The sequence below is a fragment of the Coloeus monedula genome, assembly GCF_965178545.1.
Source record: "Coloeus monedula genome assembly, chromosome: 19".
NCBI lineage: Eukaryota > Metazoa > Chordata > Aves > Passeriformes > Corvidae > Coloeus > Coloeus monedula.
Window position 1 is genome coordinate 10857013 of NC_138799.1, and position 70477 is coordinate 10927489.

At 55.1% G+C, this 70477-nt stretch overlaps 1 protein-coding gene across 1 annotated transcript; it reads left to right on the forward strand.

Annotated features, from left to right (window-relative positions):
* Positions 1-29080: 29080 nt before the first annotated feature.
* Positions 29081-31793, forward strand: SOX9 (SRY-box transcription factor 9; the record flags this gene model as incomplete). Its single annotated transcript, XM_082294181.1, has 3 exons — positions 29081-29514; positions 30358-30611; positions 31033-31793. The coding sequence occupies exons 1-3, from the start codon at positions 29084-29086 to the stop codon at positions 31791-31793; spliced, it is 1446 nt and encodes a 481-aa protein (XP_082150307.1). The 5' UTR covers positions 29081-29083.
* Positions 31794-70477: the final 38684 nt, after the last annotated feature.

Here is a 70477-nt window from a genome sequence, read left to right on the forward strand (position 1 = left end):
CCAGGACCCACCGGCTTTGCTGCGAGCCCTGTACCCCTGAATCCCAGCAAGCACAACCCAGTGAGGGGCAGCGAGGGTGCCGCCAGTCCCACGGGGCGCCTGGAGCGGGGGGAATCCCAAAGTGTTCCCCAGAGAGGGCCAGGCCAGCCCAGTGCTCCCAGTAAAGCCCCCCGGGGCAGCCCGGCGCATCACGGCTGGGTTAATGGGTCTTTCCCAGCTCAGTGCAGCAAAGCTGAGTTATTCCACATTCTCATGGATTTGGTGCTCACTCGGCTTCTTTCCTGGGGGGAAAAAAGCGGGATTTATGTGCTTTTTTCCTTTCTTTGCATGTTCTGGGGCTGGAGGCTGCATTCTAATGAGTCTGCGCTCCCAGGCTGCGAATGGAAACGTGATCCCCTCTAAACTTTATCATCTGGTTCTTATCTCCCGGCTGCTCCAGCCCCTTAACTCTTGGTGCACAGGGAGACCCGGAAAAGCCCTCCTGCCCCAGGGAGAGCCACAGGGATGGCAAGGAGGGAGAGGCAGCAGCCCCAATCCATGTGTTAGGCAGGAACAGGGATGCAGCTCTTTCCTCCCACCCCGTTCCTGCTGCCACATCGTTCCTGGAGGACGCTGGACGGGGCTCTGGTGACCTGGTTGAGTTGAAGATGTCCCTGCTCGTTGCAGGAGAGTTGGAATTTATGAATTTAAAGATCCTTTCCAAGCCAAACTGTTCCATTCTCTCCAGGAGAGGCTTCCCTGGGCTGCCCTGGCAGAGGCTGGAGGGATCCAAGGACCTTCCCAATCCCAGGGGGATCAGGTGACCTTCCCAGTTCCAGGAAAGATCCAGGGACCTTCCCAAATCCTGAAGAGCTCAGGTGACCTTCTCAAACCCCCGAAGGGATCCAGTGACCTTCCCAAATCCCAGAAGAACCTTCCAGCCCTGCTGATCCTGCATGGGGAGGGCACCCAGTCCTTCCACCTGACACCAGAACTGGACTGGATTTGAACCTCTGGGAAGACAAGAAACATTTAATTTATTTGTCACCTGGAGGGATCTATCAGGATCTTTTACATCCCTAAATTCCTGAAGTTTCATCAGGGATTACGGAGGTGAGGCAAACAAAAGCATCCCCGAATCTCCACACCCCACCTTTGAGACCAGGAAAGCACCTGCTGGATTTTTATATTTTTTTTTAATCAATAATTTCACTTTCTCTTTCTTCTTTTCTTTCTTTTCTTTTTTTTTTTTTTTTCCCTGTTAAACTGTCTGTGCTGCTTTTTAACCATTATCCCGAGCGCATGGTTCAGCCTTCCCCAAAACCAAACCAAAACAAAAAATCCCGAGGTGTGAGAAGATTAAAGATTTCGAGATCTGGACATTTTCAAATCAGAACCACATGTGGGGAATAAGTGGGGCTGGCAGGCAGCCACCACTCGGAAAAGCCGAGGAGCTCTTGCTTTAAAAGGATCCCCTGAAAGCCTGGAGAGAACAGGAGCATCAGCACTTCCCTCCTGTCCTCAGCACCAGGAGGACTCCAGGGGTTCAGCGCATCTCCATGTGCTGGCTCCCACCTACAGGAATTTTTGAACCATCCCTAAAATCTCTGTGTGTTCCCACTGCCCAGCCATCCCCAAAATTCCAGCAGGCTCAGGCTCCTCGGAGAAGACCTCAAAGCCCAATTCTGCCTGGATCAAATCGCATCCCACCAAGATCTCCAATGAAATTGTGAGGGAAAAAGCTCCAAAAGCCCCCAAATTCAGGGGAAAAATCCAGCCTGGAAAGGACATGGGAATGGCCAGAGCCCCTCTGCTGCCAGGGATGAAGAACAAGGATGTCAGGAAAGGAAGCTGAAGAAGGACATTGCTGGATCCAAGAATCCTGGCTTGGCCAGGGAGCTGCAAAGAGTCCGGAGATGGCTCCGAGCTGCCTCTTCTGCCCCTTCCAGCTGCTTTCTGACTGTGATATTGTCATCATCATCATCATCAAATCACCATCATCATCATCATCAAATCATCATCATCATCATATTGTGATCAAATCACCATTATCATCATCAAATCACCATCATCATCATCATCAAATCATCATCATCATCATCATCATGTTGTGATCAAATCACCATCATCATCATCAAATCACCATCATCATCTCACCATCATCATCATCATCTCACCATCATCATCATCATATTATGATCAAATCACCATCATCATCATCAAATCACCATCATCATCTCACCATCATCATCATCAAATCATCATCATCATCATATTATAATCAAATCATCATCATCATCAAACAGCCATTATCATCATCATCATTAAATCATCATCAAACCATCATCAAATCATCAGGTATCATCATCAAATCCTCATGGCTTGGTTAGGGTGGAAGAGACCCTAAAGATCAGCTCATTCCAAGGTGTCCATCCAGGCTCGGAGCCGCCCATCTCCCACCCCAGCCCCAGCCCCTAAATTCGCTGCCCAAACCCATCTCCAGCCCAGGATTTAGAGCCAACATTCCTCACCTCACAGGCACAAGCTCTGCTCGGCGCCAGCACCCTGAGCTATCCCAAATGTTGCTGGAATGGGAACTGAGCACACAGCTGGAATCCCACCCAGGAGGGGCCATCCCAGCTGGGATGGAGCTGAGGGCTCAGGAGCATCCCAGCTATCCGAGTTTCCTCCTCCGTGACAAGGTAGATGTAATTCCAACCGGCAGGAGAACATCCCAAAAAGAGCCGGAGGGAATTTCGATTTTCTTACCCTGGGAATTTTCCTGCTGATTTCCAGGAGAACCACCCAGAGCAGGACTCTGGGCCTCCCTGGTGAGGAGAAAAAAAACGAACACAATTCCCTGTCCATGATGTTCAACTCGCTTTACATGAAATCATGGTCTTGGTCCTCCGGTCGTTTATGGGGTCTTTAACTCTTCCCTTTTTCTAGGGGGGTTGCAGAAATCTCCTTTATTAGGGGAAAAAGATTGGAGTGCATTAGGCAGAGTGCCAGGAGCCATGGCAAGCTCGGATTTTTCCATCTTCATTACGAGTTCAAGTAAAACCTTCATATAAAACCTGAAATGAAAGGCTACATTATAAGTCCATTTTGAAATGTTTGCCTGGAAGTAAAATGCTGGACTGCATCCTTTTTGTCGGCGCTGAACATTCTGGTTCTGCGCAGAGCACATTTTTCAAGTCGGATTTGTGTTTTCTTTCAGATTTTATTCCGTTTGCTCACACAGGGTGGATCGTCTGGTGGTTAGAGCGAGGCATGGAGGCCACTGGGCTCCAGCCTCAGGCTGTTCCTGGTCGCTCGGGGAGCGTTCCCGATTTTAGCCAGGTGGTTTGGGCAAACCCTGTCAGCCCCAAATGGCATTTGGGGGGTCATTTCCTTTCTCACTGATGTAACAGTGATGATAATTCCGCGAGGCTGCACCAGGATGGGCACTGCAGCACCCATTAAAGCTGCTGAAGAAGTCACTCCCCAGCAGAGCAGCTCATCCCTTCCCACTGCATTTTCTCCAGGATCTGGAAGCCAGAGCGAGAGGTTAAGGAGAGCTTAGAGAACGGCAGGAATTGTCTGTTGGCTTTGCAAAGCCGTGATTGGGAAACCCAAAATTGCCCTGTCTGCTGTAAATCCTGACACGAGGCTGTCCAGGAGACACTCAGCCAGTCCTGTGGTGACACCTGAGTGGGTTCACTCCTCCTCGGTGTCACCTCAGGGTGCTCTGGCCTCAGCCAGTCCTGACAAATTCTGCAGCTGCCTCTCATTTCTGGGCACCTCCTCGCCTGGGGCAGGGGGTCACGGCCTCAGCAGGGATTTCCTTCCCCTCTGGCCCAGGGCTGAGCAGCTTCCCTGGGGCTGGATCAGGGGAAATCTCCTCTCCAGCCCCTCTGGAGCACCTGGCACCGTGTTTTTCCCTGGGAACCACGGCCCAGTGCACAGGTTACAGAAAGAGCTGAGGGACTGCAGGGAAGGAGAATTGGTGGAAAAATCTGTCCCAAGCTGCTCCTGTTCCAGATGGGGGTCATTAAAGGCCAGGGCTGGGCTGGGCCCCACCCTGTGCTGAACCTGCAGTGAATCCTGCCTGTGCTGGAGGCAAACTGGGATTTCAGAGCTTCCTCCTGGCTCTGGCCAAGCCCCAAATCCCGGGGACACCGTTCCCACCTCCTCCTGCTTTAAGCAGTCCCCTTCCCCAGCGGGGTTTATCGGAGCAGCCCCAATGCAGGCATGACAGGGGCTGCAGCAGCTGTTCCTGGGGGACAACTCTGACCCTCAGGGACCTCCTGGTGAGGCTCGGAGGGGCTGCAGCATCCTGCAGGAGCCTGTCACACTCCGTGAGCCAGCACATCCATCCCTCCCGTGGGCCGGCACAGCCTTTAGCGCTTTTCATCCTTCCTAATGATGCTGGAAAACCTTTTCCACGAGGCCGGAGGGAGCCCCTGCTCCTGCTGGATCCGATTTCCCTCCTCTGCTCCACTCCAACCCCAACCTGCTCTCTCCTGTCCCAGGGAGGGGCGGATGGCGCTGCAAACGACGCGGGGGGCTTTTCTTTTTTCTTCCTCCATCCTTCCTTCCGCTCCTCGCCATCAATTAGTGGGCACAGACTTCCGAAAAGCTCCTTCCTCCCTAACCTTTCGCAGCCTGGCGCGATAATGACTCCAAAAAGCTCCAGGCGGGCCCTGGCGCGGGGTGGCGGCGTTGCCGGGGCAGCGGAAGGTGAGGAAGGTGACCTTCATCCCTCCCTCCTCCTGCAGCTCGGATGGGCTCGGGCAGGAGCGGGAGGGCTCGGGGCTGCCTCCCTCCCAGCAGAGAGAGTTCGTCTGCAGCGTCCTTCTCGTAATGAAAAGTCAGGGGATGCCTCTGGAGATAACGCGGCCCGTGGGAGGTGACCTGGACAATAATGGCTCGAATTCTGCCTTCCTTGAACCAAGAGGTGAGGGGGGAAAGGGCTCTCTGGTTTTAATTTGGCATTTCTTGCTCCCTCTCTCAGCAGCCGAACCCCAGGCTGCTGCAGCTGCACCAAAACGTCCCCCAAAACCACGAATTACAGCTTATTTTGCCAGCAGTTTTGGGGGGGTTGGGTCCCTCTGTGATGTTTTCCCTGGCACCTGCAGCTGCTTTCACAGCCTGGAAGGTGCATTGTGGGGTTTTCACGCCTGTCCAAAAGCATCCCTGCTCCCTGTGGCAGTGGGAAGGGATGGGAAGGACCCTGGATATGTCCTGGGATAAGCACATCCCCCTCGGCATTTCCACAAAGTCTCCCCGAGAGCCCCTCCCAGGGCACCCCCACCAGGTCCTGCCTCCTCCTCCCCTCCCAGACCTCCAAGGGTGACACTCCTGTGGTTTGCTGCCTCATGTCCCTGTCCCCCAAAAAGGGAGTTTTCCCAGCAATTTTCCCAGCAGGATGAATGAGGGAGCCACTCACTGCACCTGCACGTGCAGAGATGCAGCAATGGCCCCAAAAGCAGCTGCTAAACCCCCAAAATCCACCACATCATCCCGACCCGCTCCAGCTGCAGCCACGGAGCTCCTTCTCCAAGTGCAAAATCCCCTCAGGGAACAGAACAGGAGCGTTTGACAGTTATTTGCACCCTCGGATCAGGCTGCAGATGTTTTGTCCCCCAACACCACCTGGGCTGGGTCAGCGTCCCCGGTTTGTCCCCAGAGCTCCTGGAGCCTCTCAGTGCTCCCGCCCATTAACGACATGATGGAAACCATCCCATCCCAGAGAGAAAAACTGGAACCACTGCGAGGTGAGAAACCCATTAGTGCCTTATAAACCCCCTCCCACCCTCCACGGGAGCTTTTCATAGCCAGGAAAATAAGAACTCCGACCCACGGCGAGAGGGAGCGAAGCCGGGGTCTCCAGGTCCCAAATATTTGCCACTCCCGCCGTTGTTCCAGCCATAAAATGGATTTATTAAAAAAATCCCGGGTTTGATTCCATCTGAATTAAAGGGGGACAGGTCCCCCCCTGCTCCCCACCGAGCCTGGTTTAATATCTCTGAAGCTGTGAGGTCACAGCTGAGTGTGCAGCATGAGAAAGGCAAGGCTGGAAAAGCCCGGCTTTGTTGGCATCAGTGGGTCAGCGGGGACTTAAATTAAGTAAAAACCGGGAATGTGTGAGGGGAGAGTTGGCACGAGCAGGTCCTGGCAGGGCAGGAGTGCTCATCCATGGAAATTGAGAGTTCCTGCTGCCCTTCAGTGCATCCACATCAGCTCTGCCCAGTAAGGATAACAAAAAGAGTCCATTTTTGAGCCACCGCCATGAAATGAAGCATTTTTGGGGTTTTTCCCTTCATCATCTCTAGTTCCCAAAAAACTCCCCAATTTTTGCCTCTTCTTGGCACAGAGGGGCTGGGGGAGGCTCCCCCCTGCCCTCAGGGAGTGGGAGCTGGGCAGAGCCATGCCCAGGACGCTCCTGGGAGAGGCTGCCTGCCCTCCTCGGATTCCCAAAAAACACTGGGACATTGCAAAATTCCACATTTTGCTTCCCCCCGTACTCTGATCCAGCCACACCAGCCTCTCACCCCGCTCCCAAACACTCTTTGGAAGGATGGGATTCCCTTCTCTGTAACCAAATGCATTTAAAAAAATCACCATTTTTAATCACAAAGTGGTCATTAACAACCCCACAGAGAGTCACGGATCCTGCCTGAGACTGAGACTACAGCAACTACTCAGGAAAATCCATCAATTTGGCCAAAAATTCCATCACTCTGTGATCCTTTAGGAACATCACTCTTGGGAAGGGAAGGGAAGGGAAGGGAAGGGAAGGGAAGGGAAGGGAAGGGAAGGGAAGGGAAGGGAAGGGAAGGGAAGGGAAGGGAAGGGAAGGGAAGGGAAGGGAAGGGAAGGGAAGGGAAGGGAAGGGAAGGGAAGGGAAGGGAAGGGAAGCTGCTCCTGCTCTGCCCCCTCCCCGGCCCGGAATCCAATAAAGATGATTAAATCACTCGTCCTTTCCTCCCCTCGGAATCCCCGCGCTCTGCTGGAACGCGGAGCTCAGGAAATGGGGCAGGACAACTTCCCTCGCGAAACCTTAGAAGGCCGCGCAGGGGGTGCCGAGCCCGGGGCTGCTCCGCTGGAGCTCCTGGGAGCGCAGCGGGGAGAGGCTCCGAGCTCCAGAGGCTCCCCGAGCCCTCCCCGCCTCCCCCCCGCATCCCGTCCGAGGCACAGGGACTTTTCCTGCTCCTGGAGGGTGAGGGAGGCTCACACAGAGCCCTGTGTGTGCTTGGGGTGGCCAATTTCCAAAGGAAAAATACACCATGGATGGCAAAAACTCCTATTTTTAAATTTTTTTCTTTTGGTGATTCTGATTTTTTTTTCCACATTTTTGGCCTGCTGTCTGCTGAGGAGGGGGAAAACCCAAACCCCGGGATGATTGCATTGCTGGGATGGCTGCTCCAGACTGGTTTGGGGCAAAAATCGGGCGGTTTTGGTTACACTTCCCTGAAAAAGGTTCTGTCTTTTATGGAAAAAGCGTTGAAAAAATGAATATTAAAACTTTAAAAAAAAAAACCAAACCAGTTTATTTTAGTTATAGGGTTTTAAAAATAAATATTTAAGCCCAAAATCTGAGCTGATCTGATCGTTCTGATCTCACCTCAGAGAATTCCCTATTCCAGTTCAGATTGCCCAGATGAACACGAACCAATATTCCCACTTTCCATGGTGATCTCCAGCCTGGACCAGAGCTCCAACAATCACCTGCAGCTCATCCAGGCCCCTTCCATCCCACTCACCCCATTCTGACCCTTTCCAAGGCCTGAGCACCCTTTCCATGGGGAAATTCCTGCTCTGTCCACCCTGAGCCTCCCCTGGCCCAGCCTGAGGCCGTTCCCTCTCCTCCTGTCCCTGTTCCTTGGGAGCAGAGCCCGACCCCCCCGGCTGCCCCCTCCTGTCAGGTGGAGCTACAACAGGGACAGGACACACCAACCACCCCAAGTCCATCCCTGGAAGTGTCCCAGGGCAGCTCAGACAGGGCTTGGAGCAACTTGGGATCGTAGAATGTGTCTCTGCCCATGGCAGGGGTGGAATGAGATGAAATTTAAGGTCCCTTCCAACCCAAATCGTTTTGTGATTCCACAAAATCCTTGTCACCAGCAGGGTGATCAGACACTGGGGTGGGAATGTGGGATCTCCATCCTTGGAGAGTCAGCCCTTGACCAGTCCCTGCCCTGAGGGCTGGAGAGCTGCAGGGCTCTGGAATTCTCTGTAGTGCTCTCTCTCCACCCCCTCCCAGTGCTCCCATTTCCTCCAGAGGGGCTCCCAGACACAGAACTCCCACAATTTCTCTTGGAATAGTAAAACCATTTCTCCAGAGCAGCCCCACGGCGCACACAGCGGATTATCCCCGTCTGCCACCTCCCATCACTTCTCCTTTCTCTCCTTCTCCGTCTCTTCCCTTCCTCTCGCTCCAGGAACACTTTGGTTCTGCTCCCATTCCTCAGGGATGGGCTCCCAGCTCGCTGGGGGCTGGGGACACACAAACTCTGCACTCAGGCAGGGCAGGGCAGCGTGACCAGCGCAGCCAGGGATTGTTGTGCCACCAACCCCAGCAAAGGCGCTGCCGAGGAGCCGCGGGGATGCCGGGACCCTTCCCCAGCGCAGGAACCGGGCAGGCAACGAGGGCTGCAAGAAAAGGCACGGACGTAATTAAACCTACCCAAATGACTGCTGAGGGAATTAAACCTACCCAAGTGAGGTATCAGAGCCGATGGGAGCCCAGAGGAGAAGAATATTCCCAGTATTATCAACATCCACAAAGGGACAAACGGCCTGGTTGCTTGTTTGGGGTTTGGAAGTGAAATTGTTGCTGTCAGGGAGAAAAAAGTTCCTTTCTGGAAGGAAAGCCGGAGCAATGCCAAGGCCAGGCAGGGCTGTGGTGTTGGGATGAGCATTCCTGGGTTTGGCCATCCTAAATCCTTCTTCCAGATGATTCCAAGCCCCGGGAGGTGTTGAGGCTCCCTGGAGCCAGCTCGGGAGTGCAGCCCCATGGTTCTCGTCCTGCTGGGTGATTTCTCATTGGTGATTTCTCATCTCAGTCAATTCCTGCTCTCTCCTGGTTTCTTCCCACCTGTGTTGTGGGGCTGACACAGCCCCAGCCAGGTGGAACCTCAAAAGGTGTGAGGGATTAATCAACATCCCGGAGGATCCTTCGGTTCAGGTGCAAAGATCCCAGGCTCTTGGCTAGTGAAGACTGGAATTGGGCTAATTACCAGGCTAATCACCTCCCTGCCCATAACGACACACTGCTCATCAGGAAAATGGGTCACAGGAGCACAGAATTCCCAAATCCAGACTCACACCTAACAGCAGCACGGGGTGGGATGTCCCCAGGCAGTGCCACAGCAGCCAAAGAAATTCCAGCCCTCCCTTCCCTTGGCTTCAGACAGAGCCAGCCCTGCTCCTGTCGGTTTCAGACACATTCCACAACTGCTCACCTGGAGAAATTCCGTCATTTCCTTGGGAAAATGCCTGGCCAGCACACCTGGGCACGCTCAGCAAGTCAGCTCCATGTGCTGTGAGCTCGGCTCCCACCAGCTGGGAGCTGCCCTGGTGCTCCCTGCGGATCCCCCCCAGTTTGAGCCACTGCAGTTCCAGTGCTGGGGTTTCCCAGCAGCGCTGCCCACGATCCACCATCACTCTGAGTCTGGATTTGTGGAGCAGCACGCTGGGGATTCCAGGTGGAAAAGCACCAGGGAGATGCCATGGAAAAGGCTCCCAGAGGCGGTTTTTTGGCAGGATGGCTCGAAGCCAAACCACCACAACGGGTCAGGGAGGGAAAACAGTGCTGGGGGCATCACCCAAGTGGAATTTTCCGGACAAATCACCAAGATGTTGGCAAAGAGTTTTTCAAACGCAGACAGAGCCAAATTCCATCCCATTGCTGTTAGATAACGTAATTCATGGGAATACAACCCCGTGCTCGTGCAAGAACTCCGGGGGCGCTCTCTGTTCCGCTTCCATCCCCCCTTCACCTTCTCCTCACAGGTAACGCCGTTTCCTCGCCCTGCACTCGGTGTCAGCTCATTAAAGCCGAGCCTGAAGCCGGTGTTGTTTGTTTATTCCACCTGATAAAAGCAGGATATTGCTCCCTGTGATAACACAGGGTCATTTTCAGGGAAGCCTCTCTTGGCAAACTTTTAATACCAGGAATAACACCCGTATCAGATCCCAGATAAAAGCTGTCACGTCCCAACCGCAGCTCAGGCCTTCGAGGGGCTGTAATTACCTTCTGTTTGGGTTTGGGGGTGTTTTTCTTTTTCTCTTAATTGTTGCTCATAAAAATCAAGGCAGAAAATTTAATTAGTTCAGTGCAATTTAGCACGAGCTTTATTCAAAGGCAAGGCTGGGGTTGGCTGGGTTAAACCCCACTCCTGGTGTGGCTCCAACCCCACTCCTGGTGTGGCTCAAACCCTACTTCTGGTGGGCCTTGAGCTCAGAATTGGGTGGGCAGAGGGGATAAGTGGGATAATATTATCCCACATCCCCTTTTCCTGCATGGAAGGGTGCAGGAAGAGCTGGGGGCAGCTCTTGGCCCCCAAAACTGCTCCCAGAGCAGGCACCTCCATCCTTTTACAGATGGGAACAACCCCGGCAGCGTCAATTTGAGCAATTCCCACTAAAAGCAAAAAAAAAAAGGTGAATTGGGAGGAAAAAATATGATGGTCCCAAGTTAGAGTGGCCATTTTGAGCCCATCCAGCTGAGTCTCTCTGCGTGCCAGACCCAAAAATGAGTTTCTCCTGCTTCCTGAGGCTGTTCCAGTCCCAGCAGAGCTCCTGGGGCAAACTGGGGCAATGTGGGCCCAGCAGAGCCCAGTTCCTGCAGGGCTGGAAGGGCCTCGCTGAGCCCGAATCTCTCCTCCCACGTTTATATTCCACCAGCACGAGCCAGGAGAGAATTGGCCACAAAATTTGAGGGCAGTGGGGTTATTTTAAAATGAGAAGAGGCCTTGAATGAGCTTTTCCATGAGTTTATCTTGTGAGTTTGGCTTCTTTCTTTGAATTTCTTTGAGTGCCTGGGACAGGGAGGCAGCAGATCCCGGTGAGGGGTGGCAGGAGCGTGGCATTAGGGCAGGGAAGCCTCTGCGAGGTGTCAGAGCCACGATAAGCCCAGTTTAAACTTTCCCCAGAGCTAAACCCCAGTGTCAACACGTGCTGCTGCCCCAGCTCCGGGATCAGGCCAGGCAAACATCCAGCCCCAGGGAGAAATCAAAGCCCGGGCACATCCAAGCCAGGCTGGAGTGTTTAACTCCCCAGTTCCCAGCTGAGCAGGGCTTTTCCAGCAGGTTCCCCACAGCCAGGTCTCTCCCAGACATTTGTTTATCCAAGAAACCCCTGTGTGTGAATTATCCCTGGATTTATTTATCCCTGGTGGGCGCAGGCCCAGCGAGGTGCTCCGCAGGGTACACGGCGTCCCGGCCCTGGCTATCCACAGGGAATGTTCTGTTTGCTTCTCCTCCCGCCCCGTCTCCCCACCACCCACCCTGGACAGCCCAAAATCCCAAATAAAGCCAGGGCAAAACCGCTGGATGCTCCTGATCCCATCGGGTGGGAAAGGAGAGGGCTCCTCCCGCTGCCTCCACCCTCGCCCTCCACCAGGGATGATATTCCCCATGGGAAGGGGAACAGCAGGGAGGTCTCTCCCTTCAGGAACTCTTTAAAAAACCCCAAAGCCACTTTTTGGAGGCTCCACAAGCCCAGACAGCTCCTGCCAAGGACGACAGGGCCTTTTGGCCGCCAACCCCATCAGCCACAGCACATTTTGCTTCCAGGAGTGGATTTTGCAGCTTTCCCTGCTCATCCCAGTGCCTGGAGGAGAGGGGGGATCCAATCCCCTCCTCCAGCAGTGTCCCTGTGCCATCACCCCCTTAACACCCCAACACATCTTAGGCTGAGCTCAGCTAAGCTCAGGATTAGCCCTCCAAGTGCTGTAACTCACCAGGAAAACCCCACGCCGATATTCTGAGAAAAATGCCCTTTTTGTCCCAGATTGGGCAAAAGAAAGGTTAAAAAGCACCATCTGTCATGGGAATTTGCTTTCCCTTATTCCTCCGTCCTTTCCCTCGTTAAGGGGAGGCGGGGAGGGGGAGAACATTCATTTGAAGCTCGTCCCGTGGTTTATTAATTGATGGCAAATAATCCACAGATAAAGCGCACAATAAATGCTTTAATGAGAACATATGGTGGGGAAAATTGATAGGAGGGAGCCTTGGAGGAGTTCCTGGGGAGCAGAGGTACAGGAGGAGCAGGAAAACGCTTGGACAGCGAATTCCAAATATTCCCCGAAAGGAGAACGAGGAGAAAGGCGGGGAGGGGGGAGCTCTGCTGGCCCCAGGTGCCTGAAGGAATCCCCAAAAATCCAACAGCTCACAGCAGGTCCAAGCTCTAAATTCCTGTGATTGAGCTGTCCCCTGGCTCCAGGGATTTTCCTTGGAATCAGCTGGTTGGGAATGGGCTTAAGCTGAGCTGAAATAAGCTGCTCCTAAAGAGCAGGTGGGGTTTAGGCCCATTCGGCCATGTCGGTCACGGAATGGTTTGGGTGGGAAGGGTTTAAAGCTCATCCCATCCCAGCTCCCTGGGACACCTTCACTGGCACAGGGTGCTCAACACACCTCAGAACCACAGGAAGAAATTGCAGGAGGAGTTTCCTCATGGAAAGGGTGCTCAGGCCTTGGCAGGGGCTGCCCAGGGAGGATTGGAGCCCCCACCCCTGCAGATGTCCAAGGAATTCCTGGATGTGGCCCTCAGGGCTCTGGGCTTGGGACAAGGTGGGGATCAGCTGGACTTTATGACCTTGGAGGGCTCCTCCAGCCTCAGTGAGATGATTCCCTGTGTCCCAAGGGCCACCTGATCCCCAAGAAGCCACATCCACAGGGAACACAGGATTCTTCCAGGCACTAAGTGCCTTAGGAGCACCCTGCTCGTGCTGGCGTTCCCAAATACCCCATTCTAACAGGACCTTAAACAATTCCCATCTCCAAATACCCCATTTTAACAGATCCTTAAATCATTCCCATGTCCGAATATCCCAGGTCCTTAAACAGTTCCCATCTCCGAATATCCCATCATAACAGGTCCTTAAACACTCCCACCCTTGACACCAAACATCCCCTGGCCCTTAATCCCCCGTCCCTGAGATCCTGGGGAAACAGAGGAGTCCTGCAGGGAGTGATGAGGATCAGCTCCAAGGATCCCCAGCACATCCCAGTGCTCCTGAATTGGTTCCACCTCAGCCAAACCCAGCTCTGAGAGCTGGGAAATCCCTTCCCAGCACCTGGAATTTGGGGAAGGAATTTTGCCTCGAATCCCACAGCTCTGGGTGATCCAGGACATTGAGCATCCCCCGGAGGGGTGTGGGTGTACCCTGGGGGTCTGGGCTCATGCAAAGCAGGAGTCCCCAAAAGTCATCAAACCATCACTTGAAGATACAATTAAATCCCTCATGAACTGGAAGTAAGGAAATAAAGTCCTGGAAAGGCTTTGAAGTACAATCAAACCCCTCGTTAAATGGAATTTCGGAAGCGAAGGCATGAAAACGGTGCCTGGCACTGGTGAAGTTCACCCAGAAAAGTCGCTCCCCTCCACCAAAACTCAGCTTTCAGGTAGGGAAATTAAGGATTCACACAATTCCAGGGGCTGGAATCTCCGGAGAGCAGAGGCTGCTGCTTTCCCAGCCTGTCCGTATTCCTTGGCCCTGCTGGATCCTGTCAGGAGACCCGAGCAGGGCACCTCAGGTCAGGGCTGGAGGTGCCAGTCTGCACCTGTAACCCATTAACCAGGGCAGAGAGGCAGAGGGACGGACCTGGGATTTAAAAACACCTCATCCCCAAAGGAGGCCCCCTGCACCTGCATTTCCCAGCTTTTTGGGGACTTCTGCCGAACATTTTTAAGACCCTGAGGAGGTGGAAAAGCAGCTCTGGAGCAGGGACACACTGGAAGGATATAAAACACAAAATACGGAGATTTTTCCACCTGACCAGGGTGCTCCCATTCTCAAACAACCCCAGAGCCCTTCAGGGCAGCAATGAAACCCAGAAGTTTTGAAGGTGTGATCCCAAAATCGCCACCATCCCACTCCTGGACTGGGTGCTCCTGCCCTGGGCAGCGCGAGGAGCCCCAGCATCCCAACCCCGGCTGGTCCCGGGGCCTGCGCAGGATTCCAGCGGGATTCCTCTCATTCCTCACGTGGACTTTCACCACCCAAACCAAACAGCAGGGTCAGGGTGCTGCTCCCACGCTTCCCACGATCCCTTTTTGTTGGTTTTGTGACAAGGGATGTCAAGGACTTGCCAGTGGTGGCCCCATGGGGTGGCACTGGGGACACTCTGCCTTCCCACAGGGGGTTCCTCCCCACCGCAGCGCATGGAGCTGGGCAGCTCTGGGATCTGCACACCCTGGAAGGCCCCCAGAGTCCCCCAAATCACCCACCCCATCATCCAACCGATCCCACCTTGGGTCACACATGAGATTTCCCCAGATTTGGGGTCTCCAGTACTGGTTTTGCCCTGATTATCCCCAAAATCCATTTCCCTACAGCAGCAGGGCTGGAGCTCCCTGTTCCAAGCAGATCCCAAAGTCCCCCACCAAACCCCCACGTCCACCAAGGGATTTTCTCTGTGAGACTTTCCAACGGAGAAAATACAATTTATGGGGGAAAAGCTAAGGAAGGGTCTCGGGGACCGGACTGGGCTTTTCCCAGGTTCCCAACCTGGAGACATCCCCTTTGTGAGGGAAGAGCGGAGCCCCCACCCAGCCGGAATCAGCCCCATTTGGGACAGTTTTTGTGTCCCCCCCATTCCTGCCCGTGCTCCAGGAGGTTTGGGATCGCCAGGGAGGAGCTGGGAAGGACAAAGCTGAGAGCGACTTTCAGCCTTTCACATCCCCTCTGCAGCTGGGAGGGACCTGAGCCCTCATTTCTCACTTTACCTCCAACGTTTGCCCTGCATTTTTCACGCAGCCGCTCGAAGCCCGGCTGAGGAGTTTCTCAGGGCCCCCTCCAACCTCGCCAGCGGTGCCAACCCTGTCCCTGTGCCACCCCACAGATTCTAGGAATTCACCCCAACCAGGCAGGGATGGCTGTGCAATCTCCCCACCTCGCCCTGTGCTTTTTGGGCTCTGCCCAAGCCTCAGCCTGGCCCGGCAGCCGAGTGCCAGGGAATATTTGTGTGTCCCGATGCAGATGAATGGAGCTGCTGAGGTGAGGGCTGGAGCCAAAGCCCGCAGGACAATCGCCCCCATTGACCGTGCTGCTGGAGAGGCTCCCACAGCAGAGCCCTCCCGCTCGGAGCCGTCCCTCCCCTGGGATGGGCGCAGCCTCCTGGTGGGATCTTCTTGGGGAAAAGCCACTTTTCCCTGGAAAAACGGTGGGCAGGCTCTGCTGCCAGCTCGGGGAGGGCTGGAGTCTGCTTTGGGGCACCTACTATGGAGCTTGTTTGCTTCTCCTCCTGCCCCATCTCCCCACCACCCACTCTGGACAGCCCAAAGTTCCAAACAACACCAGGGCAAAACCGCTGGATGCTCCTGATCCCATCAGGTGGGAGAGGAGAGGGCCCTGAAGCCCAGGCTGCTTTGGGAAAAGGGAATGGACGCGCAGATAATTCCCTCCTGGATGCTCAGCCATGGACACCGAGCTCTGGGCTCAGCTGGTCCAGCCTGAGTGACCCAAAGCCCCGCTGGCTCCATGTCCCTCGGCTTCCCAGCGCTCTCCTTCGGCCATGGCAAGCAAGGAGTGGATCAGCTCCCAGTGCCACGCTGGATTTGGGAAGGAGGAACCTCCTAAAGGGAGCAGATTCAACAGGGGCAGCCTAACAAGGGAGAAATACTAAAAAATACTAAAAACGCCCACAGATGTCGATTTTCCAGCTGCTGCCTGGCTCTTTGCTGCCCGGAACCACACTCCAAACACAATTTTATGATGCAAACAGGCAGAAACCTCCCGCTGGGAGCTTGTGGGCCCAACTGCGAGAGGGAGAAAGAGCCCAGGCGGACACCAGGGCTTGGAGCTCCTCGGAGGCTGAGCCAGGGCAAGGCCTGGCTTGGCTCGGGCTGCAAAGCACAGCTCGGAGCCATGGCTGGTGCCCATCTGCATGGGAAAAGGCAAACACAGCACTGGGAAGGGCTGTGAGCGGCAGCAAACGCTGCTGGAGAACTTTTCCCGCTGGTTTGGCTTCTCCTGAGCGCTGGAAGCTGAGCTGGGCCACAGCCAAGGCTTGGCCAGAGCCACCAGCAAGCACTCGCCCACCTCCAGCTGCTCCCACCCACGTTTGGGGGAACAAGGGAGAGGCTGTGCTGCTGCAGCTTTGGAAAGTCAGCAAGAAAATGCCAATTGCTCAGGCAGAGCTTCTGGTTTTAGGAAAAAAGTTGAGTTTGAGTGACACAAACCCCCTGTACAAACTCATCCCCCACGGGACAGTTTTGCTTTCTGCTGAAGACCCTAAAAAAACCAAGGTGGGCCAAGAATTGTGCTGGGTGCCCAACCTGAGAGGTGCCACACACCAAAAACACAACTTCAGCCGTAGGTTGACTTCTTTTCCTCAGGTTACACCGCGCTCACCTGGATTTGTCCTGGCAGCTTCAGAAAAAAAAAGATCAGCTGAACTTTTAGGCAATTTTAAGCCTGTTTGGGAAAAGATGGAGCTCCTAAAGGACGGAGTTCTGTGCCAGAAGATGGCCAGGGAGAGAAAGGGAAGCCCGTGGATGGATTGGATGGAAAAGATTTATCCCAAGCTTCTGGGAACACCTCAGAAATGGGAAAAGCTCTTCCCCATCTGCCCTGCTCACAGAGGGAGCTTCTCCTTCTTCAGCCCCCTTTGGAAAAAGTGGGATGGGATGGGATGGGATGGGATGGGATGGGATGGGATGGGATGGGATGGGATGGGATGGGATGGGATGGGATGGGATGGGAGAAGGTTTTTTCCAGCACTCCTGAGCCAGATGTGCAGCAGCTGCTCGCCAGCCCTGGGACAGCCTCATGTCACAGCTCCCCCAAAGAGCCCAGCCAGGAGCTCTGACAGCCCTGCAGCCACATTCCCGCAGCCTGTGCCGATCTCCAAAGGCTGGGACTCTCCAGCATGGAAAAACGTGGGAAAACAGCCCTAAAGGGCAGTGAGGTCACACCAGAGGGATTCAAACCCCAGCACTGCCAGCGCCGATCACCTGCAATTACCAGCACGTTCATTAATGCAGCTCATCCTGAGGACGGCAATTAAAGCAAACAAAAGCAGGGACGGGTGGCACACCCTGACATCGAGAGGTTTTCCTCATGGTTAAACCCTGACTCGGGGCCCGGAGAAGGGATTTAGGAGCTGAACTGCTCCGTGTTTCCCCGGACCCCCCCATTCCAGAGCCTGAAGTCAGATCTCGATCTGAACTTGGTGGCTTGGGCTCGGTTCAAGAATCACAAATTACCCCGACTCATTATTGTCATTAATAGCAAAGTGTTATCGGCGCAGGAGCCCCGAGGTTCACCGTGACCGGCGCAGCAGGGCTGGGAGCAGGGCTGGAGGGAGCAGCCGGGATCCCCATGGTCTCCAGAAGCTCCTGGGGCCGAGCTCTGAACTCCAGGCTGGGAACGTGCCCAGCGCAGGCGGTTGTGTTTGGGGAGCTGGAGACCACCAGGAACCCTCTGGGGATTTGGCCTCAGGGAATTAGCAGTGGTTTATCGACACTCAAAGCCCCGAGGGCAACGTAGATGGGGTAGGGAGTGCTCAAAAATGAGACTTGAAACGGCTGAAACCTCCCTCCAGCAGCCACTCCTTATCCCTCATCCCATCCCTCCAGCAGCCACTCCTTATCCCCATTCCTTATCCCATCTTCCCAGAAAAGCCACCCCAGGGCACAGCAGGGCACGATCCCTTGACCAAGCTCTGTTGGCACACCCAAAAAACGCCCAGGAAAGCTGATCCCGGGCTGAGATTTCCTCCTCCGTCCCGCAGAGCCACGGGACAGCAAAACCCCTCCCCAAAAGCCCCGCTGGTGTGGTCCCTCCTTGTGCAAAGGGGATTAAAAACCAGGATCCTGCAGGACAAACAAGGACACTTCTGCTCCTTTCCAGCAATCATCGCTCTCCCTCCCCTTTTTCATTCCAGCCTCTGCAAAAATGCTCCTGGTTTGCCAGCCTGTGAGGCTTTCCACACTTCCCCCTCCTCCCCGGGTGCCAGCGGGGTGAGGAGGGACCCAGAGCTGCCCTCTGCTCCCATGGGAATCCTCTCCGGTGCCTCCTGCATCCCGCAGGGCGATGTTTGGTTTGGATCCGCACCGAGCTCGGGGTGACTCAAACTGACCTTTCCTGTTTCCCGAGTCAAGGCCTCGGATCAGGCACAAGATGTTGGAATTTAATCCCCTTCAGGGACTGGCAGGGAGAAAGGAGCTGCTGGATGGGAGAAAGGAGCTGCTGGATCGGGAAATGGATCTGGTGGGAGCCTCATTGTCTGAGCTGAACGAGGACCCCTCGTGCTCCCCTAAAAAGCCTTCCCGGGGCTCTTCCTGCTGCCAAGGGAGCTCCCAGGGACAACCAGCAGTGCCAGCCCTGCCGCGGGGGCAGCTGAGGGCACTCAGCATCCTCCAGGGTCACATCCCAAGGTTAATCCCGAGGATTGCTCAGCCTGCCTGGGAGGGGGGCACAGATTCCCCTGACTGACCAGCACCAGGCTGGGAGTTATGGGACAGAGCCTCCTCAGCCCAACCCACCAGATTCGCCTAAAACAGCCCCAAAATAGCTGAGATTTTCCTGGAGAGCCTTCCCAGGCACAGAGGGCTCTTCCCACACCGGGACACTCCGTGGTCACCCCGTTGCCCTCGTGGCTCTTTCTCTCACGAAAGCTGCCAGACCGGTAGGACTGGATTTGATTCTCTTCGGGGGATTTCTACTTTTTTTCTTCCTCCTGTCCCCAAATCCATCCCTCCTGCCCCAGTCACACAGGAAAAATGTGGCTGTTGCTGCGCAGTTTCGGGTCACTGGCGAGAGCTCAGATTTGTTGCCTTTTTGGGGGTCGTTGTTCGGGCTGGAACCTCTTGGAAAAGACTTGGTCTGGACACCAAACCCGGACCATTTGATCCCAAAAGCTAAAATATCTCATTCTGGCCAGTCTTTGAGCCGATTGAGGACAAATTATAAGGTGACAGATAAGGAAATAATTAAATGAAAGCCCACGAGGAGCTGCATGTGCAGTGGGAAACGGGATCCTGCTTTCGTGTGGATAATCCTGGGGGCCTGTGGGTTCTCTGGGGTCTGGGATAAGGGGGAGTGCACGTGGCTGCTCTTCTTCTCAGCAGGGTTTAACCAAACCTCCACTAATTGCCAAAAAAAGGGTCCCTTCAACATCCTCTGCATCGAATTGGGCTGGAATTGGAGCAGGAGGACACAGGGCAGGGAGGAGGGGACACAGATCCGTCCCACACAAATCCATACCCAAACCCGGTCTGGATTGAGCTCAGGCACACAAAAAGGATGCTGAGAAGCCTCAGAGATTCTCAAAGCCAACCCAAACTGTTCTCTGAAGAGCAAACACTCCCCTCTGCCAGGCCCCGGCGCTGGGGGCAGGAGGACGATCCCGATCCCAGGGCTGGCAGAGCCGGCAGCTGATCCCAAAATCCTCCTTTGTTTCTCAACTTCGCCTTTTCTCTGCCGTTTATTTTTTTTTTCCCTTTTTCTTCCCTTTTTCCCCCTGTCAGGTAACAATACCTCCTTTCAGGCCCTGCCAAAGCCCTGCTCAGGCCCTCTCTGATAAGAGCTGGCAGCAGAGGGAACTGCCATCGATATTTGGGTGAATTTTAACTCCCTGAGCACAGCCGGGGGGGGTCACACACCAGCACCTGGGCTGTGTTTAAAAGCACCCCTTTCAAACTCACCTCCCTGCCCAGATCCCCCTGAATTCCCGGTGAATCTCTCTCCAGCGGCTGCAAAGACAGCGCTTAGAGCCGGGACTAAGCCTCCAGCCGCACTCCACACCCAGGTACGTTCTCCCGACGCTTCTTTCAAAATCTTCCCCTTAAACCCGGCTTTTTTTTTGGAGGAGTGAGCCCAGCAGAGCTCGCAACCCAAATTTCTCAAGCGCAGCTTTTGGAATTCGACGTTAAAACAGAAACCGAGCCGCGGGTGTCTTTGTGCCCCGGGGTTTGCCCGAGGGCTGTCACCGGGATTTCGGGAATTTTGCTGGGAGGCAGCACCTGTTTTCCTCCTGCTCTTCCCAGTCCGAAATGGGTTTGGATGTTGTGTAGGAGCTCAGGATGACGATAAAGAGCAGTTGGAAGCGAAACTCCACGCCAAGGCACAAACACACCCTCCGGAGCTGTATTTATAATCGAGTTTTTCCTCCCGAAAATTCAATGAAACTGCAAAAGTCAGGCAGTCAGAGGCTTTCTGTGTTGTTATTAAGAGCCAGCAAACATTTCTTGGGAAAGAAGAAAAAAAAACGGGAGCTGGAGGGTGTAATGCTCAGAATAAACTTTTCCCACTTAGCAGCAGGATGAGTTTTTTTCACCAAAAAAAAAAAAAAAAAAAAAAATCAGATTTTTGCCAAGCTAAATGGTCAGAGCGTGTTTCCAATCTGTCAGAGCTAGAGGGACACACACAGAAAATCCCTGCCCTCCCCATTTCTGGGGGTTTTATCTCCTTCTCCCTCAATTTTAACACCATGAGGGTTGTTTTCTGTCTCACCATAAGCTGTTCCTGTTTTTTGGCCACTTCAGCGAAGGAAATTGGAATAAACGATACTCCTCTGCAAGGTCTCGTTGTAAAACTGAAAGGAAGTCAATTAATTCATTAAAGAGCAGTTCTGTTGATGAATTTTGCAGTGATTTAGAGAGGAATTAAACCAGCGCCTCTCACTGCCCCGGCGGCTCCCGGGCTTGTCCTGCCCCTTGGAGGCTCCAGGTTGGGATGGAGACCTGGAGCTCCATAAAATCCGCTGAAATTCCATTTCAGCACCTCCTGAACGAGGTTCAGGGCCCTCACCCCCTGCTGCATCCAGCAGCAGAGGCAAAAATCCCCCCGGAATCCCCAAATTCGAGCAGAGCGAGCCCAGAGCGTGGCACCCGCCCCAGGAAACTCCTTTAATTATCAGGACAGGGCAAAAAATGGGAAGCTCCATGATCAGGGATGCAGCCACGAGTCCCCCGTGCCAGCAATGCCACCCAGCTGCCACCGCCAAAACGGGCACCTCCAAATTACCTCCAAAAGGCTTTTCCCATGGAAAAGGGACTCGGGAGCCGCTTGGTGCCGGGACAGAGCACCCTCAGCACCCGTGGGGAGCAGGAAAGGGATGTGCCACACTCGGCACAGCTGGGGAAGGCTCAGCACCCCCTGTGCCAGAGTCACACCTAAGCCGTGGAGAGACACGGCCACATCCAGCAGCAGAGCCAAAATCCAAAGAAAGTCCCCAAAAAAGTCCCCAAAAAATCCCCAAAATATCCCCCAAAAATCCCCCAAAAATCCCCCAAAACGTTTGAGCAGAGCGAAGCCCAGAGCGTGGCGGGCTCAGCACCCGCGGGGTGGCTTTGGGGACAGGAGGGGACTCACAAAACCCACAGCTCCGGCGAAGGAATAAAACACCAAGCACCAAAATCTCGGCTCGGCTCTCAGCCCTGGTTTACCATGGATGGGCTGGGGAAAGGAAATCTTTACAGAGATTGGCACGGGGCAGCCAGGCCCGGCTCTAGGCCTGCCTACGTGAGCCTGTCTTTAGGCCCGTCTAGATCCACCTCCAACAAATCCCCGTCTATTGCTCAGCAGAGAAAACTGCGGGCTTTCTACATCAATAATCCCCGTGTAAATAAACTCCCCACCCTGAGCAAACTCCGAGGGATCCCGGCGCAGATTTCTCTATTTTTCAAATAAATCATCCTCCCCCCCCACCCCTCCGTGGAGCTGGCAGCTCCGATTTCCAAATCACTGCGGGGCTGGCAGCTGGAAACAACCCAAACAAACAATTTTACACGTTCCAGAAGTCGAAACCCCCTCCTCTCCCTCCCCAAACCCACCGTCCCAAACACCCCCTTTTATTTTATTTTATTTCATTTATTTTGTTTTATTTTATTTATTTGATTTTATTTCATTTTATTTATTTTATTTTATTTCATTTATTTTATTTCATTTCATTTCATTTATTTATTTCATTTCATTTCATTTCATTTCATTTCATTTCATTTCATTTATTTCATTTCATTTCATTTTTTATTTTATTTTACTTTATTTCATTTTATTTTTTATTTTATTTTACTTTATTTTATTTTATTTTATTTCTTTTTTTTTTTCTTTTCTTTTTTTTTAATTCATTTGAATTTCTTGTTGAATTTGAGGAGCTGGCTCCGAGGAAATCGGTGACCCAGGGACATCTGCAAGCCATTAGGGCCCAGACTTCAGGTAGCTCCCAGCAACACGTGCTGGCCACATTACACCCTCCAAGGATATTTCCACAACTTTCCTTCTCCAAATAAACAGTCGGGCTCTGCCTGCATTAGGCAGGAGCTGCACAAACAGGTAGAGAGAATGGCAGTTTTATTCCCCTTCCCAATTCTGATGGATTTTCTTGTAAAGCTGGTGCTGGGCTCTGTAATTTGAGCTATTGCTCGGAAAACAGAGCAGGGCTGCTTCGAAATTACGGCCGTTTATCCCTCTGGATGGGACTCGGAATCGGGCACGGAATTCACCCCCACGCTGCTCGCTGGGCAAAAGAAAGGGATCAAAAATAAAGAGATCACAATGAGAAGCCAGCAGAAGTTTAGGGCTGGGTTGGGATCATTATTTTTATAAAAAATTTTAGCAGGTTTTGTGCCTTGTGAAGCCATTTTAATTCCCTTTAACCTCGCTGAGAGAGATTTCACGGTGGCACGAGGTGGTGGCACAGTGACCACTCAGTAGCCTGATTTACAAGGAAAAATGGATAAAAAGAGGTAGGAAATGATGGTGCCACCAGCATTCCCTGCAGGACATTTTTCTTTTTCTCTGTATCTCTCATTTATTTAAAAAAAATCATAAAAGCCGCTGAATTGTGATGGTGATCCTGGGCCACCAGCATTCCCACCAGGACGTTTTTCCTTTTGTCCTTGTCACTCATTTATAAGGAAAAATGGATAAAACCAGGTAAATTGTGATGGTGATCCTGTGCCACCAACATTCCCTGCAGGGCATTACTCCTTTTCTCCAGATCCCTAATTTATAAGAAAAAATGGATAAAAACAAGGAGAAAATGATGGTGATCCCTCACCACCAGCATTCCCACCAGGACATTACTCCTTTTATCCACATCACTCATTTAAGAGGAAAAATGGATTCAAATGGGTACATGATGATGGTGATCCTGTGTCTCCAGCATTCCCTGCAGGGAATTTCCCCTTTTCTGGAGTGCTCTGATTGTTAGGAAGGAAAATTCCCTCTTTTGTCCTCATTCCTGGAGTTTTCCTTGAGGCTTTGATTGGTGTTCCCGAGTGATTGGAAGCAGATTGATTTATCCCAGCATGGAGAAGCTCTTCCAGCCCTGGCTCCGAGGGGAAGCTATGCCTGGAAAACTGGGAAAATCCACAGCCAGCAGCACTGGCCAGGAAAAAAGTAACCCCAAAATTTAAAGCTGCACTTTGGGGGGGGGGGGGGGAAAGAGAATAAATTCATAAAAATTCTCCTTTCTTTCCTCTTAGGAGAAAACCCTTTGGGAAGGGAGGGGAACACTTTGGGGAGGGCATTTCCATCCCGCTCGAAACGAGAGGGATAAAATTTCCATGCAGGCAAAGTCTGCCGAGCTTGGAGCCAAAAGTCCTGGAGCAAATAAATAAATAAATAATGGAATAAATGGATCAATGAATAAATAAAGAAATGTTAAAGAAATAAAATAAACATCAAATAAATAAACAAATAAATAAATGCTAAATAAATAAATAAATGTTCCTCCCCCCCTTCCCTAAATCTCCACATTAATCCCTTTAATCTCCAGGGGGAAAAAAAAAAATTCCCAAGAGCATTTGTGAAGTCCAAGGCTGTGCCCGGTGGTTTCCAGCTGTGGGAGAACGAGCAGAAAACAGGGAATTGTTTCTGTTTTCCACAGTGGAGGCAGTGCCCGAGCCAGGGAATGCTCCAGCTCCGAGCTCCCGACTCCCAGATGGGAATGGGAATAAACCCACCCCGGATTTTCCTTCCCCAAAGTGGGGAGCTGCCCATCAGCACCGGGATTTCTGTCAGCAACGGTGCAAATCCCAACTTTTCCTCTCTTTTCCTCGGATTCTCCTCTTTTTAGCACTTCCCAACCTTTTTTTCCAGGAGCAAACAGCTTTTCCTTTCCTGCTGCCTCCAATCTCACCCTAACCCTGATTCTCCCCCCAGCTTTGCCTTCCTGGGATGATTTTGGAAGTGGGAAATGAATCCCACTGTTCCAGTATTTAACAGACACCAACGCTGCCACCCAGCTCAGAAATAATCGGGATCATTTCCCCCCCAGGGCTGGGATTATTCTCCCGAAATTCCCGAATTCCTTTCACTTCACTCCCCAGAGCGAGTCCCCCACGATGGTGTTTGTAGGCACAAATGAAAAATGAATCTATTTCCACTTGCCCTGGAGCCTTCAGGCTGCTGTTACTTTTTATATTAAAAAAGAAGTGGGACAGTGCCTGTTCTCCAGTTTTTCCAGCCATTCCCAGGATTTGCCAAGCTCAAATCACACCCTGCTGTCCCCAGCTCAAGGTGCAGCAGGGCTGGGTTTTATCACGACAGGCCAGAGAAACAGAACTTCCAAATGAATAAAATCTCCTGGAATTCTGAGCTGGAGTTACAAAACGAATCCAATCCCAAGGAATTCTGAGCTGGAGTTACACAATTAAAGGCAATTCTGGAAGGAATTAAATTCCAATTAAAGGCCCCAAGGCCGTTCCCCCTCAGCTCCTGCCCCTTATCTCCTTTTTTATCCCACTGCACCACGACCTTCTGATAAGGCCGGGTCAGAATCCCTGAGAAACTCTGGGATTTGGGAAAATAAATAGATATGGGCCAAAGAGGCACCTGAGCGCAGCTGGGGAGGCCGTGCCAGAGGTGTCCAACACCTCTGGATCAGCGGGAATAGGAAATGGGATCAAGGGGCTCCACACCAACCTCATGTCCTGGGATCCAGGACGGTCCCACAGCTCTTGGGCAGCTCCCCCCAACACCCAAAGCACAAATTCCATCCCTGCACCGGGAATATCTGGGATAGGAGGGAAATCCGGGGCACTTCACACCTGGAATGGCACAAGGCAGGATCCCTGGAGACCCAAGCAGGGCTGGGAAAAGGGGACGGAGGAAAATCAGGGAGAAACGGAACATTCTGTGCCGAAAGGGAAAAGCAGGGATGGGGCTGAGCCTTCCCTGCTCACACTGCACAGGGAAAAGGCAAAGTCTGGGAATATTTCTGTGGGATGCAGCCCGCTCCTGTATTTAATAAAATGTCACTGCTGAGGAGGGGGATTTTTATGATAATTAAGCCGCAATTAATGGAGCTGCAATTAACAAGAGATGAACCAACCCTGCCAAAACCACCCTCGGAAAACAGCAGAGCAAACATTCCCAGATAATCCAAAGGCACAATCGCACCTGGAATTTAATCTTTTGGGCCATGGATCAATAATTGATGCAGTTTTGATATCAAAATTAAGAGATCTGCTGCAGGAATGCCTCTGTTTTTAGGGAATTCCACTACACCCCAAACCTTCCCGCTTTTCCCTCGTTGCGCTCCAGGAGCAGGGAAAGCCTTTCCCGGGATGGCAGCAGCTTCTCCTTGGATTTCTCACCCACTGGGGGGGTTGGTGGCAGGGCAGAGGCACCGCTGGCCTGTGTGAGCTCAGAGGGGACCTGCTGACATCACAGCATCCCTGGGGAAGCCTTCCCAACCCCAATTCCAAATCCCGGGGGTCGGAGCAGAGCCTGAACCTCCCCAGGCTCAAAGGGGAGCGGGATCAACCCCTCCTCCCCCCAGAGCCCCCACAATTCCACAAAACAACTCCTTTTAGCACAACTCATCGGAAGCACAGCAATATTTTAAATTTGGGGAGAAAAACCTCCCCAAAATCCCCCTCGGGCCGCTGTTCCCTCCGCTCCCAAAATTCCCATCTCCTCCACTCCGTGCACAAACGCTTGGAGAGTTTTATTTCCTAAAAAAACAGGGATTTGGTTTAGCACCAAGGCAGGAAAAACCCATCAAACAGGGGCTGTAATCCTCACTAAAAATCTTCCCGGCTCTCTGAGCTCAGCACTGGGGGTAAAACAATGTGAATTCCCGAAAAAAGAAAAGGAAAACTTCCATCCTGACAGGAGAGCAGCAGCAGCAGCAGCAGCTTTTAAAGGCAGCTTCCACCCGGCTGTGATTAATCAGCTTGTCCACCTTGTCTAAATAGTCCATCGAGCAATAATTAAAAATAATAAGCCAGAAATTATCAAATCACACACAATAACTGCAAAGCTCCTTCCCCCTTTCGCTCTTGTTTATTGTTCAAACTTGTCAAGCCCCTCGCCTCGCTCCGAGCAGCCTCTCTGGGAAGGCAGAGCCCTTGCAGCAGATGGACTTGCAGGATGAAAAATGTCCTAATTATGACCCTTTTCGGCCAATCCATTACCCTCCAAATTGTCCCGGTGTTTGTCCCTGCCAGTCAGCAGCAGAGCCGGGGCACAGGCTGCTGTCAGGGCGTTTTGCTCCTCTCCAGGTACATTCGTGCAGATTCAGGCCCCAGCTGAGATCAGAACCATCCCCTGCCCGCGTTTGATGTTCTGCAACAAACACATTTATTAGATGAGATTTGGGGAGCGCAATTCCAGCACGTGCCGCCCTGGAGCTGACATTACCCAGGGAAAATCATTCACATTATCTCCTCAAAGTTTACCTTGTCCACCGCAAGTAACCACGCAAAATTCAGTGTCCCTCTCCTGGAATATTGAATATTCAGCGGAGGGAAGAAACACAACTCTGGGAGAAGCGTCCTCAGTGTTTCAGGAATAAAAACCCCCCAGTTCTCCTGGAGCAAAGCCCCGCTCTGCTTGCAGAGTTCCTGCAGACAAAGGCTCTGCAATAGAGCACAGCCACTTACCTTAAAACTCACCCAAAGCACAACTACTTCCCAAAAGTTTGCAAGCAGGAAAAAAAAAAACAAAAAACCAAAATCATCACCAGAACCTCAAGGAAAGATAAAAACAACCAGGGGCTCCCAGGGAGAGGGTTTCGAGTGCGTTTATTCACAGCTCCTTCCCCGCTGCCTTGTCCTTTTTTTTTTTTTAATGTATTTTTTTTTTCACGTGCCCTTTCCAATACCTTTAACCCTCCCTCGCTACGGGAACGACGACAATCGCGACAGAGGAGCCCCGCCGCGACAGGGCACGGAGGCGGCCGCTGTCCCGAGGATTGTCCGGCCGCACAAAGGCTGCGAATTAAAGCAGCAAATTAAGGCAGCTTCGAGAAAGCCCCAACTTTAACGCTCGAGTTGAAATGCAAAATTCTCGGCTCCGGGGTTTGGGAAGGGAGCAGCGCTCCAAGGTTTCTGCCCCGAAATGCGCCGAGGGGCGCGGGGAGAAGGGAGGGAGGTGGGAAGGGGAGCAGCTCTTCGGGAGCTGCCTTTGCGCTCAGCAGCTCCCACCAAATCCCCAAATCCTGGAGCCTCAAAAACCGGGATCTGCTTTATTGCCCACCTGGATCAGGATTGCAGCGACAGCCCTGATCTCGTTCTGACCCGCACGGGAAAGCCGTTTGCGGATCAAAACGTGTCATTCCTACAAATCGCTAAAGATTTCTGTAGCGAGAAGTGTCTGCACTACCCACGGATACCCCCGGGAAGCTCCCGGTGCTCCGTTTCGAGGACAACACTTGATCAACTCACAAAACTTTTTGTGGAGAGGGGGAGGGAGGAGAAGGCCGCTCCTTCCCCCGGCACAGCTCCAGGCCGGGGTGCGGGACCCGGGTGCGGGACCGGGATAAGGGACCGGGATGAGGAACCGGGATGCGGCACCGGCATGAGGGTCCCGCATCCCGCGGCAGCGCAGCCCTGTCCGGCCGCACAGGGGAAGACGCGCCGGGGCCACCGGGCTGGGGAGCAGCGACATAAAGAGGAATAAACGGGCGAGGCGCGGATGTCGCAGCGCGGGGTGGGCGGAGGGACGCGCCGGGTCCCCCTCCAAAAACACACCAAAAGAAAGTTAAAAAAGGAGGAAAAAACCAAAGCCAAGCAGCGATTCGGGGGTATCTGGGGCCGGCCACCGAAGCCCCCCGCGGCCGCCCCCGCTCTGTCCCCGCGGTCCCGGGGGGGTTCGGGGGCGCGCCCGCCCCGGCCCGGCCCCCCCCGCCCCCCGCGCGCCGTTCCTGAGCCTCTGGCGCCCCCTCGGGACGGAGCCGCGCAGCGCCCGCGGCCCCCGGCGCGCTCCGCTCCGCGCGTCCCGCCCGCCGCCACCGCGGCCGCAGCGGCCCCGCCGGGATCACCCACGGGGAATCATCCGCGGGGACCATCCGCGGAGAACCAATCGTCCGCGGGGGATCCGCGGGCTGCCTGGGGCGCAGCGGGACGCGGGCGCTGCCGTCGCTGCTGCCGCCGCCGCCGTCGCCGCCGCCCGTCCCGCCCCGGCCGGGCCGTGCCCCCTGCGCGGCGCTGCGCGGCCCCGCCCCCTGCGCGGCTCAGCCAATGGCGGCTCAGCGGCCCCCGCGGGCCGCGCTGTGATTGGCGGGGCGCGGGCGGGCGCGCGGCCCCGCGCTGGGTATTTGTGCGCGCGGCGCGCAGCGGCCGCAGAGCCGCGCTGGAGACCGGCGGGGCCGCCGCGCCCGACACTGCCCCGGCCGCTCGCCCGCTCGCCTCCTTCTCCTGCTCCTTCTCCCGGCCTCGCCAAAGTTTCTCCCTTTTACTCATCTCGGAGTTTTTTTGGTTTTCTTGCTTTTAATTTTTTTTTTTCTTAGCGTTTTTGTGCTGACGAGGGCAAGGAGAAGTAATAAAAAGTTTTCGCAAACTTCTCGCGGTTCTTCCCCTCCTCTCCGCAGCCGGTGGAGACTTCGTTTCTCCGCGTTTTACTTTTTTAAGCCATCCCCGTCCCTTAGAGCCTGATTTTTTAATTTTTTCTTTTAAATTTTTTTTTCGCCCCCTTGTTCCCCCTCGGCCACTTTCTCGCATGAATCTCCTCGACCCTTTCATGAAAATGACAGAAGAACAGGACAAATGTATCTCCGACGCCCCCAGCCCCACCATGTCGGATGACTCCGCCGGGTCCCCCTGCCCCTCTGGATCCGGCTCGGACACGGAGAACACCAGACCCCAAGAGAACACCTTCCCCAAGGGGGACCCGGACCTGAAGAAGGAGAACGACGAGGACAAGTTCCCGGTGTGCATCCGGGAGGCGGTGAGCCAGGTGCTGAAGGGCTACGACTGGACCCTGGTGCCGATGCCGGTGCGGGTGAACGGCTCCAGCAAGAACAAGCCGCACGTCAAGAGACCCATGAACGCCTTCATGGTGTGGGCGCAGGCGGCCCGCAGGAAGCTGGCGGACCAGTACCCGCATCTGCACAACGCCGAGCTCAGCAAGACCCTGGGCAAGCTCTGGAGGTGAGTGCGGGGCCGGGACGCCCGGGGGGAGCGGGGCATGCGGAGCGCGCAGCAGCAGCGCTGCGCGGAGGGAGAGGATGGTGCGAGCCCGGAAAACTCGCTGAAAACTTGTGCGAGTGCAAAACTCGTCTGGCGGAGGAGAAGCCAGGATAGGAGGGGGAAAGCAGGGAAAGTCGTTCCCTGTGGCCGCCTTCTGGTGCTGGAAGTTTCTCTTCCCTGAGCGATGCCCGGGGCGGAGGGACCGTGCGGGGGCTGTCCCGGCCGTTGTTTGTTTGCGCTCCCGGTGCGGAGGAAATGATGGATTTTGGGGATTGCATCAGCTCGGGCCGGGCCGGAGGGAGCGCGGGGCGATGCGGGGAGGGAGAGAGGGAGGGTGGGTGGCGGCGGTGGTGGCGCAGGGCCGGGTGGCCTCCGAGTGCCAGAATAAGGCGGGTAGGGGAGGAAAACAGAAGGCGAGTGAGTCACCTGGCCGCCGCGTCCTCCGTGACTGCACCGGGGGGAGGGGGGATCCTAAATCGGTGGCAGGAGGAGAAACGGGCGAGGAAAGCTGGCCCTGGCAGGCAGGGATGTCCTCAAAGCGCCCGGGGACAGCGAGGTGTGCCCACAGGGTGGGGAGAGCGAGGGCTGGACCCCGCTGCCACTCCTGCAGCTCTGGTCTGACCACCGAGGGAATCTGCGGGACAATGGGGTGACAACCAGCGAGTGTCCCGGACAGGGGCTTCAGCGCTGTGGGGGGCTTTGCATCGCCCTTGGGGAGGACCCAGGGGAGAGACTGGCACTGATGTCACTGCTCAGTGCCCCCCGTGAGCTACAAGTGACCCCTCGTGCCCCGTGTCCCCCCAGGCTGCTGAACGAGAGCGAGAAGCGTCCCTTCGTGGAGGAGGCCGAGCGGCTGCGGGTGCAGCACAAGAAGGACCACCCCGACTACAAGTACCAGCCCCGGCGGAGGAAGTCGGTGAAGAACGGGCAGGCGGAGCAGGAGGAGGGCTCGGAGCAGACCCACATCTCCCCCAACGCCATCTTCAAGGCGCTGCAGGCAGACTCGCCCCAGTCCTCCTCCAGCATCAGCGAGGTGCACTCGCCCGGGGAGCACTCGGGTAGGTACCCACACACCCACGGGGGGCACGGGGACACGGCACAGCTGCCCAAAGCTGCGGCCCAAACCGAGCTGAAGTTGGGCTTGGGTGGAGGGGAGGGGGGGAAGGAAAGACCCAGGAGTGCAGTGAGAAAGGGAGAGCTGCCCATGAGCCGTGCCCATAGCCCGGGCACACAAATCCTCACCCCAGTGTGCCACTGCAGCCACTTCCCCCTGTTTGCCTGTGAGAAACACGAACCCATTCTTCTTAAAAACCAAAAAACCTCCCCAAACGACTCGTGTCCAAGGGCGCTGTAGGGTGGTGTTGATGGGGCTCGGGTCTCTGTCCCTCACACCTGAGAAAAGCCCGGAGGTGTGACCCGCTGATGGCGTTGTCCCAGTGACACCCCCTCACACCTTCACCCCTCTCTTTCCTCCCCCAGGGCAGTCCCAGGGCCCCCCCACACCCCCCACCACCCCCAAGACGGACCCGCAGCCAGGCAAGCAGGACCTGAAGCGGGAGGGCCGCGCGCTGGGCGAGGGCGGCCGGCAGCCGCCCCACATCGACTTCCGCGACGTGGACATCGGCGAGCTGAGCAGCGACGTCATCTCCAACATCGAGACCTTCGACGTCAACGAGTTCGACCAGTACCTGCCGCCCAACGGGCACCCCGGCCAGCCCGGCCAGGTCACCTACACGGGCAGCTACGGCATCAGCGGCGCCGCGGGGACGCCGGCGGGCGCCGGCCACGTGTGGATGTCCAAGCAGCCGCCGCCGGCGCAGCCCCAGCCGCAGCTGCCGGCGCTGAGCGCGGAGCAGGGCCCGCAGCAGCCGCAGCAGCCGCAGCAGCAGAGGACGCACATCAAGACGGAGCAGCTGAGCCCCAGCCACTACAGCGAGCAGCAGCAGCACTCCCCGCAGCAGCTGAGCTACAGCTCCTTCAACCTGCAGCACTACAGCTCGTCCTACCCCAGCATCAGCCGCGCCCAGTACGAGTACGGCGAGCACCAGGGCTCGGGCTCCTACTACAGCCACGCCGCCGGCCAGGGCAGCGGCCTCTACTCCACCTTCAGCTACATGAACCCCTCGCAGCGCCCCATGTACACCCCGATCGCAGACACGTCGGGGGTGCCCTCCATCCCCCAGACCCACAGCCCGCAGCACTGGGAGCAGCCCGTCTACACGCAGCTCACCCGGCCCTAAAGCCGGCGGCCAGAAGAGAAAAAAGACGAGAAAAAGAATCAAAAAGTAAAAAGCAGAAAAGCAGCAAGAATGAGTTGCCTCAGACTGGTTCAGTGTTTGAAATTGAAATGATAATTCAAAAAGCCGCTCACGTGGAAGCTGGCGGGGAGGAGAGAGCGCCTCGAGCCTTCTGCACTACAGCATCCTCCAGGACCCGCTCCCAGCCCCAAAACTGGGGACAGACTTGCCAAGGACTGGACTTGAACTCTGCTTCTTTCAGCGTGGAGAGGAGATTTCCACCCAACCTGCCCAGCTGGCTCCTTCTCTGGACTTCTGTAATGATTTTTTTTTTTTTTTTAGCAGTAATTAAAAGAAAGACAAAAAAAAACCAAACGAAAAAAGAAGAAAAAAAAATGGGGGGTAAAAGAGAAAACTCAGAGTCCTCTGTGAGGAATATTCTCTATTTTAAATATTTTTAGTATGTACTGTGTATGATTCGTTACCAATTTGAGGGGATTTATACCTAATTTTTAGAGATTTTTTTTTTCAAATGCTCTTATTTTTCCAACAGCTAAAAAAAAAAAATGACACTTAGTGGAGCAGCCCTAGGTTTTCTTGCAGAGGTATTTTTGTATAGAGAAGTGTCTTTTTTTGCTCTAAAAATGAAACTAAACCAGCGTGCCCTGCCCTGGGAACCCAGATCTGGCACCAGGGCAGGGGCCAGCATGGGAGAGGCTTTATTTTTCTAACTCGTAGCAAAACCAGCCAGGAGGAGAACTTCACTTTATTTTTTAATAACCTTGAGCCTTAAAAGAAAAACAAAAAGAGGGAAAAAGGAAAAAAAAAAAAGAACAGCTCCATAAAGCAGCCCCAAAGTGCTGCTGAGAAGCCTTAAAGCAGCCCCGTGATAATCATTGGCCCTGGGCTGGGGGGCTGAGCCCGACCCCTCCGGGCACCCCCCGCCCGCCCCAGGGTGCCAAACCCAGCCAGGGACTCCTCTCTGCCTTGGGGGACGTCACAGATCCTTTAAATTATTTATTTGGGGGAGAAGAGCAGCTTTTAATCACAATTTTCCTTGGTTTTTGTTGTTTGAATCTCCCTTCTAAGTCCTTTCAGAAGCGTTGCATTAGTGGGAGCATGATTTGGAAGGTGACCGTGCCTGTTAAATTATGGTCTGAAACTGTAACCAGTCCTTTATTTATCTCTTCAATTCCTTTTGGTTGTTATTATTATTATTATTATTCTTTTTTTTTTTTTTTTTTTGGAATCTGTGTCCTGGGTTTGTACGAACTTTGTGCTCTTCCTTGTTTTTGGTTTGTTTTTTTTTTTGTTGTTTTGTTTTGTTTTTTTTTTTTTTGTTGGGTTTTTTTTGTTTTTCTTTGGCCTTCGAGGAGAAACTGGAAGAGGAAAAAAAAGGAAAAAAGAAAAATGAGATTTGTACAAACTAAAGATTGCAAATGTAGCGGATCACTGAATCATTTGCCTTGTTTCCTGCCTCAGCTCTCTGGGACACACGAGCTCGTGCAAGGACGAGCCCCACACCCCAGCCCTGCTGCAGGGGTGGCACCGTTTTAGCCTTCAACCCCCCCAAAAACTGCCTGGGAGAGGTGGGGGGGACACTGATTTTGGTGAAGCTGTGGCTGAACAGTTAAGGATTGCTTTTTAAAAAAGACAGCAGACTTTTTTTATTTAAAAAAAATGATATATTTGTTAACTTTTTTTTTTTTTTTTTTAGGGATTCAGTAGGAGTTAAAAAAAAATCTTAAAGCACTCTTATAATATGGCATCTTTCTATTTTCTGTATAAAAGCAGATCTTTTTAAAGTATTTCTGTAACTTAAAAGACCTGTCCTTTAAATCATATTTTGTCTTTAGGTAAGTTTGGTTTGGTTTTGGTTGCAAGATCCTTCTCTTTGTGAAACTTACCTTTTTGTTTTGTTTTGTTTTTTTGTATATTATTGTTTGCAATAAATATACATTGTATTAAAAGTTCCACCTGCCCCAGGTGTGGGATTTATTAGCAGGGTTTATTTATGATCAGGGCTTGTTATCAGGGTTTATTATCAGGGTTTGTTATCAGCCTCCAGGGAACACACAATGCTGAAGCAGGATGGGTTTGGGTTTGTGGGTCAGGGTTGGGGTGTCCCAGAAAAAGCAGAGCCAGGGAATAAATGGGATTGGAGACGGACAAATCCAGCCTGGACAGGTCAGGGTGCGACCCAAAGGGGACACCTGAGCTCTGCCTGTCCCCAAATCCTGCTGGCTCTGCTCTCCCTGCGGTGTCTGCCCCAGTTGGGGGATGCTGAGCATGAGGTGAGGAGAAAGGAGCCACCCCAAGGCTTGGGGCTGCAATCCCCCCCAAATCTCTCAACAGCCAAGCAGGACCTGTGTCACCCTCGGGGCCCGATGTCCCCCTCAGGGGCACAGCACGGCTCCCCAGGAAGGAACGACCCCCTGCCTCAGCCCAGCATTGATTTTTCCAATCAACCCCATCCCACACTAATCCCTGCTCCAGCCCTGCCCTCGCTGCCCCTCTGGAGCGGCTCAGGCCGGGCTTTGTCTCCTCCCCCACCGCTGCTGTCACTGCGGAGCTCGCTGGGGACGCAAACCTGTGCAGGTCCCTCCACGGGGCCGCAGATTCCACCTGGGAAAACTTCTGTGAAAGTGTCCCACAGCTTGTTCCCAATTCCTCCTGGAGCCGCCGCTGGCACGGGGCTGCTGTGGGGCAGCCGGAGCAAGCAGAGCCAGGGAATAAATGGGATGGGAGATGGACAAATCCAGAGTGCGACCCCAAAGGGGCCACCTGAGCTCCGGCTGTCCCCAAGTCCCGCTGGCTCTGCTCTCCCTGCGGTGTCTGCTCCGACCTGCCCGATTCAGGGCCCAGTTCCAGGCGCCAGGGGGAGATTTTATCCCCCCTGGAATCTTTTCCTGGCTGGAAAGCCCCCTGTGATCCCATCCGGAGCCGGGGACAGCGCCCTGCAGCCCCAGAGCACCCAAAGCTCCCGGCCACGCCGCAAACCCTCCACACCTCTGCAAAGTATTTTACACTTCAGCCAAGTACCTGCAGGGATTCATTAACTCCGAGCACTAATTGGGGTCAGTGTCACTCTGCTGGGCCACGTGGGAACACTTTGATCCCAGACATTTCTCCTCAGCGCTCTCCCCTGCCCCACTCGGACTTTGCCCGCTGCAAGTTTTGGCCCGGCTGCTTTTTGGGATAAAAGAACAAACGCAGCTCCCGGTTTTATGGGGAGGAAGGAGCTCCAGCGAGAGCTCGGTGGGGCCACGGCGCTGCCGAGAGCGGCCACAAACAATTCCATTAAGCAGGAAATGTCTTCGCAGCGCTCGTGTGGGTGGGATGGGCTGGAAAACGGCCCAAAATTAGGACATTGCCTGCCCCTGCAGGGGTCTGGGCCAGGAGGGACCTTTCCCACCCCACCCCAGCAGCACTGGGTGCAGCGGGAGCGGGGCAGACCCGGCCGGGGTTCCTGCAGGATCCCACTCGGGCAGAGCTGACGCAGCCGCGATCAGGGATATTTCTGTCCCATCCCAGCCGTGCTCAGCTCCTTCTGTCCCCCTTTCCAGAGCCGGCTCCACCTTCCCAGCGGAAGCATCCCGGGGATCTGTTCCTCGCAGGAACCCCAAAAGCAAAGCTCGTGCCCCAGCCTGGCCCTGCCGTTCCGGCTCTGTTTGCTCTGGGTGTGGGCTCGGAAGCTCTTGGGCTCCGCTCGGCAAAGCCAAGCTGGACACGGGGCAGCTCCGGCCTCCTGCCCAGCCCCGGCCGGGAGGGGAAAACGCTGGAAAAGCGCGCAGCTTCGGGCAGCCTGTGCTAGAAAGCAGAGCAGGAGGGGCGGGGAGGGAAATGGTGAGCGGAGGGAACTCTGACAATGCTGCAGGGCAGGTTTGAGCGCAGCAGATCAGGGCGGGTGCGGGGACAGAAGTGCTGCCAGGCTGTGGGGAGGGGGGCACCGGCAGAGCCCCCCGTTCCTGCAGAAAGCCGGGACGGGGGTGGGCAGAGCGAGGCTGAGCCCTGGCTCCTCGCCCTTGCGCAGTGCCGGGAGGAGCTGGGGTTTGTTTATCAGTTCTGCGGAACACGAGCACTGATAAAAACAAATTTAAAAGGGAGAAAGTTTCCGCGCAGCCCCGCGGAGCTGCCCCGCTCCCTGGGACAGCCCGGTTTTCCGGGCTCGGTGTCAGCTGCTCCCTTCGGGAGCTGCGATTTGCATTTCCTCGGCCAGCTGTTGGTGCTGACACCGCGCTGGAGCCGGGGCTGTCTCCCGGACAGAAGGAGACCGCAGCAGCTGTGCCGAGATCCCGCGATGGGCTCCGGCTGCAGCGCTCGGGAAGGACCGGGAATGCGGCACCGCGGAGCCGAGGAGGAGCTGGGCTCTCTCTCTGCCCTCCCCAGGGCCGTTCCAGCAGGCAGGTGGGGTTTTCTAAGGAAAAGTGAAAGCAGCGGTGTTTCCCCGCAGTTGGGGTTTGTTTCCCTCGGGACCACGCTGAGCCCCCGGCAGGGAATTGCAGCCACCCGGGAGAGGAAAGGGGGACGAACACAAACCGCCTTTCTTCTGCAAAATCTGGTTAAAATGCTTGGATTTGATGCTGCAAAGATGGGAAAAGTGAGGAGAGAGGAGGACTTAGAGACACAGGGAGCAAAGGGGTCCAAGGAATGAGAGAGGGTACAAAAAAAAAACCCTGAAGCATCTCTAGCACAACCTCCTGCCTTTGTCCGGCTGGGAACGAGGATGCAGATGGGATTGGGAGAGCTCATGCTCAGGAAGTGGCTGCTAGGGATGCTCCGGGCAGGGCTGCAGGGCACAGGGACATTTGCTGTCCCCCCTGCCACCCCCAGCTGCCACCCAGCACACCCCGATCACGACACCAGCAACGGGAGGGAGGGGAAGAAAAGGTTCCTTCAGATCCCTCCTGCTCTGCCCACAAGGCAAAGCCTCCTCCAGTGCAGAATGAACCCCTCTGGAGCAGGGATGGGTCATCCCCACCGGCTGTACCCACACCAAGCCCCAAGCCATCCCAGAGATCCCAAAATTCCCAGGATCCACCACCCAATACCCCAATTTCGGGGGAAAACCCCCTGGGGATCTGCCCCTTGCAGAGTCCAGATCCATCACCCAATTTCCCAAACTCGACCCATCCCCACACCAGAGTTTCTCCCATATGGAAAGGATTTAACCCTCAGTTCCTCAGACGAAGTCCCCCAGCCCAGCACAGGTAGGGCAGAGTTTCTGTCCCCTCCCAGATGTGTCAGAGGGGAAAAAAAGCAGCTTTCCATCTGATTTTCCTGCTGCCAGCGTGGGGATTAATTACACACCTCGTCTGGGCAGAGCCCAGCTATCACCACGCAGAGTCTCGCTCCATAAATTTTCAGCTGCTAATAATAAGGCTGGACAGGAGTTTTAAAGCTTCAGTAGACAGTTTACAATTAACCTACTCCTGTCAGCTGGAAAATCACCTTCAAATGGGATTCCAGTTCACGTCTGACTCGCTTGGAGTGAGAGTTTCACTTTCTGAGAGTGAGAAACTGCTCGCGAAAGGCAGGGAAGGCACCGAGCAGAGCCAGGGGAAGGCCCCAGGGGCAGATTCAGCTCCGAGCTGACCTGAATTTCTCCCAACGTCGGTGCAGATTTCACCAGGGGACTGCCAGCCCAGCCCTTGGAAGCTGGGAATCAGCTCCATGAGTTCAGGAGCTTTTCAGGCTCATCTCAAGCAAGTTTTTATCAAGGACACAAAACCCACCTTGGATTTAACAGCTGAGGGAGAGGAAACCGTGGATTTTGAAGCCCCAATCTACCAGAGATGCCCAAGGAATGACAAGCACAGAGCACAGATCACACCCACATCACCAGCCCCGTTGCTTCCTAATTCTCCCTGGGTTTTTTTCCAAGCTGAGAGGTGAAGTCCATCAGTTGGAGCCACCATCCCAGAGGTCACCTCTGAGCAGAGCCAGGGTGACCATTTCTGGGATGCCCAACACCCTCTGCTCCCTCTTGTAGCAGCTCACTCACAACTTTTAAATATAAGAATCATCCTAAAATGGCATTATGGACTTTTACTGCCAGAGTAGGGAGGCTCTGGAAAAGAATTCCCGGAGAAACTGGGGCTGCCCCATCCCTGGAAGTAACTGGGATTGGGGAAGGTGTCCCTGCACATGGCAGGGGTGGGAATGGATGGGATTTAAGGTCCCTTCCCACCCAAACCATTGCATGATTCTATTCAGGGAAGCTTTGGGATCCAAACCAGCCCTCGTGGAGCTTCCAACCTCACAGGTTTATCCCTTTGGAACTTCCCAAAGTCCCCCTTGAAACACCTTTGAAAAGCCCCAAAAACGAATGACATCAGCGAGGAGGGCAGGGGGGGAGCGGGGAGCCGCCCAGTCATTTTCCGTGATTAAAAGGCAAATTTTATTCCTGGAGAAACTTGGAAGCAAATGTGGCGTTGCCATGGTTTCCCAGGCACTGGCTGGAAATGACAATATTAGCAGGGTGACCTGGTAATTAGAAACTGTGCCCCCAGGTCAGGCTGCGGAGAAAATAAAGAGAGATTAAGGCGTGCTAAAGACGCAGCATAATGCTGCGGGCTCCTGCGCTCCCCACCTTTTATAAGCGGCCCATTTAAATGCAGATTATGACTTTCCACCTGGGGCTGCTAATCTGTCTCACAGCCAGATCAAACAATGAGCCAGCGCTCCGCACTGTGGGGCCGGGGTGCGCTGGGGCTCGGGCTGTCACCGGGGCCCTCACGCTGCCCTGTCCCCCCTTTTCCCAGGGGAGAACGCAGCGGTTGGAGTTCGCAGATGATTGATTGTGCGCGCTGCATGTTTATGTCCTCCTCTCCCACCCCTGAATTCCAAGGATTTGGAGCAAAACAGGTTCAGATTTTCATCCTCCTCTCCCACCCCAAAACTCCAAGAATTTGGAGCAAAACAGGCTCCGATTTTCCCCTTCCTCTCCCTTCTCTTCATTGATTTGAAGCAACCCAGGCTCAGATTTTCATCCTCATCTCCTTCCTCCAAACTCCAATGATTTAGAGCAAACCAAGCTCACATTTTCATCCTCATCTCCTTCCTCCAAACTCCAATGATTTGGAGCAAACCAAGCTCACATTTTCATCCTCATCTCCTTCCTCCAAACTCCAATGATTTGGAGCAAACCAAGCTCACATTTTCATCCTCATCTCCTTCCTCCAAACTCCAATGATTTGGAGCCACCTCCCTGGGCAGTTCAGTGCCTGACCACCCTTTCCACATAGAAATTCCTCCTGATGTCCAACCTGCACCTCATCTGGTGGAGCTTGAGACCATTTCCTTTCGTCCTCACATTCCCTGGGAGCACATCCCGATCCCCTCGGCTGCCCCCTCCTGCCAGGGACTTGTGCAGAGCCAGAAAATCCCCCGAGCCTCCTTTTTTCCAGGTTGAGCCCCCCCAGAAATGCCCAAGGAATCCTTCCCTGGCAGCCCAAGCCTGGCCCATCCCTGCCACTCTCAGCAGGACGTTGTTAACCCATGGAAAAAACTCTGGAAAAGCAGCCAAGGTGTTTCCAGCTGTGTTTTCCCCGGTGGCAGCTGCTGGTGGCTGGGTGGGGATTGTCCTCACCCAGAAAGGAACAGCGCCGAATGAATCAGCAGGGCGTTAAAACCCATCCCGTTTGCAGGGGTAATTCCAGTGACCCTAAAGCCAGCACCGCGGAGAGGGAAAGGTTTGAGCTCCCCAGAGCTGCACCTGGCCCTTGGCTGCTCTTCACTTTCATTAAGAGCATTTCAGGAGCGCTAATCACAGCCCTGGCCCAGCCCCGGCCCTGGCAGGTATTTCCCACAGCCCCAGCAGGTGTCAGGTGCATCAGGAACCTTCCCTGGCTCCTCGGAGAGCACCTGGAATTTTATCTGCTTTCCCAAAGGTGCCAAAGCCAAGGGCTGGAGGCCCAGCCTGTGACAGATCCCCGGTAAAATGTGGGGTTTGGGTCCCACTCTCCCCTCCTGGGATGGATTTTGACGTCTCTGTGGCTTTTATGATCCTGCAAATCGGAGCTCAGCCAGCTCCATCCAACCAGTGTCAACATTGCCCGTGCCAGAGCCACCTCAGCCTTTCAAAGTAGGAGAGAAATAGGGAAAATGATTCCCAGGAGACCTGGGAGGACACGGTGGAGGACGCTGCCTTCCCCTCCTTCATCCCAGTCTTTGCAAAATGGCAACCACAGGAAGGGAAAGCCGACAGGGAATCCTGGAGAAGAATCCAGAAACCCTTGGGAAGAGCAGCCTCTGGATGCAGCGGGCAAAACCCTTCATTTCCAGCTGCCTTTTTTGGGTGATAAAGCAGGGATTGCTCCTGGGAGCAGCCCTGGAGTAGTAGAGGAAGGATGATAACGGAGTGCAGGGCACAGGGAACACGGGAAAAGCAAGGCTGGATCCCTTCCCATGCCCACCTCTGGCATCCAGGCAAAGCTGAGCTCCTCCGTGCCTCAGTTTCCCCCAGTGTCAGCTCCCGCTGCACCACCCGAACAATTCCTTTGATGCCTGACAATCCCAGACCCCGGGTTTGCACCATTTTATTGCCGCCATCAGCCCTGAAGAGGTGATTTTGGTCACCGTACCCCTTACAGGCAGCACAGGCACTGAGAAAGGACCCCCAAAAAAGCCAAACCTGAGCCTTACCGGCTTCATCCTCTCCTTCCCCAACCCCTCCCGGCCCCTTCGCTCGCCCCGTTCCTCCTCCCTGCCCGAACTGTCATGGTTTATTTTGTTTGGGTGGATTTTCTTTCTCCTTCTCCCCCCTCCCCGGCCAAGCAGACACTTTTCCCATGGAGATCCAGCGCGCTCCGGGCCCATTAGCATCCTCGTGCATAATTAGGGCCGCGGGCATTGTCATGCAAAGCAGCCTCGGATGACAACACTTGAGCCCGGACGACGCAGGAACGCCGCGAGGAAGTTTCTCACACTGGGTTTAGTCCAGGGCAAACCGGGCTCTGCACGGCTTGGAGATTTTAATTAATTAATTAATTAATTAATGGGTGTTAGGCTCTCCTCGCAGCCCCGGCTCCAGGGCTGCCCTGCATCCATCCCTCCATCCCGTGGGCTCCACCTCTTACGTGTAATGGAATCCTGGAACGGTTTGGGTTGGAAAAGGACCTTAAAGCTCATCCCGTTCCAGCCCACACCTCGCACTATCCCAGGCTGATCCAAGCTGGCCTTGAACACTTCCAGGGATGGGGTAGCCATGGACTAACCTGTTCCAGGGCCTCCCCACCCTCCCAGGGAAGGATTCCTTCCGTGGAATGCGTTTAACTCAGTACAATAAATTAACCCCCCACCCCAGGCAGCCTCGGGGTGATCTGCCACCAGCCCCACAGGACAGGAGCTGAGCCAGGCTCTCCAGCCCAGCCCAGTCCGGGTGGGGTCTGTCCTCACCGCTCTCCCTAAGGCCTCACAGCAGCCAGAAAGACTCCAAAAGCTTTTCCTGCTCCCAAATCAACACCTTCAAGCGGTTTCTGCTGGGTCTGGGTGAACTCTGCTGGTGGTGGTTGGGGAAGGATGGGCGCAGGACAACCCAACAGAGAAATGGGCTGGATCTGAGCCCATTGCCTGGAATATTCCCCTTCCCAGCTGCTTTTCCCCTGCTCCTCAGGCAGGAGACGGGAGCAGGTTCATGTGAAAGGCACAAGGACAGAGAGGATTCGTTTTGCCACAAAAAGCTACAAAATAGGAGCTGATTTTCAAATAATTCCAGCAGAGCCAGGGGAAAACTCCCACATTCCCTGACCCCACCGAGAGCAGCACATTCACCATGGGGCAGAGCAAAAGACCAGCCCAGAAAGGGAGAATAAAGGTGGAATTATGGCTCTGAGAAATTCCCAAGCCCCGTTTCCAGAAGGGATTTACCTTAGCAAGGGGCAAAGTCCCGTTCCCTGGCAGTGGGATTTGCACAGCCTCACTTCGGCAAGGAGTTTAGGAGCCTCCAGTCGGAGAATTTTGTTCCATGGGAGGATGTTTAGAAGCTTTTTATCAGCCCCAAAATCTTTTATCAGCCCCAAAATGTTCACTGCAAAAACCACCCCACATCTGCTCCCTCCTGCTCCACTCCTGGCTGGAAAGGAATCCTGGAGAGATCCAAAGCCAGGGAAGCCACAAAGCCAGAGGGGCTCCCCAAACTCATCAAACAGAACAAACTGACCCCAAATCCTGCCCCCAGAGCCGAAAGATCCACCTGAAATTTGTCCTGGGAACCTTCAGCAAGCCAAAAACAGGGCTGGGGGGACATCCCAGATGGGAATTCCATCTCCATCCTTGGGATCTAATAAAAAACTCCCAGCAAGAGGCACCAAAAGGTGGAGGAGCAGCCGAGCCGGAGCCTTCCTGGGAACTGAAATGTGCTGAGAGCTTGGGATGCTGCTGGGATTTCAGGGATGAACACACCTGGTGGGTCTAATCCTCAAAGCAGCACCTTTCCAGTGCTTCCCTCCCCCAGTCCCAGCTCCCCCAGCAGCTGCCGTGGGTTTGGCACCCACATTCCAAAGCCCTTTCATCTCCCTGAGGTGCTCTGCCAACATTTTCCAGTACCAAGAACTCCTTTGGGACAGGAATTTCAGGAGGAAACTGGGGGGGGGCTTTGAACCACTCCTGGGAATGATTTTTGCCATTTTTTATCCTCCCTCACACCAATTCCTGGGTTGGGAATATCCTGCGTTTCTATCACGGGAGAATTCCTGAGGCTCCACCTGAGCATCCCAAAGTTTCCCTGACAATTCCAGCCCCTTCCAGGCCACGGGACTGACTCAGGATCAGGTGGAGTCACAGGGATGGAATGTGGGGCTCAGGATCCCACTGCAGCAGGTTGAGTCACAGGGGAGGAATTCGGGATATTGCTGAGGCGTCCTGGGTTTAACCCTTAACCTCCCAGCTCTGCTCTTTGCTTTCACACTGGGAATTCTCCCTCTCATTTAAAATGCACTGGAGCAGCAGGAGTGAGACGTGGAGAGCAGAGAGGGACCCCCACTGACGTCTCCCCAAATTCCTGGAGGATCCCAACACCCCCCATGTCTCTCTCTGGCCAACCCTGCAGAGCTGCATCCCTCCCAAAACCAGGCAAAAACGCGGCTCGGGGCCACCCTGCCCCTCAGAGGGTCCTTGAGGGATCTCACTGACAGCCCCGTGTGACCCTTCCCGAGGGCCACTGAGGAAAAATGGGAAGCGAAGGAGCCACAAACACCCCTGAGTCCCTCACCTCACATACCCCCTGAAGTGACGAGATCGTGGCCGAGGGGACACCGGGAGCAGCAGAGGGGAAACCCCTTCACACACAGGACAGCCCAAAAAATGGGATGGATCTGCTCTGAAGGTGGCACAGCCTTGTCCAGCTCCACACACAGCCAGCCCTGGGATTGTCCAGCAGCCCCTGGAATGCCCAGCAGCCCCTGGAATGCCCAGCAGCCCCTGGAATGCCCAGCAGCCTCTGGAATGCCCAGCAGCCTCTGGATTGTCCAGCAGCCTCTGGAATGCCCAGCAGCCCCTGGAATGCCCAGCAGCCCCTGGATTGTCCAGCAGCCCCTGGATTGTCCAGCAGCCTTTGGGACACAGGAAAACCCCCCCAGGGATGACCCAGGGAGGTCAGGACTGCCCCAGGCCGGAGCTGCCGGGCCTGTTTGCATTGCCCACCCCAGACCCCAGCACGGGGATGGGCAGAGCCGGGCACTGACCCCAAACCTGCCCCTGAATGCCGCCGGCTGAGGGGGCACGGGGGCTGCTGGGCCCCTCTGGGGTGGGGAACAGCCCAGGAGGAGCTGCCAGGAGCGTTTCCCCTCCGGGCTGGCATGGTTTGGGTGACAGGAGCCTCCTGCAGAGGAATGAAGGTGCTGAGGGAAAAGAGGCCAGGGGCAAATCTTGGAGCAAAAAGTGGCAGCTCAGCCCCTCCCCGAGGGCAAGGAAGGGGCAGGGGAGGGGGAAAAGCTGGAAAAGGCACAGAGGAGAAGGCAGGGAGCAGGACAAGGACACCGGGGGCCCTGGGGACAGCTCTGTGGGGACAGTCCCGGAGGGAAGGCAGAGCCAGAACCCGGCCAGGCTTCTGCTCCTCCCGAGAGGAGAGGAGAGGAGAGGAGAGGAGAGGAGAGGAGAGGAGAGGAGAGGAGAGGAGAGGAGAGGAGAGGAGAGGAGAGGAGAGGAGAGGAGAGGAGAGGAGAGGAGAGGAGAGGAGAGGAGAGGAGAGGAGAGGAGAGGAGAGGAGAGGAGAGGAGAGGAGAGGAGAGGAGAGGAGAGGAGAGGAGAGGAGAGGAGAGGAGAGGAGAGGAGAGGAGAGGAGAGGAGAGGAGAGGAGAGGAGAGGAGAGGAGAGGAGAGGAGAGGAGAGGAGAGGAGAGGAGAGGAGAGGAGAGGAGAGGAGAGGAGAGGAGAGTCACTGGTCCCTCTCACAACTCCTGGAATTTTAGGAGCTTTTTGCTGGGCAAATCTTTGCTCTCCTTTCCCTGCCTGGGAAGCGATTTTTTGCAGCAGGACAAAACCAGTGGATTTTGGGGTGGATCACACCGAGGATGCAAAGAGGCAACGCAAATTCCCAATCCACTGCTGCCCAGCTGCTCCCTGCTCCACTCCTTTGGCAAAGTGAAAAAATAACTCAGAGAAATTAAATATTCCCCAGAGCCGGGCCTGCAGCGCACGTTAATGTTCAGCAGCACAGAAAAATGACAACTCTTTGTTTAGACTTTCTCCTAATTCATATTTCATACAGGCCTCCCCTAATCCAGACCCAATCCATCTTCCCTCCTATTTGTTTTCTCTCCCCCCTCCCTTTTTTTTTTTATTTCCTTTTAACCTGTTTAATCCTTTTAAGTTCAAGGATTTGAAAAGCAAATACTATAAAAGATGAAAGGTGCGTTGGAGGAAATCAACTTTGATAAGAGGCTTTTATGGCTTGTAAACCTTATTCCGGCCCTTGGGCTTGAAAGGCAGCACTAATTTTAAGAGCCTTATGCAAGCCTCACGTTCAGCTTCGAAAAAAAGCCTGGTCCAGCCTAAAAACGGTGGGGCTCAGGGGCTTCTCCTCACGGTGGCCCAAATTTGGGCAACCACAGCACACAGCTCTGGATTTTTAGGAACTCAAGAAACAGCCGAGTTTTAAAAGACTTTTAAAATATTAAATATTTGGATTAATAGCATAATCCTGAATGAATTGCTCAATATTCTCCTTAAAGCCTTGCACCTGCAGCAGCTCCAGCCACCATCCCACACCTGGACTTCTACAAACCCAAGGAGCAGCCAGAGCAGCTTAAAAACGAAGGGAAAACCCCACTAAATATTAGGATTAATGGCACAGCCCTGAATAAACTGCTGGTGTGATTTTCTCCTTAAAGCCAGGCTTTGGCAGGGGGCAGTTAGGCCAGGCTTTGGCAGGTCCCTGTAGGGGCAGTTAGGCCAGGCTTTGGGAGGTTCCTGTAGGGGCAGTTAGGCCAGGCTTTGGCAGGTTCCTGCTGTAGAGGCAGTTAAGCCAGGCTTTGGGAGGTTCCTGCTGTAGAGGCAGTTAAGCCAGGCTTTGGGTGGTTCCTGCTGGGGCTGCAGCTCCATCCCTTCCTTCCCTGGAATTCTGCTCCTGGGACACAGGCTCAGGACTAACCAGCATCGTGTGGAGGCCCAGGAAGAGCGCAGCTGTGCAGGGAATTCCTGCAGTCCAGGAAAGGCGTCTCCATCAGGAGATTCCTTGGGATCCTGCTTCTCCCAGAGGAGCTGGGAGCGTCAGTGGTGGCTGGAAAACCGGGGAGGAACTCCCTTAGCACCAGCTAATCACCTTCGGATGGGGGCTGGGGGCTCTTGTCAGCAGCGTGAAGAGTTTGAATCATTTTAGGGCCATTTCCACACATTCCCACCCTGGAGCAGGAGGAACAGTTCCCCCATCAGCCGTTTCCCACCATTCCCACTTATCCCCAGAGATGGAGAGGACGTCGTTGAGCAGCTCTGAAGTTTTCTGCGTTTGCATCATGAACTGCCACCAAAAAAAGTCGGGAATAACAACAATTCTGCTCAGCCACCCTACAGCTTTGCCAGCAGGATTTGGGTCATGCCCTGGGTGCGTTTTTGGGACCGCCTGGTGCACGGAAACACAAAGAAATCCATTTTTCAGCCAAGCCCAGTGCGGGCAGAGACCTCGAGCTTGGCCGTGGTGCCAAGGTCAGAGCAACGAGCTCCAACACTCCGGGCACAGGGAATGGCTCAGGGACCCGAATTAATGGGATCTCTGCACGAGTTAATGGGATCTCTGGGAGCTCTGCACGTAGCCTGGGTGCTGCTAATGAGCAGTACAGGCAGCAGGAGCAGCCTGGGATCCAGGGGCACTCACGGGAAGCTACAAACAGCTCTGAACTCCAAGATTTTCCCGTCTAAATAAGCAAAACAGGGAAAAGGTGAGGGGAAAATGAGGCAGGGAGGGAGGGCAGCCTTCGGGAGCTGAAGGGATTTTCCCCAGCTGGCAAGGGGAACTGGAAGGAGGACTTCTGCATCCCAGTTTGATCCCAAACCCCTTCACTGCCCTGAAACTGTTCCTCCAGGAAGGCAAATCCAGCTGCAATTCCAATGGATCCCTTTACAAGCACCAACCCAAACACCAGCACAAACAGGAGGAACAGGGACCAGGACAGCCGAGATCCTGCAGGAAATGCTCCTGGGATACACAAAATCCCAATTTGCGGAGCTCAGCCCCACCCGTGGGGCTCCTGCATTTATCCCCCTGGTTATTTTGGGTGTGACTGTCCCGGAAAAGCAAAAGCTGTTTGCAAACGCTGCGATCCAGCAGTTCTCACCTCTGGAAAACGCTCCCAGCAGCTCTGAGCAGCAGAAAGTGCTTTTATCGCCAATCTTAACTCTCTCCCCCAGATCTGCAAAGCCGGGGAGAAAATCTCGTTCATCCCCTGGGCTGCGGGAGCAGAGTGGGCTCGAAACGACAGCAGAGCCCCAGCCCAGCCTTGTTCCATCCCCCAGGCTGAAAAACTGCCAGGAAATAACAATCCCGGGAATAATCAGGGGAGAAGGGCTGAGGACATTTGCACGGCCGTGCAGAGCACAGTTATCCTGGGAAAGGCTTCCCAGCCCAGCCCAGATGTCAGGTGTTCCCCCCAGGATCCCGTCCAGAGCCAGGCTCGGTTTTCTGGGAGGGGACCAGCAGCAGGGCTGTGGTTTCATGGCTAAAATCCAATTTCGGGATCGTTTTCACCTGGGAAGCATTTTGGGGGAGCTGGGAGCTGCGCCCGGGCAGGTGAGGAGGAGCAGGAGGTGACACACGGAGGCATTTGGGATGCAGAGCTGTCACATCCCTCTCCCAGCCCAAACCCCAGGAGCCGCGGGAAGACAAGCTGGGAACAAAAATCAGCCTCCACTTACGGGATAAACCCCATAATCTTGAATATTCAAGAACATTGGGGCAAATCCAACATCTTTATCCTCAAACATCATCCTAGGAGATTCCAGGCTGCTCCATCAGAGTCCCCTGTCCCGCTCAGCTCCCGATGTGCCCCAGGAGGAGGAGGAGGAGGAGGATGTGGAAGTGCAGCTGTTGTGCTCAGCAGCCCCACGGCACCCCGGCCCTGTGCTGACACTCATTCCAAGGAGCCTGCAACATTTGGCCACCAGAGCTGCTCCCTGTTTGTTTTGGGAGGACCAGGGATTGCTCAACAGCTGCTGGGGAGGCCTGGTTAGCCAAAAAGAAATAATAATGCCCTGCCCTGAGCACATCTCCAGGGAAACCGAGTGGTTTTTCCACTCCTTTCTGTGTCACCAGTAGCACCAGGGGACTCTGCCCGAGAGCAGCCCCACACGGAGGGAGAGGAGCCGCCCGATCCGGCAGGAATTGGGCGAGGAGGAGGAGGAACAGAGGAAAGGTGACACAATGGGTGGCCAGGGCTGAATTTCCGAGGTCTGAGTGGCCAGAGGAGGAGGAGGGAGCCCTTCCCAAAAGGTCTGGTTCCAATAAAAAGGAGCATCCCAGAGGAGGGGCTGCCTGTGCCTCCCCGGCTGCGCTTCCTGGACACTTCCAGCCATGTGGGGAGGGCGAAAGCAAGGGAGGAGGTGAGGAGCCAGCGGCCTGGGAAGGGCAGGACAGGCCCTGGGACCACACGTGGGGCCAGCACGAGCCCCCAGCAAATCCAGCCTTGAGTCCCTGGAGACCTGGAGGGGACCCAGCTGGCAAGAATTCCACACAAGTGGCAAGAAGGGACAGGCAAAGCTTGTCACAAACCCTGAGAACATTCTCTGCGTCAAATATTTGGGGGAAGATCTGAATTATAACAATAATTTTTAACACTTGAAGCAGTGGACAGGCCCACCCTGCTTCACAATTAAGCTGGAAAACACAGCTGCCTAAATCCCTGTCCTCCCAGGATCATCACACCCCACCAACACTGGTCCCAGAAGCCACTTGACCCCACAGAGTGACACCTTTTCAAACAGGAAAAGAATCAGAAATGGCCTCTGGATGTGCAGTTTCCCATCGTGGCAAGAGAGGACGGCACAAAAACTCCTCCTCTCTTGTGCCAGAGCACTGCGATGTCACCGCTGTCACCTCAAACCACACCACGGCCTGGAGATCCCCAGAGCCACCAAACGCTTCTGTCCTGGCTTTGGGGAGAGCCCCAAGCCCTCTGTGGATCAGGGTGACCCCAAACACACTCCCACGGTTGCTTCCATGAGAGTCACACCTGACCCCTGCCCTCTGCTCCTCCTCCGATGACAAACCCTGGAGCTGCCTCACCTGGACAGGTGAGTGCCCCCAGCCCCTGCTCGTCCTTCGGGATGGCATCAGGATCAGGATGGCATCAGGATCACCCACCTGACCCTGTTCCACCCCAGCTGCACAGACCCCACACAGGGAACCCGCCCCACACCCTGGGCACAGCCTTGTATCAACCCAAACTCCTCCAAAACCAGGCCCCAAACACTTCCAAGGTTCTATGCAGGAAATAATGACCCTTTTCTCCTAAATTAAAATCCTTTTCTTCCCCTCTCCAACACTGCAGGGCCTCCACTATCGCTGAGTTTGATAAATAAAAGGATCTCTCACACCCAACAGGCCCTGGATATCCGTAGGCATCCCGGACATCCCTTAAAATGTCCTTTTAATGAGCGCAACGTCCCAAAGGCTGGAGTTCCACCCCAACCTTCTCCATGGAGGTGCAGTGCTCCGTGGGCTCCCAGCAGCATGGAACGGGCCCGTGGCTCCCAGGGCTGAGGAGAAGCCAGCCCATACTGGAGCAATCTTGGCGGTCATTAAGGGCACCCTGCTGGCCCCAAACCCCGGCAGAGCCTTCCCTCCTCCCAGCCCTTGTCAAACAGGCTTTAACCTCTTCCCTCCTGAGGCCCAGCCGAGTGTGGGGAGCCGCAGGAAAGGGGATGGAGGAGAATTCCAGGGAAGCAGCACTCAGAGGTCACCAACCCCAAGTGCTGAACTTCCTTCTTTTCCCAAAAAAACAGAGCGGGAAGGGGGGGAGAGGCCTTTGCTGGGATGAAGAGTGGTGGGAACCCACTCGTCCCGCTCAGCTTTGGGAGGATGTGGGCCCAGCTGGGGGGCGGCCAGGATGAAAGAGCCTTTGACATTTTCAGACCAAAGGGTCTTATTTTTATTTTATTTCTGAGGGCCCCATGCAGGCAGAGGCCTTTAATGGTGCTGGAAACAGATGGGCCAACGGTTCCTCTGCTCATCCAGGGCGCCAGGCAGAGAAACACCGCTGAAAAATGAGCAAGCAACGTTTTCCCTTCTCCATTTACCATCCCTGCTCCTTGCTGTCTCCTGGAAATTGGCCCTGGACAAGGCTGGAGTGGCCACCACCTCATCCCAAGGCATCTCCAACGGGTCAGGGGTGTTCTGCATGGGAATCAAACCCTGCCAGCCCTTCAAACACAGGAATTGTTCTCATTTTCAGTAAGGAACCAAATGAAAATGCTCAGACTTTTCCAGGTTCTTGATTCCTGCCTGGAATTATTTTTGCCCTTTTTTGCTTCGCTCGGACAAGAGAAGGAAAATAAGAAAGGGACGAAGAAGTAAAAGGGAAAATAGAAGGAAGGGGGGAAGGATGGAGGAGAAACCATTTCAGAGGCAGAAAAATCCTAAAATTCAAAGCCAAACTTTTTTCCAGGAAGAGGAATTAGCTAAGATTTTGGGAGAGAAAAGGTCAAGCTTTGTTTGGAAAATTCCCAAGCAGGTCAATTTAAAATCATCGCCTCCCTCTGCCCCTGGAGCCCCTCACAGAATTATTTGTCCTTGGAATTTCAGCACAATCTGCTGTGAGCTCCCCAAACTCAAAGACTGTGCTTCTCCTTGGCTCTGCTGTGGGCAAAATCCATCCCAAGGATCAACAAAGTCAGGATAACACACTTGTGGAATGAAAGTCACCCCGGACCTCTGGCCAGGACATTGCCCATCATTTCTCCAGGGAGCTCCATGTGCAGCTCTCCCAAAGGAACATTCCGGCCTCCATGCCAAGATGTCACAGAGCTGGGAATTCCATCACAGAGCTGGGAATTCCATCACGGAGCTGGGAACACGGAGCTTCAACCTGCCCTGGATCGGTCCCTGCTGAGAGCCCGCCAGGGATGCACAGTAAAATTCCCAAGTGGGAGGAAAAAGAGGGAAAAACAGTGCTCATGTGCAGCTGGGAATGGGAAACCTGGGATGCAGACAGCACTTACGGAATTTGCCTGGACCTGGGCATGGACAGGTGTGGCCTCCAAGGGTGGTCACAAAGCTGGACATGCAGGAGCCTGGAATGCTCCTGACATTCCCCAGGGACAATATCCCGGTGCCTGCGCCCGGAAAACACAACCGACAAAATATTGGGAAACCCAATGGAAAAGGGTTCAAAATTCCCTGCCAAAATGCATTTTTATCAACAGCTCCAGGGCTTCTCCAAGGAGGCCCCCTCAGGCTCCAGGCTGGAGCACAGGAAGGGCACCCTCAGTCCCAGGGCTGGGATATCCTGGATGTGCATGTTCCCCCCATCTTCGGGATCAGCCCCGTTAGGATGGATGTGTTCCCATTATCTCGGGTTTGAATCGCAGCCAGGCTGAGTTTTCCACGCTGGGATGGAGGAATGAGGCTGAGAAGAAGCATCCAGGAGAGCAGGGAGACACCAACCTCATCTTCCAGGCGCTGCCATTGTGGGAAACCACCGGATTCCCATCCAAACCCAAGGCGAACCCAGCCCTTCCCTGCTCCGGCAGCACCTGGAGCAAACAGCCCAAACCAGCCCTCTCCCTCCCAGGAACAGAAATAGATTTGGCTCCCAGAGCTATTTTTATTCCCTCCAAAAATATTTGGACAAAACCCATTTGCATCATCCCCAGCGCTTCCTCTCTCTGGAGGGCGAGGAGTGGCACGGACGGATCCGCCCAGGGAGGGATCGGAGAGGCTTTGGCAAAAACAGAGAGCCCAAAGGGATGGAGGCAGTGGGACAGGGATCACCCAGGGCTTTTTTGGGATCCTGAAAAGCAGCGAGGAGCCTGGGCAGCCACAGCAGGGTTGGCAGCAGTGGGGTGGGAGTAGCGTGGCTCAGGGAGAAAGCACCTGGTGGAAAACAGGCATGAGGAGGTAGAGCTGCCTGGTGAAATTTGGGCTGCCAGGCTGGCCCTGCTCAGCATCAGCATCCTGCCCATATAAACCCTATTTCCTCCCTTTGGAAGTTAATCATGGTTAAAATTCCATTTTCTCTTCTCCCACTGCTGCAGTCCCCCTTTCAATGACCACCTTCCACATTGAGACCCCAAAACCGGCCCCAAGCACCCCTAAACCAGTCCTGGGCACAGAATGAATCCCTGAGGACCAAATACAAGCAGTGGATGCGTCTCCAACCCAAAACTTCCCAAAGAAAATGACCCCACGTTCCATTTGCAGTGCCAGAGGACCAGGCAGTGGAAAGGAGATGCTCCTTCTGTGCTGGACAAGCAGAGGACACCCCAAAGCCAGGGATTCATGCAAACACGGGGTGAACTGGGTCATCTGGTTTCCTTTCAGGCACCCTGGAGCTCTTTATGGCAGGTGACACCTTCCAGCCCGATTTTCTGCTCAGGGAGCTGTTCCCACCCAGCGATGGCTGCGATAGGAGCAGTGCTGGAGCCTGGCTTTGTCCTGCCCCACACCTCGCTGAAAAGGGAGATAAAACTCGCCCCAGGCCAGGGTTACGTGCTCCTTCTCCTCCCATCACATCCCGGAGGATGAAGGGAGCAGCTCCCTATGGGAAATAAATGCTGAGATGCTGCTCCCAGCATGGCTGGGGAGCCATTTCACCCCTGCTCCTTTAGGGAAAATCCCAACACTGAAGAAATACGGCTTTGTTTGGGATCCCCCTTCCCTGCTCCCAGTCCTTCCCTTATTCACTCTGCTGTGCTGAGCAGGTACCACGTGAAAAAGAAAAGTCTCATTCTCTGGAGAAGCTCCTGGAGCTCTGTGCCCTTGCTGGGATCCCACCAGGAATCTCTGGGAACGAGGGGCTGCCCCGTGGGGCTCTCCCAAAACCCCACCTGGTGCTGGTGGCTGGTGAGGTTGGAGGCACCACTGAAGAGCTCCCAAAGCTCCCCCAATCCTTCACCTCACCGTCCCACTCTTCCCTGCTTTATCTTCTCCCTCAGCACCAACTTCCCAGGCCAGAACCTGCTCTCCTGGCCCCCTTCCAGCTGGATCCAGCCCCCGTTCAGCAGCAGTTTCCTGCCAGGCTCAGAGATGGGAAAATCTGGGTGGGCAAGGGGCACAACACCCAAAAACCCCCCAAAATCCAGCTCCAGGGTGGGACCATGGCACAGCCATCCTGAGGCTCCCCCACCCCGCAGAGCCAAGGGAGTGGGATCACGTTTGGAGACGTGGACTGATGGCCAACAGGGAGGAAGGAAAGGAACCTGCCAAATCCCATGTGCTGGAAAAGCTCCGTGGATCCTGTTGCCTTGCCAGGGACACCCTCTTTTCCCTGCCCTCCGTGGGGTTTCAGCTCTGGCAGCCAAACTGGAACCACCTCAGCTTGCCGGGTTTGGGGTTGAGTGCTCCAGCTTTCCCCACCTCCTTCCCTGCATTCCCGTAAATGTCTTGGCCAGCCTGGGCTGCATTAAGGGTTTACAGCAAAACCTGAGTGTGGGTGCTGAGGCTTGGGCTTGGCTGGGACTCCGGTTGAGTCCTGGTGGCTCTTGGAGTTGGAAGAGTAAAGGGAAAAACAGGGGTGGTGGAGCCAAGCAGGGAGACGTGAATGATGGCACTGGGGATGGTGAAGCAGATGGGCAAAAAATAAATCTATAAATCTATAAACCTATAAATCTATAAATCTATAAATAAATCTATAAATCCATAAATATATAAATATATATAAATATATAAATATATAAATATATAAATATATATAAATACATAAATACATAAATATATAGAGAGCTTAGTGTGGGGTTCCAAAACCTGACAGATGTTGACAGAGTTGTACCAAAATCCACAGTGCATCAAATCCCTTTCAGCAGCGCTCTGGGGGGATCAGGGCTGCTCAGGAGCTGGGCAGGAAGGAGGTGTTAATCCAGCCCCAGCCTGCAGCCCACCCCAGCCTTCCCTGGGGTCAGGATCCCCTGGATGTGCCTTTTCCACAGGAAACCCACCCCCCTTAGGGTGAGGGGGACCAAACTCCACCCCAGAGCCAGGGACGAAGGTGGCAGGGGGTGAATGGCACCGTGGAAGAGGATGGGGGACGCCGGACACTCCGAAGAGTGGCAGTGCTGACACTCCCTTCACTCCCCCTTTTCCTGGGATACAGCCACCCTGCAGAGCCAAACTGACCTAAATTCCTGCCTGATCCAGGCAAGGACCTTTGCCTGCCCAGTGTGGGCCCTGCAGCAATCCAGGATCCATCCCACGTTGGCAGCACCTGGGATGCTCCGGCAGGCACAGCTCCAGCGCCTGCCTTTCCCCTTCCCCTTCCATTCCCATTCCCCTTCCATTCCCATTCCCCTTCCCCTTCCCATTCCCCTTCCCCTTCCATTCCCATTCCCATTCCCCTTCCCCTTCCCATTCCCCTTCCATTCCCATTCCCCTTCCATTCCCATTCCCCTTCCATTCCCATTCCCATTCCCATTCCCCTTCCCCTTCTATTCCCCTTCCCCTTCCCCTTCCCATTCCCCTTCCCCTTCTCATTCCCATTCCCCTTCCATTCCTATTCTCATTCCCCTTCCCCTTCCCTTCCCATTCCCCTTCCCATTCCCCTTCCCCTTCCCCTTCCCCTTCCCATTCCCATTCCCATTCCCATTCCCTTTCCCTTCCCTCGGCAGGCAGAGCCTCGGTTTTTCCCCCCAGCAGGAGCCCGCAGCCCATTAGACAAGGCCTGATTGCTCCTCCTCACCTCCCCCGTGACACAATCGAGTGCGCATACAAGGCAGAACAAAACAGTGACAATTGGTGACAAATGGACTGCACAGCATCCCGTGGCCCCGTCGCCAGGGAGACCCTGGCCAAGCATGGGCGGCCGCGATCCGGGATGGCAGAGGGGACACAGGTGCTGGGAAAAGCGGCACGGGGGTGACAGGACAGAGCTGCCCCCGCGCCGGGGTGGGACCGAGGACTGCGGCCCGTCAGGCCCAGCCAGCTCTGCCTCGCCCCTGCCGTCCCCCTTTAATTGGGGTAATTTTCCAGAGGTATTTTCCCAGGTCACAGCAGCGGTTTGACAACAAACAGAAAGGGGAAAGAAAGGGTTTAACTGTTGCGAGCCCCATCCCGAGCGCAGCCCCGGGCTCTGGGCCGGACACGGAGCACAAGCCCGGCTTTGCCAGGGGAGGAACGGAGGCCAACAGAGCGAGAATGACGCTGGCTCCCGAGCTCGGTGCTGGCAGAGCCAGGAGGCTCTTCCGGGAACATCTTGGAATGACTCAATGCCTTTTACTTTCAATGCGAGTGATGTCAATGCCCCGCAGCCGCCGTGCGAGCACTTCGCGTTCAGCCGGGGCTGCGGGCGTCCTCCAGCACTCAGAGCACGGCAAAACCGCACGGGCAGCGTCCAAAACTCGGCCTCCCTCCCCCACGGCAGCCACAAACATCGCCAAAGATTGGGATAATCCGAGCTGCTTCCCAAGGGATACCTGCAGCACACACCCCTTCACTTCACTAGGCATGGTGGGATTCGGTCAAAAGTTGGATTTTATGATCTTGGAGGTTTTTTCCAACCTTAAGGAATCTAAAAACAGCCACAGAGCAGCGAGAGCCCCTGGCAAGCTTTGCTGCAAGCAGACAGAGCTGTACCCTACAACTTTCTGTCCTCCGTGCCCTCAGGAGCGGTGCCAGAGGTGAAGCCGAGCATCCCTGCACGGGCTCCCTGCGCTCGGGCTCTGCCTCCTGCCAGGCCCCCGCTGTCCCCGTCCCACTGCACCGTGCAGGTGGGCAAGAAGGAGTTAACGCTGCAGCTGCCAGCCCGGCGGTGCGGAGTTATGCTCAAACTGTTCCCACTGCTGCATGAAGTCAGCTGTCATTAGGGAACAAAGGCGCCCCGGAGCAGCTCAAGTTGTGTCACACTCGGGAGGCGCAGAGACTGCTCCCTGATTAGGATTTCTAAATCAGTCCCATCGAGGCCACCGAATAAAGCCGCGGAACAATGAGCGGGGGCACATTCACACAAGCGGCAGCCCCTCCGTCCCCCCCGCCGCCCTCCCCACCCCCTCGCACGCTTCTCCTCCCGCCCGAGCCTGCGGCACTTCAGCTCCGCATCCCGCTGGAGAGCACAGCCGGTGGCACGGCCCCTGCTGCTCCAGAGCCTGGCTCCTCATCCCCATCCCCATCCCCATCCCCATCCCCATCCCCTCCACATCCCACCGGGCACAGCCCCTGCTGCTCCAGAGCTCTGCTCCTCATCCCCATCCCCATCCCCATCCCCATCCCCTCCACATCCCACCGGGCACAGCTCCTGCTGCCCAGGCCTGGCACCCCAGCCTTGCTCACCCCTCATTTGGGACATTTTTTAAGCCACAAGAATGGGGCATCTCCTCAGTGGGGACCTCTCTTGTCCCAGGAGGCACCAGCCCTATCCAGGTGCCCACTTTGTGGATGGAGGAGGCAATGCCAGGCACTGCATCTTCCTGGCAACTTCCCTGGAGGTGGCTGGGGCACCTTCCCCATGGGCTGACGGCCAGAACAGCCTCCCACTGACCTCTCCTCGGCCACTGACCATGGCAGTGGTGGCCACTGCAGCCTTTTGCCTGCACACCCCTGTCCTGAGCCCATCCCAGGGATGAGCAGCCACTGTTCCCACCAACATCCTCGGGGACAAGCAGCCCCTGGGCCTGGCCCAGCTGAGTGGCTGCCGCAGAGATGGATTTTCCTTTGGAAATGAGGGGCTTTCCACACCTCAGACTCATCCACACGGAGAGCAAACCTCAGCTGCAGCAAGGATGGGTCACTTCCCTCAAGCCTGGGCAGGTGCATAACTGCCCCTTCTTTTTGGGGGTGCTGGACCCCCCACACTGAGCCCGAGCATCTCCCACACCCTCATCCCTGTCCTTGCCCCACAGAAGGGTTTTTCCTGCCAAGCAAGACTTTGTGCACCCAGAACCAGATCCCAGGGGCTAAACCCATCTCAGTTCCCTCCCTGAATCCTCAGCTTCTCAGGCTCTGAGCAGGAGGGAGATGTTGGTGTGGCTGCTGGGCTCTGTAAAAAACCCTTTTTTCGGAAAAAGCGCCAATTCCAGCACAAAATGACGCGGCACGAGTCAGAAACCCTTCAGGGAAACCCAGCCGGTGGTGGATTTGGGGCATTAAAACCCCCAGAGGCAGGAATTAAGTGCTGATGGCTGCTATTCCCGGCTCCCAATGGGACTTTGCTCCCGACTGTGGCTGTGCCGATTAAGAGCTCCCTTCCTCGGCTCTTCCCGAGCGGAAAGGACAAGGAGGTGACCGTCTCGGAGTGGTCACTTCTCACCAGCACAGATCCTCAGCATCAGGGTTCCCACAAGTCGTGACGGGACTGGGACTGTCCTCCCTGAGCTACGAGCGACTGGGGGGGCCTGGGGGTCTGCGCTGAGGCTGGGCTGGGGCTGTGGAGCATCCCAAAACCCGCACCTGTGCCATCACCCCAAACTCCGGCCAACAACTGTCCTTGGAGAGTCCCATCTCCCTCACGCCGAGATCCCTCCAGAGCCAAAACGACGGCGCCTTTCTCCCACCCCGCTTCGGATTTGGGAAAACACAGGCGAGACGGGGAGGAAAAAAGTCGGGAATTTACTGCTCTGCCCTTGCCCCAAGGTTGCATCTTCGAGCCGGCAGCGGGAGGCCGGCAGCCAGCAGGTGCAATGAATAAATATCCCGGGAGAAATCCCTCTGGAGAGGGGGGGAAGGGCAGGAATATAGATATCGGGATCCCCCCGCCCGCAGCCCCCGCGGGACACGCAGCAGACACACACACACTAATCCCGGGGATTTGGCCGTCATATGACATGCCCGGCCCGGCCGAGGGAGGGGATTTAAGGCACGCCTCTCCTTTCACGCCAGGAAAGGATTTTCATCTCTCAAGAGCACAATGAGAGGGGGAAGGAAGGAGGAAAGAAAAAAAAAAATTGAGAGAGAGAGAGGAAAAAAAAAAAAAAGCCAATCAAGCCGGGATCAGCTGTGGGCTGGGCTGCTGCAGGTCTGCTTGTCCCAGAGGGGGGTGTGGGGACACATATTGGGCCGTGTGGGAAACCCACAGGCTCAGCTTCTCACACATTGTTCTCCTGCCCGGCTCCCCCCAGCCCCCAGCCAAAGCCGTTAATGCCACAAAAGATACTTTGCCCATTGTGCCGGGGACAGCTGAGAGGATAGAGTTAGCCTTCCCCAGCTTTGCTGCCTCCCTCTCCCGCTGGAGAGGGGAAGAGGGGACAGGGCAATCAAAATGGAGAGTTTGATGCTCACCATACAAAAGAATTAAATCCACTTAGGCCCCTTTCTCGCTAATCTCGGACTGTGGGGGGTTAAATATGGTTACATTTTCATTAGGTACTAATAGCAAAAGGGCAGCTAATGGTAGCACAGCCCGCCGCATTGTCATGCAGATGGTCCCCGAAGGGCTCCCCGGCCCGGCCGCGGGGCGATGGCATGCTCGGAGGGGGAAATTGTGTCACTCGCCATTGTCGCCGCTGAATTCCATCAATGGGAAAAGTCATGTTTCCTTGCGGCGGAGGAAACAAGTTAAAACGCCCGCCGAGGGGTGGAGGTGGCGGGGAGGCACCTGGGCTCCGCAGGGACACTCGGGGACACACCGAGCGGTGCCCAGGGCGAGGGGCTGCTGCCTCGGGTGGTCACTCCCAGCCGGTGAGCCGGGGCCGGGAGGATGCCAGGAATGTCCCTCAGTTTGGAGCCGGGACGTCCCCGCTCCAGGGACACCCGCCCGCCTCGCTCACCGTGAGCTCGGCCAAGGCAACACGAGACCAAAAAGGCATTTTCATCTTTTAACTTGGTTTTGTTTACAGCCGGCTCGGCCTCGCCGGGGCTCGCTCGGCCCCCACTCCCACCGGGCTGGAAGCCGCGGGTTCCAGAAGGGCTGGAGCAGGGGGCAGAGCCCCGCGGGGCTGTGTCCCTGCCCGATGACCCTGCTGCCCACGCGGGCTGTGACCCCCGCCGGGATGGCAGCGCTGCCCTTTCAGCCTCTCCCCAGCATCCCGGCAGATCCAGCTGCTGCCTTCCCTTCATCCCCCCGCTCCTGGCACAGGTTGCACCAAAGGACCGGGCTCAGGGAGCCTGGATCCGGGGATCACTCCTGCTGGAATGTCTCTGGAGCAATCAGCATTCCCAGCAAAGCACAGAAGTCACCCCCTTGGGATCCCCACGCCAGCACCAGCATCCCTGGGGTCACGGCCTTCCAAACATTCTCCATGCTGGAAAACCAACCCCTACCATCCCTCACGGCTTCAGGTGCCTAACAGTGAAGGAATATCATCCCTCAGGGACCAGCAGCTCCAAAGGGATCCCAGACCATTCAGAATTTCGATGCCTTGGAAGTACTACCAGCAAAAAGGAAAATCACTCGTTTGGGTGCCTTGGCTGAACGGTGCCATTGAGAAAGAGCAGACAGAAAGTCTCTGCCAGGGTGTGTTTTATAAGGTGAGAGCACTCTGGGATATTTCTTCTCAGGGTGTTAGGAGACCCACAACCCAAACAAGTCAGGGAAGTTCTGTCCTTTCCCCCAGAGCAACTGGCACGAAGGTAAAAAATCCATCCCTGGGAACAGGCAGCAGCCCCGGCCAAAGCCAAGTTAAACAAGAGCAAGGTCAGCGCGCAGACGGAGCAGCCAATAACTGCAAGGAGGAGGAAATCGGTGCCACAGCCAGAGTTCAGGCACCTACAGCCCCAACCCCTCAGAGACCTGGATCCTCCTCCCAGCTCTGCCCCGGAGCAGCAGCGTGACGGCAAACGTGTCCCTTCAGCTCTGCCTGTCCCCCTGTCCCCTCCCCGGGCTCCTTGCGGCCAGCACCATCATCTCTCTGTTTGTTTGTTTGTTGGGGAAGGGGCTGGAGGAGCCTCAGCCTCTCTGCCAGGAGCCCCAAACCTCCCTCAGGAAAGGACATTTCCATCAACAGAATGATTCCGCTCTCCCCGTGCAGCCCCAGCGGAGCCCAGGGCCTGATGCCACCCATTTCACACGGTGCCCATCCTGTCCCCAGCTCCTCTGGGCCAAGGCCACCCAACCTCTCCCTGTGCACACCACGCAGGAGCAGATTCCCGACAGACTCCACTCCACACCACTCCTGCCTGGCTGCCAGAGCCTGGCCCCAGCCAAATCCCCTGCAAGCCTCGCTGAGTTTTGCAAGCGTCGAGTCCTCGGCGTTTTCTGCTTCCCTCTGCAACCTACAGAGTCACAGCTGGGCTTGGGATGAAAACTGAGATTCCCGATGCTCTGGAACCAGAGCTTGCAGGGAGAAAGGGAGAGAAGGGGAACACAGGATTGGCTGAGCGTGGCACTTCACACTGGGATTCTCTGCTGTGCAGGGGGTCTGAGCTGAAACGGGGCTCAGCACGAGTTTCAACAGGAGCTGCTCTTCTCCCTCCGTCCCTCCACACACACCTGGCTGGCATTGGATGGGTTTTGCACTCTGACACACTGGTGCATTTCCTCGGCGCTGCCCAAAGAGACTTTAAGGGCTCCTGACAGTGACACAGCTGGAGGGATGGATGGACAGCACGTCCCAAACCCTGCTTCCCCAGGAAAGCCCCCGTGGAACAGCTCGTTGTGCAACAGCCACGATAACATCTCCACAATCTGCACCGAGCTCTCCCCGGGTTTGGGGGGAGCTGTGGTGTTGCAATCCGGGCTCAGGGTTAAGAGCTGGAGTTTTGGAAAGCTCATCCCTACGAGGAGAGCCATGGAGAGGCTCCATGTCCTGCAGGCACCCAGGAGGGGCAGGAGCACACTGGAGCTGCTCCAGCGGCTGACGCAGCTGCTGCTGTGCTCTGGCCCCAAACGGTGATTGTTTCCCAGCAAAGTCGGGCTAAAAACACAACAACAAAATCAAACACAACCCTCAAAGGTTAACACGTGTTATTTTTCACCCCTGCGCCTCAGGACTTTCCGGCACTAACGTGAGCCAGGGTGGCTCCTTTGCTTCCTTCAACTTGAGACACCAAAAAAAAGAACCGAAAAGGGAGAGGGCAGAAATCAGAAATCGCGAATCTCCCCGGCAATGGGAAGCACTTTCAAGGAGAAGCTGTTTTCAGCAAGCCAGCCACGTCCCAAAATTACACCCGGTCTCGGCAATTACGAGAAGTAAAACATTAAAAAGCGGGAGGCAAAGTGCATTTGCATCTAAAAGCTGCCTTTGGTGGGGCTGGGAGGCTCAACCCGGCAACAAAGCGGGAAAATTCCCTCTCCACGATTATGTTCACCCTGCTGGCACATCCCTGTCACAATTTGCACCCCAAAAGCTGTGGGGTGCCGGGGTGCAGATCCCTGGACACGGCTGGATCCCTACACCTGGAAGGGTGGAAGGGTTAATCCATGCTCAGCCATCCGCATCCCAGCACAGCCCCCGGGGCTCGGCGGGAGGGGGCACCGGGAGGTTTCCATGAAGGATTTGCTGGAAAGTGGCTCCTGCAAACCCAGCCCAGTTCCGCACAAGGGTTTTTTTGGTTTTTTGGTTTGTTGTTGGCTTTTTTTTTTTTTTTTTTTTTTGCTGCTGCAAAAACAGGTTTGGGTTTAACTCCACAGGTGGGTGAGTTACCTGAAGGCCGGGAGGAGGAAACTCCCACATCCGCTCCCAAAGCGCCAGCCCTGGGCTGGCCAAGGAAGGAGGGGAGCAGGGGAGGCTCCCAGGGTAGGGTTTCACCTGCAAACACAGCTTTGTGCTCAAAAACAGGAGCTGCGGGAGGCTCCGAGCCAAAAGCGGGGAGAGGCAAACTGAAAATCCCAGGTAGGGATTTCTGAAGCTCTCAGGAGGAGCAGCGGGAGAGCAAGGAGAGAGCAGGGGGAGAGCAGGGCTCTCCCTGGGGACTCTGAGCTCTTCCTCCTCTCCATTCCTCTCCCCATAAGCAGCAGGGTCACCCCCAGGTTTAACTGGGAAGCCCCCCAGTCCCCGCAGCACTGCAGGGAGGAGGCACCTCACTGGAAAACCCTTTGCTTGCACAGGGATGGAGCCCAGGACTGGAGTTCAGGGGGTAAAAACAAGTGGGGATATAAAAATAAGGAGCACATCCACTCAAATCCCCCCAGTTTCTATGGAAGCCGGTTGGAAAGGCTTTCAGAGGACAGGGGGGAGGAGAAAGGCAGCTCTTTGTGCTGGAGAAGGTCACCAGGTACAGGACAGTGCCCCTGGACATCCAGCCCCTGGCTCTGGGGTACTGCAGAGCAGCCAAGGTGAAGTTCATGGAATCCCCTGACAGCCCAAAAGGATCAAAGGTTTCCAAAAGGATGAAAGGTTTCCCAAAGGGATCAAAAGTTTCCCAAAGGGATCCAATCTCAGCTTTCACGGCAGAAGCAGCACAAGATTCATCTTTAAGTCACCTGTGGTGCCACCAAGCTTCCCTCCAGGATGCTGCTCCCCTCCCCAGGCCCAGGAACAGCATCACACACACCCCCCAAGGATCCTCCAAATGGGAAAACTCTTCAAATGCCCCATTCAGAAACTCTCAGCACAGAGATTCCCTCTCATTTCTAAGTTTGGAACCTTGATTTCAGGTCTAAAACCCTTTTCTGGTGGAGAAGGGGTGGACAGGAGCAGGTTGGGAATGAAGAGGGCAGACCCCTCAAAAAATCGAGCAGGAAAACGAGCAGCATCCCTACAAGCTGGAACGGGCAGGAATGCCAGAGCAGTGTCTAACACGATACAAACACAAACAGATTTTTATCAAGCAAGGGCTTTTCTGCACTCAGCGCCAGAGAAGGGATTTCCTAGAGCAAAGCTCATTAGGAATCCTCACCAGCCCAGTACCTTTCCCCTCGATAACAAGAATAAAACCCCCAAAAAAGCAGGGCACGTCCTTTGGAAGGTTGTTTCCTTTCATCCCCTCCGCCCCCCGTGGCTCTCCCTTCAGCGCTGGTGGCTGGGCTGTTCCCTCCGGCTCGGGGAGCAGGCTGGCAGCCAGCAGCGCTCCTGCCAGGGCCCCTGCATCACCCCGGCCTGTCCCAGCCCTGCTGCGGCACCTCGGGGACATCTGCAGCCCCCGCCAAGCCACAGGGCCTGGGAAACCAAGGCCACCCCAATTAGAGCTCAAAGTGCCCTGCAGGGCGGCAGCGGGGCTGGGCTGGATTCCCCCCGAGGAAGGGATGGAGGTTTCTGCCCAGGGAACACAAAGGAGAAGGGCTGGGGGGGGGGGGGTTGGTGACTCTGTGCTGCTGAGGGGGTTTCTGTTTGATTTTTCCTTTTTCCCCTCCCCAGGCAGCAGTTGTTGGTTCCCTACCAGCCCCATCCCAACCTAAACTGCCTCCGAGCCTCGGGGATGGGAAAGAATCGGGCTGGGCTGGGTGCTGAGCGTGGCTATCGCTGGATTCTGCCAGTGCAGGGGCACAGAGAGCTTCCCCTGCTGGCTGGGCAAGGGTCTGGCCCAGCCAGGCTGCTCTGGGAGCAGATCCCAGCACGGAGCCTCAGCCCAGAGCTGGGCACCCTCAGAGGGTGGCGGAGGTGGAACCACCGGGGAGGTGATGGGGTCACAAAGCCTCGTCCACACCAGGTAACCCTGCCTTGAGCCAGTTCACTTCCAGCCCAGGTGACCACATCCAGCCCTCCCCAGCCCCAGGTGACCACAGACAGCCATTCTCAGCCCAAGTGACCACAGACAGCCATTCCCAGCCCAGGTGACCACAGCCAGCCATTCCCAGCCCAGGTGACCACAGACAGCCATTCCCAGCTCCAAGTGACCACAGCCAGCCATTCCCAGCCCAGGTGACCACATCCAGCCATTCCCAGCCCAGGTGACCACAGACAGCCATTCCCAGCTCCAAGTGACCACAGCCAGCCCTCTCCAGCTCCAAGTGACCACATCCAGCCATTCCCAGCTCCAAGTGACCACAGCCAGCCATTCCCAGCCCCAGGTGACCACATCCAGCCATTCCCAGCTCCAAGTGACCACAGCCAGCCATTCCCAGCCCCAGGTGACCACAGACAGCCATTCTCAGCCCAAGTGACCACAGCCAGCCATTCCCAGCCCCAGGTGACCACATCCAGCCATTCCCAGCTCCAAGTGACCACAGCCAGCCATTCCCAGCCCAAGTGACCACATCCAGCCTTCCCCAGCTCCAGGTGACCACAGCCAGCCCTCTCCAGCTCCAAGTGACCACATCCAGCCATTCCCAGCTCCAAGTGACCACAGCCAGCCATCCCCAGCCCCAGGTGACCACAGCCAGCCATTCCTCAACTCCAGGTGACCACATCCAGCCTTCCCCAGCCGTGGGAATCAGAGGCCATCAGAGATGAGTTAATTAAGGCCTTATCCTCACGAAGAGCTCATCACATGCGAGTCCCAGCAAGGGAATCCCTCATTTGGATCCCAGCGGCACCAGCCAGGCTGGGGATCCCAAGGGAGGTTCTGGAAAATGCACAGGGACTAATCCTGCTCTGCTCCTGTCTCCTGCTCCAAACTCTTCGAGTTCCTCGTGTGTTTTACTGCTCTGGGTGCTGGGGCAGGGCGGAAAGCAGCCCAGGACAAGAGAGAACGACAACCCCTGCCCCCAGAGCGCTTCCAAAGGCAGCAGACAAGATGTAACATGAGGAGGAAACGGGCTGCGGGCCAGAGGGGATGCCATAAAAACGGGATGTTTTGGAGCCTCTCTGCTGTGGGCATAAATCACCGCCCACCCCTGCACCTCGCCCAAACCAAACCTCCCCGCGGCCCCAGCCCGGGCCAAATGGCACCAGAAATGGGTCTGTGGGTGCTGGTACCCAGCGGGGCTGCAGGCACAGGGATTTGGCTGTGCATGGCTCAGTGGCAGAGCCGGCAATGGGCTCCTGCCTCCCAAAGCTTTGGTGGAAAGACTTTTCCCCTCCTCTGCCCTCCTGCCAAAAATCCTTAAGGCCTAAATAAACCCAGCTGCTCCCCACAAGGCTTTTGTCACCTCTTTTTCCTCCCTCCCCATCCCACCTTCCTCGCTCCCCTCACAAACCAGCGATGGCAATAGACGGGAATTTCTTTTCTCCTCAAGAAAGAGAAGCTGAATTGGGGTGGGGAAGTGCCATCTTACTTCCAATAAACACCCCAAATTTCCTGCCGGACACATCCCAAATCCTCTGCCGGGCTGGCAAATGCAGCAGGGATGTGAGGAGCCCAGAAATAAAGTCTGCAGCCCCTGGGCTGACCCAGCAGTGCCCCGAGGGGCAGGAGCAGCATCTCGGCATTAGTATGCGCAGCACATCCCCGCGCTGTCTGCGCGTTTGTTCCCAGCCCACTCGGCTCTATAAATCTCCACAAAAGGCCAGGCCAGGGTGGGGGGAGCGGGGCCAGGGGGATGGGAACGGGAATCTGGGAATCCCGGCCAGCCGGAGCACCGCGGGCTCGGCAGGAATTTCGCTTCCCTGCCTCGCACCGCGAGGGATGGAGGGGAAGGATGGGCGGCTGGGAATGCCCGTGCTTGCCTGCCCGAGGGAGCGGGATGTGGGATGGGATAGAACCGGGAATGGGGTGTCAGCACAGGTCCAGGAACCTCCCTGGCTGCTCCAGACTCGGCTGGGATGGACACAGGAAGCCTGGAAAAGGAATTCAATCCTATTTCCCTTCTGTTATGCATTGCTGTAAATCACTGCTCACCCTTTCAGACCCTCTCACAGGCCACAGGGAACCCCATTCCCAAAATTCCTCCGGCACTGCTCATCCATGGGTTGTGGTTTTACCAAAGCGCTGCCCAGGCTCCGGCTGACACCGGGGCTGCTCTGGGTACAAATCTGGGAAAAATTCCTGCCTGGAAAGAGCATCTCCCTTTCCTTCAGCATCCCAATCCAAAGGGAGATGAGATCTCCCTCCCACACTGCAGCAAGAGGACCACGGAATGCTTTGGGTTGGAAGGGACCTTACAGCTCAGCCCATTCCAACCCCATCCCATCCCAGGTCTCCCCAGCCCCAGCAAACCCAGGTGAGTTGCTGCAGGTATGGAAAAGGCAAAACCAAACCCATTCCCTGGGACTTTTCAACGTTAAATACATCCCCAGGAACCGTGACCTTCGGAAATCACCGTTCTCCTGGGATGCAGCAAGAAAGCCGGAGCCACGTGCTCTTTTAGGTTCCAAATTATTTAATTTTTCCTTATTTCTTCAATAATTAAGTTTGTATTGAGTTCCCACATCTTGGAATTCTCTCGGAACCCACCCGAGATGTGGTGCCTCAGCAGCACCTCAGCCTCCAAAACGGGGGAGAAATAAACACATTTGAAGAGGAGATTTGAGGGCAGAGACCGAACTGAAGAGCAAGATTTGAACTGTGGCTCAAAGCTGATTGGCAAATTGCAGCGCAGGTGTTGCAACCCTGTTCCCTGGATGCCCAGGGTGCCTCAAAATTCCCTTTTAAGCAGCTGAATCAGCAAATCCCGCAGTTCCCAGAGCCTTCCCTGCAGGCTGGCAGCGAGGAGGCAGAGCCGGCACCACCTCTGCGTTTGTCTGGAGCAGGGTGAAGCCTGGCAACGCTTCTGGCGGCAGAAGCAATCAGGAGGTGCTGGAAGGTTCCACAGAGACCAAAACCGTGATGAAACCACTGGAGATTTCAGCTCTCATCACAACTGCAGGGTTTCACTCCATAACCTGCGGTGTCAAAACATTCCTGGACAGGAGCAAAATTCTATTTAAAGCGGGCAAAACCCACTGGAAAGGCAGGTGACCTCTCTCCCCTCAGTGGGAAGCCGGCACATCCGGCCGGCCTCTGATGCATCCCTCAGATATCCCCGTGGCTGGGTGATAAGTGACAGGCAATAAAGCCGGGTTTAACTCTCTTAATTACCAGCCTTGCACCCGTGAGTAATCCCGGAGCGTTGAAGGTGGGGCACATTTTCCATCACAGAGCCGGGGCTGCAGGAATTCCATGAGAAGCGTTTGCTGCTGGATGAGGCTGGCACGGGGGAGAGCTCCGGACGGAGCTTCCTAACCCCAAACACCCTCCAGACCCCAAACACCCTCCAAACCCCAGAGCACCCCTCCAAACCCCAGAGCACCCCTCCAGACCCCAGAGCACCCCTCCAGACCCCAGAGCACCCCTCCAAAGCACTCTCCAAACCTCAGAGCACCCTCCAAACCCCAGAGCACCCTCCAAACCCCAGAGCACCCCCCTCCAGACCCCAGAGCACCCCTCCAGACCCCAAACACCCTCCAAACCCCAAACACCCTCCAAATCCCAGAGCACCCCTCCAAACCCCAGAGCACCCCTCCAAATCCCAGAGTACCCCTCCAAACCCCAGAGTACCCCTCCAAACCCCAGAGCACCCTCCAAGCCCCAAAGCACCCCTCCAAACCCCAAACACCCTCCAAACCCCAGAGCACCCTCCAAAGCACTCTCCAGACCCCAGAGCACCCTCCAAACTCCACCCTCCAAAGCACCCTCCGAACCCCAGAGCACCCTCCAAACCCCAAACAGCCCCCAGCACAGGGGCTGCTCCTCCAGGGAACACCCCGAGTCACCTCTGCCAGCACCGCAGAATCGACCTTGGATTAATTCCACATTTCTCCAAGCCTTCCCTTCCTACAACCCTGTGCCACTTGCATCAACAGGATTGGCAATATCGCATGGATTGGAGGGTGCTGTGCCTAAAAAAATAAGGAAGGGAATTATGGGATGCAGCCAAAAGGCTGCAGAAGGATTCAGTTCGAGGAATGCAGCCGGGAATGGCTCGGCAGGTTTGGTTCAATTCCATGGAGCAGCAAAGCTGGAGGTTCTGGGACAGGGAAAAGCAGAGCCCCGGCAGGAGAGCAGCGCCCAGGAGTGAGGATGACACAGTTCGAGGGATGCCTCTCTCCCTCTACTCGAGCTTACACAGGGTGGAGTAATTCCAGCAGAGCAGAACCCCTGGAATCCAAGCTGGTTCCCATTCCAAAGGCTGCTTTTCCAAACTATCCTTCATGCTTTTCCAAAATATCGCGTTGCAGGTGCGTTTGGTGGGATCGGCCTCGAGGCTCGGGACAGGGAAGTTTTTCCTCAACACTAACCTAGAGGAAAAGTCTCATACAACGGCCAACAATTTGGATTTTGCACACGGATACGTGCACAGAGCAAGGAATGGCGGGAAAATCCATGGACATATGGACATGGAAGCTTGGGACTGCTCATGGAATACCCTGAGCTGGAAGGGACAGGGATCATCTCCTTGGGATGATCATTAAAGTCCCTTCGAACCCAAACCTTTCCATCATCCAGCTCCTGGCCCTGCACACACAATCCCAAGCAGCTCCCGGATCCAACACGAGGTCTGGGGAGGGGAAGGAAGGACCAGTCCTGGCCTGGAGCTCCAGGGGTGACCCCGGCAGGGGCAGAGCTGCTGTCCCAGAGGAGCCTGCAAAGCTCAGCCTCTCCCAGCACAGCCCAAAATACCAAAGGCTCCTTTCCAGCCCAGCCTGGAAATATCTGGGAGTTGCTGGGAGCTCCCCAGGTGGAAACCCACCACGACCAGCAGACTGCGTGAAGGGTTTCACTCCTCACCCCGGAGCCCTTCACCTCCAGCACAGCAGATTTAGGCTGGGCTGCCTAAAACCGTTCCCAACTCTCCCACCGAGAGGGGTCCAACCCCAAACTCCTCCTCGCCTCCCCTGCCCTCCAGCTGGCAGCGCTCAGCCCCAAAAAAAGACAGGAGATGGAGTGGAAAAAAAAAAATACAAATAAATCCTTGCAGATTCTCATCTTCCTCCTGTCGTGTCTCCAGTCATTGTTTGGCAGGACGAGAATTTCAGCTCTGGCTGTGCCGGGGAGCAGGATTAGACAGGTCACGGGGGATCGGGTTTCAGATTTTACCTTTTTAACTCCCCGGCTCAGCACGTAGGCTGGGAACTGCCAGCGCAGGGAGCAGGCAGGGGACAGCCGGGGGCGGAGGTGGCAGCCGGGGATTCACGGGGACTTCTCACGGGTCCAGGGCTCACGGGAGGGACCAGCTGGGGTAGAACTCAACGGGGCAGGAGGGGAGGATTTTGCCCCACAAAGAGGAAAAATAACAAAAAGGGTCCTGCTGGAATTTTGTCCTGAAGGGATTCAGGGATTCTCCCTGAAATTCAGGATTCCAGCAGAGCCAGAAGCCCTCGGTACCCTGAGCACCTGGATTTGGGAGGATGCAGAGTCCGGGGATTTGGAAAGCTCTGGCAGCTTCCAGGGCACTTTTGTGGTCACGGGCTCCAGGTCATCATGGAGCCCTGTGGTTTCAGCAGTAAAAATCTCATTTCCACGTGGTTTTCCCTCAGGCAGGGAATGCTTCTGTCCTGCCTTTAGCATCTCCTTTAGTTTCTTCAAGGTCAGCATCCCCCAAGAGCCCAACACAGAGATGGTCCCAGGCTGGACTGGGAGACATCAAAAAATGGAAAAGACAAAGATGCCATTCCTCAGGAGGATAATTCTGATAAAAACAGGCGTTGAACCTGGGAGGGTTTATGAACCCAAGCTGTTAATGCTCATCAGGATTTCTGGGATAGCCCAGGAGGGTTTGTGTTCCCAGCCTGGCCCTCTCCACCTGCACAGGAGCATCACAAATCCCTTAATTCAGGTTGGAATTGTCTTAAACACCCATTTAAATGGAGCCTTTTGTGTCCCTTGCAACGCAGGATATTCTCTAATCCCATGATTTCCCCAGCACTATTCCTGCTCCATATTGACTCTTAATATGATCAATATTCGACTTGGAGTATAACAAGGTATTTTCATCCCCATGAGTGTCTCATGGGGAAGAATTTATTGTAATTACACAATTATAATTTATTCTAATCAGCCTCAAAACAGCAGGAGCACAAAGAGACGAAATGACTTTCCCAGATTTCTCCAAGCCAGGGAACAACCCAACCTCCTTTTCCAGAGCAGGGCCCTAATCAATGCCCCATTCTTCCTCCCTTAACGCCTCCAACGACAAGGAAAAATAATTCATTACCAGATAAATTATTTAACCAGCCAGGCTTTTATTTCCTCACTCACCAATTCCCTTTACATTTATTAACCTGGCCACCACCTCGTTGTTCCGAGGTTTAGGGTGCTCAGGTGTTCACAGGACACCTGAAGTCACCCATGGGTGGCACCTGGGACATCTGATGGACCTCGAGGGAAATTCCCACCTCGTTTACAGCAGAATCCTGCAGCCAGCCTGAATTCCCGCCTCATCCTGCACCTGAATCCTGCATCCAGCCTGAATTCCCGCCTCATCCTGCACCTGAATCTTGCATCCACCCTGAATTCCCACCTCGTTTACAGCAGAATCCTGCATCCACCCTGAATTCCCACCTCGTTTACAGCTGAATCCTGCATCCAGCCTGCCCAGGAGCCCCTTTGCAGCTGCTGCTGCAGCACAAGTCTCCAAAAAGTCCTGGACTCCAAGGCAGGCACAGAACTCAACATCCCACTGCCCAAGATTTCGGAGCTCACACCACCAGGACAATTACAAATGATGCCCAGGATCCACATGAAATAACCCTGTTTTCCAAGGTGCGCCTCATCTCCCAGTTCAAGGTGCCTCTGGCAGGAGCTACAATTCCAAGGGGAAACGCTGAGAGCAAAATTAGGCCAGGAATCCCTCAAATAACATCAACCTCTGGCATCAGTCCCGGGTCTAACCCCCAAGGGCACCTTGCAGGGTTTTATTTGTCTCAAAACACCTGAAAAAGGCTCTGAGTCACCTCCGTTTAACCAGTTCAATTTGTGTTTCCCAGTCAGAGGAATAATAAAAACAATCTGGTGAGAGTTGAACACCAAAAAACCCGGAGCCCCCAAGTTTATTCCCCCACGAGCCAAACCCCTCATATCTTTAATTTTCTCACAGAATGCCCAACGCACCCCCCGAGTTTGGGATGGTTCCATCTCGTCCGGACAGGAGAAGCCTCAGTGATCAATTTCCAGGGCTGAGCAGCTGCTTCCCATCGTGGGGTTGGTTTAGGAGCCTCTTTCCTACACGGCACAGCCACCACAAGCCAAGCACAGATTTCCTCCTTCCCACCCCTCCAATGCCACCTAGAACCACACAGAAACAGGAGAATCCAAGAGTTTTGAGGAAGGATGAGAAGGGTGGATTTGTCCCTGGGCCCATCTGCTCCTGGGGACACCCCGGGGCCGATCCAGACATTCCAACACGTCCCAAAATGGTCCAGAACCTCCTGGTTAATAAAGTT